The following is a 72,089-nucleotide window of genomic DNA, read 5'->3' on the forward strand; positions in this document are numbered from 1 at the left end:
GGATTATTCTGCCACCGAAATCTTGGCCTTGACCGGATTCTTCTGCGATTCAGTTATTAAGGAGTCGGTGGAAATTCCATGATTCTTTAATATCTTCGGAATGAAAACGTTTTGCGACTAATGACACGTCAAGCGGCAGTTAATTTCGTTAATTTGCTATCTGAATTTTACTCCATTGCCCAGCTTCCGAACAGAGAGTGCACATGCAGTACCACCATTACGCACGCACATGCATGCCACGGATGGAGCAATATTCGTAGAGGTAGCGAAAATCGACATAGGTAGCTCATGCAGGTGGTGACTTTGCGCGTGCGTCTCCGTGCCAGTTTTTGGTATAAAGTTAGAAATGCGAGCTAACAATCTCCTCTGCAACACACTCGCCTGAAGACGGCTGAACCGCTGTCAGCCGAAACATCGTGGCAAGAAGTCGACGCCGTCGGGCTGCAAATCCCAAACTTCATGAAATAAAATAGCTGATGTTTACAACGATTTATTTATTTCTGAAAGGGTCTTTTATGCGTTGAACACTGTCGGCAAGGCAGTGTTCTAGTGAGCCTCACCACGATGCTAAGTACTGATAATGTGAAGGGAACGTCTCGGCGTGCTATTAGGAGCGCAGTTTCGCCTCGGCCCCCGGGCGCTTGCCGCATAATGTCAGACATTAGACTGAAATTCGGCCGACGCGCCTCGTGTCCTGCCTTTGGAGCGGCGGCAGCTCCTTACACTGTCCGCGAGACTCGGCCCACGTCGTTATCTCCCTGCAGGGCGAAAGCCGACGCGACATCCGACAGCTCTGAGCAAGGGCGCAGCCGGGGCCTAACTCGGACGACCGCTAACCGCTGCCGACCAGAAGGGCGAAGGGCACGACAAAGGACTCCTAGCGGTAATTAACCTCCTCCTCTGGGGACACACAGTTTCTTGCGCCATCTCCAAAGGCTGCTGGGTTGAACTGAGGGGCCACGAAACATGCAGTTTATCCAGGACATATTAAACACTTAGTTTCATAAAATGCTTGTCTGCGTGGCCATCTTCCGCAGCAGACGTTAAAAATTGTTACTATAGGTTATTAAAAGGAATTAAACCAGACGCTCTTCTCTTTTCTTTATCAAGTATCTTCCATGGTTATTCTGTAAGCTGGATACATACGTTTGTACATTTTTGATTGTTTTAGGTTAAAAACAGCGTTTTTTTATAAAGTTGGTCTGCAAGTTACTTAAGATGTTTCTTTAAATATTCTGCCTTTTCCATACGTCGTAGCAGCGGTTGGTGTCGAAAGGCTTCATTTCACATTTGCACTTGGCAGTTTTTGGCATTCTGCAGTATTTCCTGCACTGCATTATTTACACTTCGTTTTCTTAAACTGTTTCTCATTCCGCACTGCAGTAGTATTTATATCTGTTCCTTTGTTTTCATTCACGTTGAGAGTGTTGCCAACCTGTGAAATCATTTGTGTGTAACGTCAGCACACAGATAGACGAAAAATATATAGAAAACCTCGTAGTTGAATCAGAAAGCATTCTCGCACAGGAAAACAGAAACGAAACAAGTGAGGTAGTCATTGGTCAGACGAGAGAGCTAGTCAGTAATGAAACCAGTTACGTAATAAGCGGAGCAAACCGAAAAAATACACATTCCATAACACTGACATACTTAGTAAAAAAACTACAGGAACTCAACACCATCTTCACAAGGGCAGATAAAGGAAGTACAGTGGTTCCCGTGGATGAAGAGCAATACATCAGGAAGACACAAGAGTTCATCGCAAAAAATAAACTAAAATCAGATCCAACTAATAGATTCCAAACGAAGTTGAGGAACCCTCGAAGGACATTGAAAATACGATAGAAAACAATGAAAAAGGAAAACTGCTACAAACAAGTCCTAGTGCATCTTCCCTCTGATACAAAAAAGAGGTCTCACCGTCATAGCAATTGTGAATAATAAAAACCCTCCCACTTACCCACTTGCAAGATAGATGCTGAAAATCTTATCAGAATACTACAAATTATAAGAGGACTGGACTATAAGAAACACCACACAGTTGGTTCAGTACATAAAAGACATATAAGCTCCAGACACAGCCACCCTCCTGTCGTTTGATGTAGAGAATGTGTATTCCAATATACCAACAACTGAAACAATAAACATTGTAGAACAAAATATTAAAACACACAGAACACTTCCACATGACTACATCAAAGAAACAGTCAGGCTTCTAGGGCTAATAAGAGAACAGAACTATTTCAGTTCAATAATGAATTCTATTTACAAAGTGAAGGACTACCAATGGCATGCCCAGAGTTTGGAACCATAGCAAACATATTTATGAACGATGTAGAACTGTTTATATGTAACAAAATAGTGCCAAATAGGTACAACATCCTATACTGGATTAGATATATGGATTACATATTGTGCCTGATAGATGAACCAATCCATGAAATTGATGAGTTACACACAGGCATAAGTTCTGTTCATGATAATATATATTTTACATTAGAGAAAGACGAAAATAGATAGTTAAATTTCTGGGACATCACCATAAAGATGCAAAATAACCAACACACATTCGGCATATACCGAAAACCAACGACAACAGACACAGTTATACATGAGACATCACAACACCCCAGATCTTAAAAGCAGGTAGCACTTAGATGCATGCTCCATAGACTAAACACAGTACCACTAGCTACAGACAGCTACAAAAAAGGAATGATTACCATAATAAAAGTAGTCACATGCAATGGATACAAAGAGAACTTAATAACAAAGCTGAAGAAGAAAATCAAGAAACCGAAAAGAACAAAGCATATCTGTCACCAACACAAAGACAAAATTACACACAAACAAATGCACAAAATACAAGAATGGAAACAACACAAAGTGTGAAAGAAACAGAAAATAATAGACGGAACACAATGACATACAGCCACGAATAAACACACAGGATATCAAATATTTTCAAAAAACAATGCATAAAAACAGCACACCCAACCAACAACTCAATTCAGAAACACTTCTCAAAAATAATAAGAAAAACTGATCTGTGTGAGAAATCAGGAATATACCAACTGAAATTCAATACGAGTGATGGAAAGTACGTAGATCAAACAAGGAGGGCATTTGACAGCAGATACAAAGAACATGTAAGAGCATGGACATATCATTCATATCGTATCATATCGTATCATATCATGGATAAATCATTCAACTTTTGCAGAACACTTACACCAACACCAACATAAAATTACAACCAGAGACACAGACATGGAAATCATATGGATAAACAACAACAAAAAACACCTCACCTTACAAGAAAGCTACCGCATCCAAAAATCCATAACAGAAAGGAAATAACTCATTAATGATCAGACCAACTTGGCAAAGCACACACTCTTTAAACTGATTGACCACTTCATATAACTTTAAATGTACACATAAAACCACAGGCTCCGTTTATCACCACCATCTCCTCCCAGATAGCCGGCCGGAGTAGCCGTGCGGTTCTAAGCGCTACAGTCTGGAGCCAAGAGACCGCTACGGTCGCAGGTTCGAATCCTGCCTCGGGCATGGCTGTGTGTGATGTCCTTAGGTTAGTTAGGTTTAATTAGTTCTATGTTATAGGTGTCTGATGACCTCAGAAGTTAAGTCGCGTAGTGCTCAGAGCCATTTGAACCAATTTTTGAATCCTCCCAGATTCTGTCCTATAATCACCGTCCAGGCCAATTCCGACGTTACACACCCCCCCCCCCCCCCCACCTTGCAAAAGAAACTGTCAACTGTCAATCCAATCCCACTCCTCTCACATCTCTACCTACATACAAGACAGTTTCACGAAGTGTCTGTCGCTCTCTCTCTCTCTCACACACACCACACACACACACACACACACACAAACACACACACCAATGGTTTCACAGGTTGACAACACTCTTAACGTGAACGAAAACAAACGAACAGGCATAAAAACTGCGGCAGTGCGGAATGAGAAACAGTTAAGAAAGTGAAGCGTAAAGAAAGCAGCGCAGGAAATACTGCAGCATGTCAAAAACAGCAGAATGCGTAAAGAAACACCATAAGTAACAAGCAGACCAACTTCATAAAGAAAACGCTGTTTTTAATCTAAAACAATAAAAAATGTACGAACGTATGTATTCAATTACAGAATAACCACGGAAGATACTTCATAAGTTAAATCGAAAAGCGACTGGTTTAAATCCTTTTAATTAGAATGCAGCCAGATGAAGACGGATAACCCATGGTAACAAACACAGTTTTCTTTTTTGAAGCTCTCTAGTTATGTCCGTATTGGTTTTGGAATAAAGATCTTTGGTTCACCACCCGTGAGAAAAAAAAAGAAAAACAAAACAAAGTTTTGCTTTCACTTTTACATGAACCTGTTTCGGTTACAATGCACCATCCGCATCTACATCTACACGTTAATCTATATCCGTTCTGAAGTAACTGCTCGAAGTGCTTCTGAGGTACGCTTGTACAGTTGTGAAATCCTCTTCCCGTTCAATTCACGTACAGAGCGCAGAAGGACTGATTACTTAAGTGTCTGCGTACAAGGTGAAACGACTCTAATTTCGTCCTAGCTGTCCCTACAGGAACTTTTCTTAGGGAATGTGGTTTATTCCTAGACTAGCTGAGAAACCTGGCGTTCTCAGGGTATTTACTTATTGCAGTCCGTTATTAGTCGGTCTCCTTCTTTTTGTCCATCTCATCCTCCTCCCCTCTACTTCCGCATCTCCTCCTCTTCCCTCTCTCTCTACGCATCACCTCCCCCCTTCATTCGTCCTTCTGCTCCTCCTCATCTCTCTTCCAATCTCCTCCTCCCCATCTCTCTGCCCACATTCTGCCTCTATTTGTCGGTCAGTCTGTCTCCTCATCCCCCCTTGCTCTCATTCCATTTCCTCATCCACTCTCTAACTCTCTTCCTAAGCCCGTTAGCACCTCCAACCACTACCCTAATGGGAATTTGGTGGTTTTTACCCCTACAGTGCATTTTTCCAGAGAATAAGTAGTATGTGCGCGAAGTTTGGTTGGAAACGATCCATGTGCTTGGGAGAAGATGTTGAAAACATGCGTATGTGACATATATTGAACACATTTATGGCTGATTCTCTGCTGTCTTAGACTATACGACTGCAGAGAGGACGTTAAATTTACCTTTGCTGTTGAGCTCCGTGGCTTGATTTTAGACCCGAAACACGGTGACAAAATTTTGGCTCGTTTCTGTGTTCATTCTCGACACACTGAACAGCATAAATAATAGGCAAATTAGACTTCATGTACTTAAAAGTATTACAAGTCAACTAAAGACAGGATATGAATATGAACAAGACGTCCTCGAACACTTTTACGTCACCCCTTCTCAACCACACCGGCATCCTGAGTGGTAATTGCGAATCTTACTCCACCAATATTCTGATACAAATGGTAAGACATGTAGCAACAGTTTTAGTTGAAATAGTTCCAGGAGTTCCCGAGCTATACCTCCATTTCCCACCTGTATGGGATATAAGTGGTTCTAGAAGCCATAGTGCCCCTTTCCTGACATGAAGCACCTAGTTAACACCAGAATTCTTCAATGAATCCAACTCCTCTATATAAAACAGCTTCAGATTTCTAATTTCACTACATAATAGTTAATGTGTTAAATACTTGATGTTAAGCATGGAAAGAATTAATAGTTTGCATAATGTATGAAATGAGATTTAAAGTTTGCTGGAAGTCACTAACTGCTCACGTTATGAAACACGTTATAACTGCAGTCTGGATAATTTGCGCTCCGTTTTAAGAAAACTTAATTTTTCTCAGATCTTAGTGATTATGATGTCATATCTCCTAAATTACGTCTTAAGATGATATAATCTTGCAGGTACAATTAGTGGTGTATGTGGATACTTCGTGGAAAACGTGATGCGAACAGAGTTAGTAGTAAGGAAGCAATAAATTAAAAAAAAGCCTGATGCTGCAGTCTTGTTGCGTGCACGGCGAAAATGTGGTAAGCGATTGGTTTCTTTCCTTCTATCATTTTTTTGTGGCGGGAGGCGTGTAAACGAGAAAAATTTTCGATAAGGTTTGAAATTATGAGTGAAATTTGTTGCAAGCCACTAAGAACTCTCATTCTTAAATACTATATGAATACGTTCAGGGTATTTGCGCGCTGTTATTTACACTTCAGTTCACTCCCAACCCTGCAGATCGTTCTTACCCCCATAGTATTTCATTTCCGAACAGCAAGTGACATGTGTACCAAGTTTAGCTGGAATCAGTCCAGTAGTTTTATGAAATGTGGAACACACATCCATTTCTTTTTTTATACGGGGCGATCAAAATGTTACCACTGTAAGGTAGCACTAACCTCTTGTCTACATGCCGGTGCTAATACCCGCATCGGTGTCGCGCTGTGTTGCATATACACTTCACTATCGTTCTCACGTGGAAGGTTTTTTATCACCCATTACAGAATGAAGCGCCAAAGAAACTATTATAGGCATGCACATTCAAATACGGAGATATGTAAACAGGCAAACATGGCGCTGCGGTCGACAACGCCTATAAAAGACAACAAGTGTCTGGCGCAGTTGTTATATCGGTTACTACTGTTACAACGGCAGGTTATCAAGATTTAAGTGAGTTTGAACGTGGTGTTATAGCCGGTGTACGAGCGAAGGACGCAGAATCTCCGAGGCAGATGAAGTGGGGATTTTCCCGTACGACCGTTTCACGAGTGTGCCGTGAGCATCAGGATTCCCATAAAACATCAAATCTCCTACATCGCTGACGCCGGAAAAAGATCCTGCAAGAACGGGACCAGCGACGATAACGTGATAGAATTGCAACCCCTCCGAAAAATGCTGCAGATTTCAATGCTGGCCCATCGACGAGTGTCAGAGTGCGAACCACTCAACGAAACATCATCGATATGGGCTTTCGGACTCGCAGGCCCACTCGTGTACTCTTGATGACTGCAAGACATAAAACATTACTCCTCGCGTGGGCCCGTCAACACCGACATTGCGCTATTGATCACTGGAAACGTGTTGGCTGGTCGGACGAGTCTCGTTTCAAACTGTATCGAGCATATGGACGTGTACAGGTATGGAGACACTTCATAGATCCATGGACCCTGCGTGTTAGGAGGAAACTGTTCAAACTGATGGAGGCTCTGTAATGTTGTGTCCAGATGGAGTGGTATGGAACCCATCATACTCTGACAGGAGACTCGTACGTAAGCATCCTGTCGGATCACAAGCCTCCATTCATGTCCATTGTGGATTCCTCCAGATTTGGGCAAATCCAGTGGGTCAAAGAAACATCCCACATGTCCAGAATTACTAGAGAGTTTAAACACTTCTGAGTTAAAACACTTCCGTTGGCCATCAGACTCCCCAGACATGAACATTGTTGAACATATCTTAACGTGCAGTTCAGAAGAGATCTCCACCCTCTCGTACTCTTACGGGTTTATGGACAGCCCTGCAGGATTCATGGTGTCAACGTCAAGCACTACTTCAGACATTAGTCGAGGCCATGCCACGTCGTGTTGCGTCACTTGTGAGTGCCCGTGGGGGCCCCACATGATATTAGGCAGGTGTACCAGTTTCTCCGGCTATTCAGTGTATAATATATTGCTTCGAAAAACTTCAATGTTGACTTAAAGGAAATTTAACATATTATCTACTAGATGAATTGAATGAATGTGCATGCTGGCAGAGCTCTCCCAGTTGCGCAAAAAATGATGGACGTCAAAAGGTGTCAGTTAGCGTGACTGTAGCGCCAAAATGGAGCTGGCCCCCAACACGAGACAGTTGGAGGAATGGGAAGAAACAGTGTACGGGAACCAGAGGGCAGTTACAATGCATTGTAGTTTTAGTCTTCATTACAGTATGGCCCAGAGACGATATCTCCAACTGGACGAAGAACGAACTATGACGATCGCAGCCCTTGTGCTTGGTATTGCTCTAAGCATTCTGTCACGTGTGTATGGAGCGTTCTGAACCACAGACCTGCTTACTGAAGGAGTGGAGGTGGTCGACGACGGTCAAGTACAGCAGCAAACGACTGCTACATTGCGCAAGTGGCAAACAGTAAGGTGCAATTGCAACCACATTTCACGGGCACGCAGTCTCACATCCCACAGTGCCACAGCGACTGCTTGGGGTGGTCTTTTTGCTGGACGACCAGTACATTGTGTTCCGTTAACAACAGCACGACATTTGCGATGGTGCCAAGAGGATAAGGACTGGACCATCGAAGAGTGCGGTCGCATGCTCGTTTCGGCTGAGAGCAGATTCAGTCAAAGTAGTGATTCTCGATGTATCCTCATATGGTGAGATGTGGTAACACGTAATGCACCCTGGCTCATGTCGAAGATGATTGTTTTGTTGGTACAGGTCTTATGGCGTGAGAAGACGTAATGCTGCACTCATATTGGCCTCCCAATCTTTGATCACTCAGCGATCAACGTTGCTGTGAAAATGTACACCTTGCCCACGTGCACCATTTCACGGTTGCATTCGGTTCTAAGTCCATTTTTTTGCTTCTGTACCTCAGTCGGTAAAACAGAACCCTTATAGGATCACTTCGGGTTCATCTGTGCCTCTGTCCGTCTGTTAAGAACACTTTTCCTCGGGAAGGTACGAAGTTGAAATTTATGTCCCATACTAAGATCTATGGTCCGGTGGCGATGTAAAAAATTTAAGCTTGAAGCAAGGGTTCACAGTAGAGTTAAAAAAAATCGAAAACTGTTAATATGTAATTACATTTCTTACCATTTGAAACTTGCTGGTTGACAGTTCTTGAACTATACAAAAAAAAAAAAAAAAATCGTAAATTAGTTACAAACTGCGGTGTGCATACACTTTATTCAGCATGTAAACGTCACTAAAGGTATTCGGATTTAGGTTACGACATTTTCGATATGCCTGCCATTATTGGCGATTATGTGGCGGAGACGAATACCGAAATTCTGCATGACCCACTGAAGTGTCGGAACATCGATGCCATCGAAGAAATCCTGAATGGCTTTTCTCAGCTCAGCAATGGTTTTGGGGTTATTGCTGTACACCTTGTCTTCAGTATAGCTCCAGAAAAAGGAGTCGCATGTGTTCCAGGGAATATGGTGGCCAGTCGAGGGTCATGCCAGTGGCCTCTGGGTACGCCACGGCCAGAATGCGGTCCCCAAAGTGCTCCTCCAGCACATCAGATACTTTTCTGCTTAGATGGGGGTGAGCTCCGTCTTGCATGAACCATATCTTGTCTAATTCAGGATCACTTTGGATAATGGGGATGAAATCATCTTCCAAAACGTTCATGTACCATTCGTTAGTCGCTGTGCCTTCAAGGAATATTGCACTGATTATTTCATGACTGGACAATGCACACCACAGTCACCCGCTGAGGATGAAGAGACTACTCGATCGCGAAATGCGGATTCTCAGTCCCCCAAATGCGCCAATTGTGGTTGCTGACGAATCCATCCAAATGATAGTGGGCTTCGTTGCATGAATGTACAAACTAATTCCCATCACACCCCACAGCCAACTGTTCACTTTCAACGTCCTAACGCAAACAGTTAAGAAGTTATAACTATTTGATTACATATAGTAATTGCCACCCTGTACATCGGTTTCGTAATCTGTTGAAAATCTCAGTAGAGATTTTGATTTGGTTTTGAGTAATAGCTAGAGGGATATATTAGGGAGGTTAGTGTTGTATATCTTACAAATGTTTCGTACTAACTGGCTGAGCTACAATGAAGGGAAGTTCCGTGCTGCTGTGAAAACTATGCCTTTGCACTCCAGCAGTCATAGGTATAAGGCTGCACGACTGCCGTGCCACAGTGGCGCCAGTGTCGTAGGTCCTTCCAGACCGCTCATTGTACAGCGAAACATTACAAATTGATCATTCTAGAAGGAAACAATACCTGACAGTCTATGCCTACGACATGTAAACCATCTGTAACGTTTCAAAGCAAAGTGATAGTGGTAATTGCTGCAGGATGCACTTCCTTTGTTTTGGATTAGGTTCCAATATCCCACAGAATATCACTTGAAGTATTTCACATAACAGTTCGATAATCACGTAATAACAATAGTCCCATTCTCGATATCCAGGATGGACGGGCTACCTACGTACATAATTAAGTTTGTATGGAACCCTCAAAGTGTGAGTCATCGAATTTGTCTGGTTTTTATGGGTGACAATGCGCGGACGCATTGAACAGAGTAGGTGGAAGAGCTCCTGGAACGAGAGAATATTCAGGAACTGACTCGCCTGCCCATTCCCTGGACTCAAATCCTGTCGAAGGCGCGTGGTATAGTGCGCCCAAAATGCAGTGCCCGCTAGATGCGCAGTCGCCTGGGGAAGAGTGGGGAGAGCGACAGTTGTGGGGGATCGCTCAGAGCGCTGGAGGGGAAACGCCTAGCGCTGGAGGGGAAGTACCGTCCTAAATTGAAGTCTACGCTCACATTTTTGTATACGTTAAGTGGAGCCCCTCCATGCCCACATTTGCATGGTGACCATTAGAAACGAGAAGGGCTGTTTATGGATGACGTGACCCACAAACCACTCTGAGGGATCTACGCCGAATCGCCGTTGAGGAGTGGGACAATCGGGACCAAGAGTGCCTTGATGAACATGTGGATAGTATGCCACGACGAATACAGGCATGCATCAATGCAAGAGGACGTGCTACTGGGTATTAGAGGTACCGGCTTGTACAGAAATCTGGACTACCACCTCTGAAGGCCTCACTGAATGGTGGTACAACATGCAATGTGAGATTCTCATGAGCAATAAAAAGGGCAAAAGTGATGTTATGTTGATCTCTGTTTCAATTTTCCGTACAGGTTCCGGAACTCTCGGAACCAAGGTGATGCAAAACTTCTTTTGATGTGTATAGTAGTGAGATGACTTGGACACTACAAAACAAGATACGCATTACCTCTATACGCTAAGGAAGTTGGTAACAGCCACCATCTACATCTACATCTACATGATTACTCTGCAATTCACAATCAAGTGCTTGGCAGAGGGTTCATCGAACCACAATCATACTATCTCCCTACCATTCCACTCCCGAACAGCGTGCGGGAAAAACGAACACCTAAACCTTTCTGTTCGAGCTCTGATTTCTCTTATTTTATTTTGATGATCATTCCTACCTATGTAGGTTGGGCTCAAAAAAATATTTTCGCATTCGGAAGAGAAAGTTGGTGACTGAAATTTCGTAAATAGATCTCGCCGCGACGAAAAACGTCTTTGCTTTAATGACTTCCATCCCAACTTCCGTATCATATCTGCCACACTCTCTTCCCTATTACGTGATAATACAAAACGAGCTGCCCTTTTTTTCACCCTTTCGATGTCCTCCGTCAATCCCCCCTGGTAAGGATCCCACACCACGCAGCAATATTCTAACAGAGGACGAACGAGTGTAGTGTAAGCTGTCTCTTTAGTGTCTCTAAGTGTCCTGCCAACGAAACGCAGCCTTTGGCTCGCCTTCCCCACAATATTATCAATGTGGTCTTTCCAGCTGAAGTTGCTCGTAATTTTTACACCCAGGTACTTAGTTGAATTGACAGTCTTGAGAATTGTACTATTTATCGAGTAACCGAATTCCAACGGATTTCTTTTGGAGCTCATGTGGATCACCTCACACTTTTCGTTATTGAGCGTCAACTGCCACCTGCCACACCATACAGCAATCTTTTCTAAATCACTTTGCAACTGATAATCGTCTTCGGATGACCTTACTAGACGGTAAATTACAGCATCATCTGCGAAAAACCTAAGAGAACTGCTCAGATTGTCACCCAGGTCATTTATATAGATCAGGAACAGCAGAGGTCGCAGGACGCTTCCCTGGGGAACACCTGATATCACTTCAGTTTTACTCGATGATTTGCCGTCTATTACTACGAACTGCGACCTTCCTGACAGGATATCACGAATCCAGTCGCACAACTGAAACTATACCCCATAGGCCCGCAGCTTGATTAGAAGTCGCTTGTGAGGAACGGTGTCAAAAGCTTTCTGGAAATCTAGAAATACGGAATCAACTGGAGATCCCCCGTCGATAGCGGCCATTACTTTGTGCGAATACAGAGCTAGCTGCGTTGCACAAGAACGATGTTTTCTGAATCCATGCTGATTACGTATCAATAGATCGTTCCCTTCGGGGTGATTCATAATGTTTGAATACAGTATATGCTCCAAAACCCTACTGCAAACCGACGTCAATGATATAGGTCTGTAGTTCGATGGATTACTCCTACTACCCTTCTTAAACACTTGTGCGACCTGCGCAATTTTCCAATCTGCAGGTTCAGATCTATCGGTGAGCGAGCGGTTGTATATGATTGCCAAGTAGGGAGCTATTCTATCAGCATCCTGAAGATGCAAATCAGTGTGAGGGGGCTTCGTATATATGGCATGTCTCAACGTACCGTAAACCTCTCTACACGTCATTGAAGGGGAAGCAGCCATTCTTTACCACCTCCATATGGAAGAGCGTGTTCTAAAAGCTGTTTAAATTCTTATTTTCATATGCAAAAATAACAGAAGTACCTTATGTATACCTAAAAAAAAGTACGCGTGTTTCAATGCCGCCGACTTCAGGACGCTTGCCTCGAATCTTTTCATAAAAAGATCGGAAACGACAGAGCACACTGGTTTCCCATGGCAACTCCAAGTACCTATTTATAAACTGGTCATTGAATAAAAAGAACGAAGAAGTTAACACTCGTCGAAATGGGTTAGTTAATTCAACATCAAACCTAACCTCAATTAACCATAATGAATACGACAAAAAACGCGATTGAAAAGAGAGACCGCATCAAAACTTATTAAAATATTAGGGTGATTGAAACGTTGTGCCTGTAACTGATGTAAAGCGTCCACCAAGTTTTTAATGTGCAGTAAACGCTGACCTACTAGCAAACCAGCAAGGTGTTTTTGGATATGCAATGTTGAAGCTAAGATGTTACTGTCAACAGGCCTAAAGGAAACTCTTCTTTGTGTATCTTTGGAAGATGGTTTATTTAGAGAGGACGGCACAATAAGAGTTAAGACTCTTGACAGTCTCTCATGACAAGGAATTTTTCTTCAGGAGGTTGCTAGCTTTCCTCTTAACCTTTTGTAAGAAAATGAAACGCCTACAGTCGTTCTTATGATCTTATTTATTGTGTAGCCACCACTTCCGGCGCTTCAGTGCGCCATCTTCAGGCCTTACCAACCATGCAACACAGATAAGATGAGAAACAGAATGAGAATCGAGAACATGACTCTACAAGTGAATTTACAGTAATCCTTTGTTAGAACGAACAGGTACATCTATTGTCATATACGTAAAGTATTCCATATGGAACATTAGTGGTACATCATTTATAATTGTTGGGTGTCTATTACAGTCTATCTTGTGCCTATGCTGTTACGATAACTTTCTTTTTTCTCCGCTCTTCACTCTTCCTTCCTCCCACTGCCTATTACAGGTCACGTTTCCGCCCTTTCATGACGGTTTTGGCACTGACTTGGTGCGCGACTCTTACCCACTCTCATTGGTAGTTGCTTGTTTCATGATACAGTTGTTACTGGGCTTAGTTTGAGTTTCCTGATCACGCTTTCATTCGTACGTGATAAATAGTTTTTAATGTACCTTAGAGAATTTTTCGGGTAATGATCTATGCTGACGTGTACGTTGGCCTCCAGTAAGATGCTTGGTGGTAGGAGCCCTAGAATTATAACTACATAACTTTAAATGTCTCCTTCTCTTTAACATGCCGTTATTGCAGTCATGTGTGACACATATAATGGTTATGCACCCATTTTGAGTTGACAGGTTTGTATTTACCCTCACTCAGGTTCTGCTGGACAGGACGTATGGCACTGCCAGTATTTTTGTTGTAATAGTGGATGTATTTCCAACTCGTGGATTGCTGTTACATGTTCATAGTCTTACATCAAACACAAGTATTGGATTTACTTACCATTTAAACATTGGCATGGGCCTAATCATTAGTAAATTTATAGTGTGGTTTGTCTGTTAGACGATGTGTTTGCCCAGTATGGTACTTTTGAAACTTGATTGCATGGATATAATGGTTTTTGGTTTTGATGTGACTGAAATACGAAGGTATGTCTGGTTACAGTACGTTTGCTCGTAAGTATATGCAATTTAAATTTCATTGTATTTTTTGTGTGTTCACTTCTATCAAATAGACGTAAGTACTTTTTCAGTGGTCTGCTAGTCAGGAAGCTAGCTGACGTGAACGTTGCGGTCATTGGCCTCTAGCTAGGTGCTTGGTGGTACAGCTGTGTATGTTAGCCCTAGAAATATAACTAGATATCTTTGAAAGTCTCCTTCTCTTTAACATGCAATTACTTTAATCGTATGTGACACGTTTAGTGGTTATATACCTGTCTTTAATTTTACATGGATTTACAATACCCTCACTTAATTTCCTGTACTTATGACTTGTGTCACTTCCAGCGTTCTTGTTTGCAATAGTGTATGCATTTCCAACTTACAGATTGATGTCACGCATTCATAGCATTATATTTAACAGACATATTAGATTTACTTACGATTTAATTACTGGCATGTTGTGTGGCCTACTCACTGGTCAATTAATAATGTGGTTTGTCTTATAGACGTTATGAACGGGTGGTATGTTCCTCTGAAATTTTAATCGCATGGATGTAATGGCTTTTGGTTTTAAGGTGTTGGAAATAACAACGTGTGTACTGGTTACAGTACGTTTATTCATAACTATACGTTATTTTAGATCTCCTTTTATTTCTTTGTGTTCACTTGTGTTTAGTACATATGAGTACTTTCTGAGTGGTTTTCTAGTCAGAAAGTTTTTCTGATATTTCGTTTATAAATATCGTTAAGTCACCCTTTATGGTACACTGCACCCTCGTGGACTACTTAGTAGCCGGCCGCTGTGGCCGAGCGGTTCTAGGCGTTTCAGTCCGGAACCGCGCTGCTGCTACGGTCGCAGATTCGAAACCTGCCTCGGGCATGGATGTGTGTGATGTCCTTAGGTTAGTTAGGTTTAAGTAGTTATAAGTCTAGGGGACTGATGACCTCAGATATTAAGTCCCATAGTGCTTAGAGCCATTTGAACCATTTTTACTGCTTAGCGTCCTTGTATGTAATTGTTACATGGCAGTACGTGATGGATGGATCCATCCGCACAGGAATGTTGTTCACCATTAAAAGTTTCTTGTGGGGGCTTTTTACATGTTCTACATATATACGGGATATAAATTTAACGTATGTTAACTTTTTCGCCTTTTCTAGCACTAGTATCTTATTCTTCAGTTCACGTACGTACGTCAACTGAAATGCGGAATTCAAATATTACAGGTGTTCCTTTTTTCGTCTCCGCTGCCACTAGTATTCTGTTTTTCAGCTGATACTAGTAACAGCGAATGCGAAAAGACTGACATACGAGGGCTGTTCAATAAAGAATGATCATAATTTTTTTATGTTCATAGTTTATCCCGCTAAAGTTTAATCTCATGATATTCTGTTAGCTTAATGTGCAACAAACACGCCATAGTAGTTTCATTGTTGGGATTCCTGGTCCCGCCTGTGAGAGGTAGGCAAGGTCAAGCATGTTCAGTATCGCCTACCGCTGCCATGGAGCTAACAAGCGAGGAACAATACGCTGCTTTGAAATTCTGCTTCAACAAATCTTCAGCTGAGGTCTACACAATGTTACAGGAGGCCTGTGGAGAGTCTGTTCTTCCGTACAGCACAGCTCCAAGGGGGTTTAAAACGTTTAAAGATGGGAGACAATCAGTTTCAAAGGAAGGTGAATCCGTTGCTCCAGTTACTGCTCTTAAGAAAGAAAAGCTGCTGTCATTCTCAGAGAGGATCGACAAATTATCTTAAGATCACTTTCTGAAATGCTGAACATTTCATTGGGCGCCACTAACGCGTTGGTGACAAAAATTTACACATGACACGTGTTTGTGCGAGATGTGTTCCAAGACTGTTGATTCCCGAACAAAGGGACATTCACGTGCAGGTCTGCATGCAGTTAAAGTTGATGTTAGAGGAAGATCCGGGGATTCTTTCAAATGTAATCACTGCTGATGAAATTGGCTACATCATTTTGATCCTGAGAGCAAACAGCAAAGCTCAGTGTGGAAATCTCCTTCATCACCAATCCCCAAAAAAGCAAAAGTGGTTGCTTCTGCTGGGAAAGTTATGCTCATTAATTCTTTTATATTCATGGAATGGTTTATCAGCATTTTGTACCTGCACACGCATCAGTAACTGGAAAATACTACAGGGATGTCCTGAAAACATCGCAAGTCTATATCAGACTCCTATTCTGTCCATTGGGACTGAGGTATAGTCGTTCAACTCCTCTTTGTGTTCGTGTTCTATAGTTTTGACTTGGGCATGTGAGACCCCAGTTGGTTTTTGCACCCTAAGGCAAAACAAAAATAAACAAACAAACATATCAGGCGCAAAAGACCACATTTCCGTTAATCAGGCTGGATGCTGCACCACGATAATGGGCGCCCGCATACTGCCAATGTTGTTGCTGAATATCTTGCAAAAATCAACGTGAAGTGCACCCCTCACTCTCCCTGTAGTCTGGATTTAGCCCCATGTGACTTTTTTCTATATCCTAACATGAAGAAACGCCTTCGTGGGAGGCATTATCAATTATCAGAAGCAGTGGTGAAGGCTGCGGAGGCGATTTTGAAGGACCTCTCAAAATATGGTTTGCAGCATGTATTTGAAGACTGGAACAAACGATGCGACAAGTGCATCGCATTCATGGGAGACTACCAATCAAAATTATGAGGATGAGTAAAGGTATGTTATAAAAAATAATCATTCTTTATTGAACATCTCTCGTACATAAAATTTGTATCTCATACTTCACTTTATCTATATAGGTCAACTGAAGAATGGGATGAATCTGATTTCGCCTTCGATACTAACAGTACTGACTGAAAATTATCGTAATATTACTAGCGACGGCGAAAAAACCTACATCAGTAAAATTTGTATGCCGTACTTCAGTTGATCTATGTAGGTCAACTCAAGATTAGGATGGTAGTGCTAGCGAAGGCAAAAACTAACGACGTACTTAAGATTAGTATCCCGCACTTCAGCTGACCTATATAGGTCCAATCAAGAACAAGACATTACCTTCGTAAATGAACTGAGGTACAGGATGCCAGTGTTACGTATGTCGCCTTTTTCGTCTTTGCTACCACTAGTATCCTATTCTTCGGTTGACCTACATCGGTCAACTAAAGTGCAGAATACGTAATTTTCGTATGTCCGTCTTTTCGCCTTCGATTTTATTATAGATGGAGTCACGAACGATGGCAGTTGAGTTTAGGATTGGTTCGTGCACGTACATCACGCGATCTCTGACAGTAGTGTTCCGAGTGCCCTGCTGTGAACGTTGTGTGCAGTACGAACATTAAACGTGATCGTAGCGAGTTATTTTGTGAATTTTTATTCCATTTGTTGTGAGTTGTCATGGCTGATGGCCGTGGTCAGCGACAAATTCTTCAGAAGCAAGCGAGAGATATTATTTGCAGGATACACGCTTTCATCAAGCGCAAAACACGCGTATGCGGTTACCGCAACTGTAGCTTGGAACCGGCCAGAATGAACTCCCTGTCCTTGTCTCGGCCTGCGTGAAACGCCGTCATTTGTGGAACGGACTTTGGTATCGACTAAGAAATATCGTAGTAATATTAGTGCTAGCGATGGTGGATAAAAGCGACAGTATTCATACGAATAGATAGATCTAAACCCACAAACAAAAATAAAAAAATAAAAGTTGTCCAGAATGAAAACAGTTCTTCCAAATATTTCAGACTCACTAAGAATGAGAGTAAGTACCGAATGAATTCGAACGAACAAATAATTTAAATTAATACAAGCGGTATAAATCGCACACAATGTCTAGCCAAAACACATTCGTTTATTTCAGTTTACAATGGTGACATCTCGTCACAGAAGATAACCGATTTATTATCTATGTTTCCAAAATGAAGACATTAATATCTATGTGTACGTCTTAATTTCACTGTGATTCTTCAATTTCTCCCTGCTTATTTCTTGCTCGAACAGTCCGCGGGTGTACTGCCGGTCCGTAGTGTCTAACGGGCACAATATTTAAGCGATCAGACATGTCGCCATCGTCAGGTGCGCTGACGAACTGAGCTCCAGAGGGCGGGCGGTCGTCTCAGTTCGTCAGCGCACCTGACGATGGCGACATGTCTGATCGCTTAAATATTGTGCCCGTTGGACACTATGGACGGGCAGTACATCCGTGGACTGTTCGAGCATATCGTCATTGGTCAAAGCCGACAGGTTGTATCCCATTCTTCAGTTGACCCAATAAATAAGATCATAAGGACGGCTGTAGGCGTTTTATTTTCTTACAATAGTGAACAGCTCTGGTCCGCAAGACCTCGGGACAAAAGAATGAACACACTAAAATCTTAACCTATCAGTCGAGCCACCTCTTGAGTCTACTAAGCGCTAGATCTGATGTTAGCCACTGCATCTCTTAAATATGATTCTTTTTCCAGAATGAGATTTTCAATCTGCAGCGGAGTGTGCGCTGATGTGAAACTTCCTGGCTGATTAAAACTGTGTGCCAAACCGAGACTCGAACTCGGGACCTTTGCCTTTCACGGGAAAGTGCTCTACCATCTGAGCTATTCAAGCACGGCTCATGCCATCTCCTCACAGCCCCAATTCTTCCAGCACCTCTTCTCCTACCTTCCAAATTCCACAGAAGCTCTTCTGCGTGAGCCGTGCTTGGGTAGCTCAGATGGTAGAGCACTTGCCCGCGAAAGGCAAAGGTCCCGAGTTCGAGTCTCGGTCCGGCACACAGTTTTAATATGCCAGGAAGTTTCACGATTCTGTTTGTTCAATACATTGCCCTTGTCCACGCGTAAAATGACAGTACCAGGATTCAGCTTGAGTGAACTCAAGGCAGCCCTCTCAGCTGCTGTGGTACTACACATTAATGGAGTTGTGAAAGGATGGTTTCACTCCCTTCCTAAGCGAGGAAGGTTCAGCATACGTTGGGACATGCCGTTTATAAGGAAACCACCTCGCACAGATTTTTATCACCAGGCTGATACTTGTCACTTTCAGACTCAGCGTGAAGCGGAACTTCGTAGCTTGGGTCATAAGGCCACGTCATCTGAGAATTTGAAAGTTTGTCAGCTGACCTAAAATTCTCATTTCACCAAAACGGATATAGCGAAAGACAAAGCAGACACACGTTTCGCTATCGACCAATGGTGAATTGGTAGAGTGATGAAAATTAAGAGCCGCCACCCAAACCTCATCTACATCTACATCTACGTGATTACTCTCCTATTCACAATTAAGTGTCTGGCAGAGCTTTCCTTCAAGCTGTCTCTCTACCGTTTCGCTCTCGAACGGCGCGCGGGAAAAACGAAGACGTAAATTTTTCTGTGTGAGCCTTGATTCCTCTCACTTTATCGTGATGATCATTTCTCCCTATGTAGGTGGGGTGGCGACAGAATGTTTTCGCAATCTGAGGAGAAAACTAGTGATTGAAATTTCATGAGAAGATCCCGTCGCATCGAAAAACGCCTCTGTTTTAATGATTGCCACTCCAATTCACGTATCATGTCTGCGGCACTATCTTACCTATTTCGCGATAATACAAAATGAGCCGCCCTTCTTTGAACTTTTTCAATCTCATCCGTAACCTATGGTCTTTATGCCATACGCAAGTAGCATTTCCAGTACGATTGGTCGTGTTCTGGGGGAAACATGATATTTAGTGTGTATTTCGACGATTATCTAAGATTAGGGTCCTTAGGATCTGTAAAGGATGGTTTTCATTTGGGTAAAGCGAATGTCTACCGTGTCCTTTGCAATTGTGGCATGTCATACACTCGTCAGTGCATTAGGACCGCTGTGTTGAGAATAAGCATTAACAAACGCTTTGCAACGGCAGAACAAAACTGCTATTGCAAAATATTGCATTAGCATCGACCATCTTATGGAGTATAACATAGAGAGTTTGGCGAGCATTTATAGGCATTGGGGTAGTGTTATTAGGGATAAGTTTGACATTAAAGTAGAAGTGACCATGTAAAGAGATGTGGACGTTTTTCTTTAAATTCAGCGTGGAATCCTCTCTCTCTCTCTCTCTCTCTCTCTCTCTCGCTCGCTCACTCTCTGTGAAACAACAGAGGAACGCAGTTACTGGTGCCCTCTCACTTGTTGGTAATTAACGTTTACAATGTACAGTTTCTGATCTTGGTCATCCGCACAAGCCGTATTATGGTTACTCGTCTAAGTAAACCGCCTACCGAGGGTTTACATTTCTTCACAGATCCCCCTCTTCGTTTGTGCCTTGAAAATAATACGGTATGAACCTTTCGAAATAGTAACTGTTGTTGAAAACGTCATCTGGATGCGTACCCGAAAGCTGTTTGAGCTTCATCGAGCTTCCGACACTACTCACTAGTTAAAACTGAATATTTGTAAGTGGAGGTTAACTAAAGGCAGACACAATTTTATTAAAAACGTACATTATTGTGCCCACGTGGTCAAAGACCATGAATCAGATCACAGGGAATTAGGGGAACCCTAACAGTTGAGGTAAGAGACACAGACTGGGACCTTCCAGAATCTTAACATTATAGCCTATTGTTTTCTTTTCCAAGAAACTGTCTTTCTGTCTTTTCTGGTCTGTAAACGATCATACCCGTTAGATTCGGTTGCTATGCTGGAGGGAATGTTTCAGGTCTGTTAAGCTTCTTTCTTCCACTCTGTGGAGCAGTGTCTCCTACAACCTGTTGTTGGCCGGCCGGAGTGGTCGAGCGGTTCTAGGCGTTACAGTCTGGAACCGCGCGACCGCTACGGTCGCAGGTTCGAATCCTGCCTCTGGCATGGATGTGTGTGATATCCTTCGATTAGTTAGGTTTAAGCAGTTCTAAGTTCTAGGGGACTGATGACCTCAGAACTTAAATCCCATAGTGCTCAGAGCCATTTGAACCATTTTGAACAACCTGTTGTTGTTGTGGTCTCCAGTCCAAAGGCTGATTTGATGCAGCTGACCATAATACAACCTTCAACCTACGCGAGGTGTATTCAGAAATTCCCTACTTAATTCTTGGAGCAATATAACATTAATTTTCATTTCATCCTTCACTTGGAATACTGGTGACTCGTTTATGGAAAGATTCTCGTAGGTCACTCAACTCATCGGGCTAACGGGGTTTCACGTGCCCTGAGGTGACAAAAATCACGGGATACATCTTAATATCGTGTCGGACCTCCTTTTGCAGGCTCAGAGCCGTAACTCGACGTGGCGTGGACTCGACAAGTTGTTAGAAGTCCTCTACAGATATACTGAGGCGTGCTGTCTCTACAGCCGTCCATAATTGCGAAAGTTTGGCGGTGCATGATTTTGTGCAGAAACTGTCATCTCGATTTTGTTCCATAAATGTTCTATGGGGTTCTTGACGGGCGCTCTAATATTCATCAGACCAATCTCCAGCAATTGTGGCACGGTGACATGGTGCATTTTCGTCTATAAATATTCCATGATTGTTTGGTAACATGAAATCTATGAATGGCTACAAATGCTCTCGAAGTAGCCAAACATAACAATTTCCAATTAATGTTCGGTTGAGTTCGACAAGAGGACGCAGTCGATTCCATGTAAACACAGCCCACACGATTATGGAGCGCCACAAGCTTGCACAGTGCGCTGTTCACAACTTGAGTCCATGCCTTCGTTGGGTCTTTGCTACACTGGAAGCCTACCATCAACTTTTAGCAACAGAATTCGGGACTCATTCGACAGGACACGGTTTTCCAGTCGTCTAGGGTCCAACCGATGGGGTCGCAAGCCCAGGAGGCACTCGCGTCGGCCGTCTGCTGCCACAGACCACTAACGCCAAATTTCACCGCACTGTCCTATCGGATACGTTCGTCGTGCGTCCAACATTGATTCCTGCACTTATTTCAGTGTTGCTTCTCTGTCAGCACTGACAACTCTACGCGAACGCCACTGCTCTCTGTCTTTAAGCGTAGGCCGTCGCCACTTCGTTATCCGTGGTGAGAGATAATGCTTGACATGTCGTATTCTCGGTACACTCTTGATACTGTGGATCCCGGAATTCTGAATTCTCTAACGATTTCCGAACTGGAATGTCCCAAGTGTCTAACTCCAGCTACCGCCCCAAGTTCAAAGTCTGTTAATTCGCTTCAGAGACCTTTTCCCCTGAGTGCATGTGACAGATCTACTAATGCATTGTCCTGTTATACGTTGTGTACGCTATACTACCGTCATCTGTACCTACGCGTATCGCTATCGCATGACTTCTCTCCTCAGTGTAGGACGCACGCGTTGTATCCGAATATGCCATAGATTTTGTCAGTTAACATATCTCACTCAGCCGAATTAGACTACTTAGGATCGCCTTTGGAATGAAGTCTGAGAAAAACGTCGTGTCATTTATCCGACCAGACTGCAGTGTAACTAGATAGTGCACACGCAAATGTGTACAAACTCAAACTGATATCTTAAAAAACGAACGATAGCCCTCTGACTGACCAATTCAGTTAGCTTTACTCCACGTCAGTACCGTAAACTTTTTCCTGCATTCTGTGCATGACGAAACCTTTGTTAGGTTAGCTACTATCGTCAAAAATAACGAAATAGTCTCGTGCACATTGACGGTGTGTGTTCTGTAATGTTCTGCACAAAATAACCATACGTCTATTTGTTACCAGTTAAGTACTTTCAAAAGGCCGATTCAGTACGTTTCGTTGCAGTAATTACAAGCTACAGTCACGTTTTCATATCGTGTATCGGCTCGTGTTATAACAGATGAGGATTTCAGAACTCGCGTGTCATTTGTTATTGCGAGTACGCTTGCTGTGACCTCCGCTTCCCTGTCCTCTCCCTTTCACTACCACCACCATTGTGTCGTAAACGCTGCAGCAACTGGTTCTGATTTTTGGAGCGGAAGTTTACAAGCTGAAGGATGTGTAATACAGATCTAACTCAGTCTCGATGTCAGAAGGCAATCAACATCGTTCCTGACTCGGGGGATCCCGATTCATTAAGAGATTGTGGAAAGCAAACAGGGAATATAACCCAGCAAAACATGCATTTGGCAGAAGGCATCCATAGACTGAAAGTACTGCAACATCAGTGCGAGGTCGTGGAGGGCTGCCCGCTTTGCTGTGCTGGTATGTTATTTCGAGTTGATTACATAAATCATAGTGTCAAAGAGAGGTGGCCAATTCGCGGGGGGTTCCACTCTTTGTGTGTTGTAGAAAGTCAATACAGTCCTTTAAATAATTCATGTGTGACCTCTCCAACTGGAAGCCATTAACGCCGGCCGAATTGATTTAGACTCGTTAATCTGACAACAGAGGGCTGAAATTGGCTCCCTTGCAGTGTTACGTGAAATTGTTCACGTACGCACTTTGTCCGTTGACGTAACGAAATTATTTCCTGACCGTAGTACTTCAGCTTGCATTACATACAATGGATTGGGACCAAACGCATCGAAAATTCGTTGAACACTTTCTTGCAAATTTTCTTTTCGCACAAACCGTCATTGCACGTTGTTAGTTGCTCTCATTTCTCCATTTTAGTATCTTGCGAAGCAGTCGCTAAAATTTAAAGGAAGACTATATTAGCAATTGAAATAGTAAAACACTCCAACAGCTACGATTTTTCACATGCATAGAAAGACACGTATCAGAAATTTATACCCATTATCTAGTGCAGCTATTTAAACTTGGGTTTTGTGAGATGCTAGCCTACACGATCTTCTGTCTCTAATGCCCTGCAGTCAACTTTCTGCCGTTTTACTACAATCGGAAAGTCGAAAATATTAATAAAATTAGACAATGGCAATTTTCACGTATTTACCTAATGGTGCTGTGTCTCCTTCAATGTGCAGAAATTCACAAACACGCAAACCATCAACAACACTAAAATAAATATGTGGTACAAGAATATCACGACGTTATTACTTCCCAAAGCGTATGAATACAGTGAGACGTGTTACTTTCTCGTGGATTACACTATTTACATGTAATTTTAACCAATAACGTCTGCAATTAACACCAATGAATACGTCCAGCAACAGCTATTTTGTTGGAAATACTAAGTTATGAAGGAATGAACATATTTCTGGAATTATTATTGTCTTTATATGCAAGAGATATATTTGTAGAAATCAGTCTATTCACTATCTAGCCTGTCATTGACAATTTTCTCACCTGGATTTTTGTGGCGTAGAAAGATTTACAGCTCCTACAGTAAACCCTTTGCAAACCGTCTCTGAAAATGATGGAGTATCTTAAGATCTTCTCCCACATTTGCGAATGACTGTCAAGTGTTGTTTATGCATGTTGCTTTTTCTGATTTTGTGAATTTGTCATTTGTGTAACAGTTACAGGATTTCTAAAAGCAGCGATTACGATGAATGAAATTGAGAATACATTGAGAAAATTCTGGTAACAGAAAAGTAAAGCTATCAAAACGCATATGCTGCATTTGAAGAGAATGACATATCTGCTGCTATAGAAGCAATGTCTTTCATCATTATAAAATTTCGCAGTAGTTATAACCGCTGAAGAAAATCACGTTTTCTCAATTTTTCGGCCAACCTGTTATGAAAGCAACCAAAAAAAAAAAAAAAAAAAAAGGAATTATCGTTGATGATGTCAGTTTCTTTAACTTCATAACTTCATAGTCATTACGACCTAGTGTTTTCCAGTATTCGTGTTCATGCATTACAGCGCTCCACTGGTTAAAGAGCTGTGCTTTATGGTTAGTTTATTAATTTGCTGTGAAAAAGCTGGTAATAGCGTGGTGCCTGTATCATCTGTAGTAGTGAGCTTATTGCGATAAATTCTCCTAAGTTCTGGACAACAGCTTAACACATGATAGCTTGAGTGATCTCCAGACTGCTCGACGAAAGTAAACAAGTCACATCTACATCTACATCTGCGTCCATACTCCGCAAGCCACCTGATGGTGTCTGGTGGAGAGTACCTTGAGTACCTCTATCAGTTCTCCCTTCTATTCCAGTTTCGTATTGTTCGTGGAAAGAAAGATTGTCGGTATGCCTCTGTGTGGGCTCTAATCTCTCTGATGTTATCCTCATAGTCTCTTCGCGAGATATACGTAGGAGGGAGCAATATACTGCTTGACCCCTCGGTGAAGGTATGTTCACAAAACTTCAACAAAAGCCCGTACCGAGCTACTGAGCGTCTCTCCTGCAGAGTCTTCCACTGGAGTTTATCTATCATCTCCGTAACGCTTTCGCGATTACTAAATGATCCTGTAACGAAGCGCGCTGCTCTCCGTTGGATCTTCTCCATTTCCTCTATCAACCCTATCTGGCACGGATCCCACACCGGTGAGCAGTATTCAAGCAGTGGGTGATCAAGTGTACTGTAACCTACTTCCTTTGTTTTCGGATTGCATTTCCTTAGGATTCTTCCAATGAATCTCAGTCTGGCATCTGCTTTACCGACGGTTAACTTTATATGGCCATTCCATTTTAAATCACTCCTAATGCGTACCCCCAGATAATTTATGGAATTAACTGCTTCCAGTTGCTGACCTGCTATATTGTAGCTAATTGATAAAGGATCTTTCTTTCTGTATACCTGCAGCATATTACACTTGTCTACATTGAGATTCAGTTGCCATTCCCTGCACCATGCGTCAATTCGGGTCAATTGCAAATCTACCTGCATTTCAGTACAATTTTTCATTGTTACAACTTCTCGATATACCACAGCATCATCCGCAAAAAGCCTCAGTGAAATTCCGATGTGATCCACCAGGTCATTTATATATATTGTGAATAGCAACGGGTCCGCAGCTCGTGGTCGCACGGTAGCGTTCTCGCTTCGCGCGCCCGGGTTCCCGGGTTCGATTCCCGGCGGGATCAGGGATTTTCTCTGCCTCGTGATGACTGCGTGTTGTGTGATGTCCTTAGGTTAGTTAGGTTTAAGTAGTTCTAAGTTCTAGGGGACTGATGACCATAGATGTTAAGTCCCATAGTGCTCAGAGCCATTTGAACCATTTTTGAATAGCAACGGTCCTACAATACTCCCCTGCGACACACATGAAATCACTCTTACTTCGGAAGACTTCTCTCCATTGAGAATGACATGCTGATTTCTGTTATCTAGGAACTCTTCAGTACAATCACACAGTTGGTCTCATAGTCCATATGCTCTTACTTTGTTCATCAAACGACTGTGGGGAACTGTATCAAACGCCTTGCGGAAGGCAAGAAACACGGCATGTACCTGGGAACACGTGACTATGGCCCTTTGAGTCTCGTGGACGAATAGCGCGAGCTGGGTCTCACATGATCGTCTTTTTCGTAACCCATGCTAATTCCTACAGAGTAGATTTCTAGTCTCCAGAAAAGTCATTACACTCGAACATAATACGTGTTCCTAAATACTACAACTGATCGACGTTAGAGATATAGGTCTATAGTTCTGCACACGTGTTCGACGTCCCTTCTTGAAAACGGGGATGACCTGCACCCTTTTTCAATCTTTTGTAACGCTACGCTCTTCTAGAGACCTACAGTACACCGCTGCAAGAAGGGGAGCAAGTTCCTTCGTGTACTCTGTGTAAAATGGAACTGGTATACCATCAGGTCCAGCAGCCTCTTTTGAGCGATTTTAATTGTTATTCTATCCATCTGTTATCTATTTCAATATCTACCATTTTGTCATCTGTGCGACAATCTAGAGAAGGAACCACAGTTCAATCTTCCTCTGTGAAACAGCTTTGGTAAAAGTCATTTAGTATTTCGGCCTTTAGTCTGTCATCCTCTGTTTCAGTACCATTTTGGTCACTCCCCTGAGGTACACCTGAAATCACTCTTACTTCGGAATACTTCTCTCCATTGAGAATGGCACGCTGCGTTCTGTTATCTAGGAACTCTTCAGTCCAATCTTACTTTGTTCATTAAACGACTGTGGGGGAACTGTATCAAACTGAGTGTGAAGACATTTTGTTTTGATCCACCTACCGCTTTTACATAATGTGGTGTAACAGACGACAAGTGGTCTGTTGCATGCGCCATCTATGGCCCCTGGCCTAGCACAAATTCTAATTAAATGATAAAATTGAGTTGCGGGTTAGGAATTGTTAGGTATGTGCATAAAGACTGCGGGAGTATTTGGTTTTTATATGTGCAGGTAATTCAAATACCGAGCCAGTAACTGGCGTGGACTTTCGTTGACGCGGCAAGTAGCGAGCCGCCATGGAGCAAACACAGTGAGGTTGATGACGTCACTCCATGGAGGTCGAGAGTCGCGGCGGCGGGATTCTCCGAGGCGGTTGTTGGACTTCGGAGGATAAAGAAAAAAACGAAGAATGTATATAGAGGAACTTGGTGTGTAACAGCGAAAGTAGGAAGAAGCAATGTAACGGCCGGTAACGCAGTAGGCGGTTCCTCAAGAGCCGACTGTACATGGGTATCAGAAATAAATTGCTGTAACTATTGTAAAAAAAGGAGTTCTGAATAAAAGCTATTACGAGAAGCAGTCAGACAGCGTCAGTTAGTAGTGAATGGTCGCCACAGGCGCCCCTCTTTCACTCGACGAATTTAGTCAACATTAAGACAGAGCCGAACTACGCAGATAGTAAAACTCTTCAGTGGGGCGGGGGCAGCGCAATAATACCAAAATTTCTTAGGATTTTCTGCCAAGTCAGTACATTGACCGATGGAGGCAGATAGTCAAATAGCCGGACTAAAACTCAAAATGGTAAATTGCCTGAGAAATATCAAAGAACCTATTTATATAATTATCACGTAATAATATGTCTGGGATGTTGTTTCTCAATAACTTTGGTTTACCGGGTGGTCATAGGTACACGTCTTCACTGATCATCGCGGGTCAGTTCTAATCAAGACTAATCAGTGGAGACAATTCAGCTCTATTCAATGAGATATCAGGCCGAAGACGAGCCTGCAGACGTCCCAGACAGTGGTGGGATTCCTACCTGACTACTGCCCGCCACACGGCGCAACAGCCAGGAGTAATGGACAGGGATGCCACTTCACTTCATAGCAGGACCCCTTTGGTTATCATCCACGGCACCCTTACCGCACACCAGTACGTCGACGACATTCTACGCCCCGTATTTTTCCCTTCGTGGAAAGCCATCCTGAGCTCATATTTCAGCAAGATTATGCCCGTCCACACATGGCGAGAATTTCTACTGTTTGTCTTCGTACTTGCCAAACTCTAACTTCGCCAGCAAGGTTGCCGAATTTCTCCGCAATTGAGAAATTTTGGAGCATTATGAGCAGGGCCCTCCAGTTAGCTTGGGATCTGGACGATCTAACGAAGCCAGTTGGATAGAATTTGGCACGACTTCCCTCAGGAGGACTTCTAACAACTCAGTCAGTCAAAGACAAGCTCAGAAATTGCTTTCGTAAAGACGAGAGGTGGACCATTACGTTAATGAATTGCTCAATCTGTGAAGCTCTTTCTCTTGAATAAATCATCCAATTCTTCTGAAACTTTAATCATTTGTTTTTCTGTACATGTACACCACATCTACTGATTTCCGTCCAATCCGGATAATGTCGTCACGGTGCTTTTTTTAACCTCCATATCGGATACGGTGCGCCGCTATAGGCAAGTTTTCGTATGAGCACAACGCACAGATCCATCCCTTTGCTCAGACAGATGCATACCAATACTCCAATGGAATACTGAGTCCCACGTGGAACACAACGAGAATTTAGGTCACTGTTTATCAAAGTGCTTCTTACCGACAGCATCACGTAGCTTACTCGTAGGACAGAGTGTAGAGGTGTTGGTAAGGTAACACTCTCCGCGAACAAAGTGCGAACACGCAGGTGGTCCCGCGGCATGGCGTGGCTTGTCGCACGGCTCCCGGGGGAAATTTGGCCCTCCTTGCGGAGGACGGACGCAGGCTGGGCTCGCCTCGTCTCGGCTCAGTCGTCATCCTCGTGCGACACCTGAGCTGCCGCGGCTGGCCTAAGACCGCGCCCGTCTTGTCATCGGAGTCCAAATGACTTTCCCATCGATCGCCGCGTCGCACGGACTGAGGCGAGGGAAGGTGTCGGAACTGCGTCTTGTCCTGCACTCCCACGAACCACTTTATCGTTTGTTTCTTCTTCTCAAATTTATTGTATCCCTACCTGATACATCATCCCCCTTAGTTTCCTTTTTCTTTTCGAGTCCCCTCACACACACACACACACACACACACACACACACACACACACGCGAGCGCCCGCGCGCGCGAGCGCGTGCGTGCGGGCTAGAAATAGGTTAGCTGAACTCTTACTTAACCGAGACAGCCAGAAACATTATAAACAATAGACTTAAATACACTAGAGTTCATAAAAGAGGTACACTACTGGCCATTAAAACTGCTACACTAAGAAGAAATGCTGATGATAAACGGATATTCATTGGACAAATATATTATACTAGAACTGACATGTGATTACATTTTCACGCAATTTTGGTGCTTAGAACCTGAGAAATCAGTACCCAAAACAACCACCTCTGGCCGTAATAACGGCCTTGATACGCCTGCGCATTGAGTCAAACAGAGCTTGGATGGCGTGTACAGGTACAACTGCCCATGCAGCTTCAACACCATACCACAGTTCATCAAGAGTAGTGACTGGCGTATTGTCACGAGCCAGTTGCTCGGCCACCATTGACCGGACGTTTCAATTGGTGAGAGATCTGGAGAATGTGCTGGCCAGGGCAGCAGTCGAACATTTTCTGTATCCAGAAAGGCCCGTACAGGAGCTTCAACATGCGGTCGTGCATTATCCTGCTGAAATATAGGGTCTCGCAGGGATCGAATGAAGGATAGAGCCACGAGTCGTAACACATCTGAAATATAACGTCCACTGTTCAAAGAGCCGTCAATGGGAACAAGAGGTGACCGAGACGTGTAGCCAATGGCACCCCATACCATCACGCCGGGTGATACGTCAGTAAGGCGATGACGAATACACGCTTCCAATGTGCATTCACCGCGATGTCGCCAAACACGCATGCGACCATCATGATGCTGTAAACAGAACCTGGGTTCATCCGAAAAAATGACGTTTCGCCATTGGTGCACCCAGGTTCGTCGTTGAGTACACCATCGCAGGCGCTCATGTCTGTGATGCAGCGTCAAGGGTAACCGCAGCCATGGTCTCCGAGCTGATGGTCCATGCTGCTGCAAACGTCGTCGAACTGTTCGTGCAGATGGTTGTTGTCTTGCAAACGTCCCCTCTGTTGACTCAGGGATCGAGACGTGGCTGCACGATCCGTTACAGCCATGGGCATAAGATGCCTGTCATCTCGACTGCTAGTGATACGAGGCCGTAAGGATCCAGCACGGCGTTCCGTATTACCCTCCTGAACCCACCGATTCCATATTTTGGTAACAGTCATTGGACCTTGACCAACGCGAGCAGCAATGTCGCGATACGATGAACCGCAATCGCGATAGGCTACAATCCGACATTTATCAAAGCCGGAAACGTGATGGTACTCATTTCTCTTCCTTACACGAGGCATCACAACAACGTTTCATCAGGCAACGCCGGTCAACTGCTGTTTGTGCATGAGAAATTGGTTGGAAACATTCCACATGTCAGGACGTTCTAGGTGTCGCAACCGGCCCCAACCTTGTGTGAATGCTCTGAAAAGCTAATCATTTGCATATCACAGCATCTTCTTCCTGTCGGTTAAATTTCTCGTCTATAACACATCATCATCGTGGTGTAGCAATTAAATGGTTCAAATGGCTCTGAGCACTATGGGACTTAACTTCAATGGTTATCAGTCGCCTAGAACTTAGAACGATTTAAACCCAACTAATCTAAGGACATCACACAACACCCAGTCTTCACGAGGCAGAGAAAATCCCTGACCCCGCCGGGAATCGAACCCGGGAACCCGGGCGCGGGAAGCGAGAACGCTACCGCACGACCACGAGCTGTAGCAATTCTAATGGCCAGTAGTGTAATATGAACAGAATTCTGCAGGAGTTTAAAATTATTCAGTACTTCTGAATTTTGTAATACCAAACAGTTTTCAAACAGCAGTTACCTCACACGATACATACATAAAATTCTTCATTTTCTTGGAATGTCATAGTAACTAAATAATATTTTAAGCGTACTTCAGACTCGTTTTATACACTGAGGTGACGGAAATGAAGGGATAGCCAAATGCATATCTACAGGTGGTGGAAGTATCATGTACACAATGTGTCAAAGGACAGTGTATTGTCGGAGCTGTCATTTATATTCAGACGATTCATTAAAAAGGTTTCCGACGTGATTATGCCTGCACGACGGGAATTAACAGACTTTGAACGCGAATGGCAGATTCAGCTAGCAGCAGGAGCACTCCGTCTTCAGGCCACAAGTGGCCCATCGGAACCATCCGACCGCCGTTCATTCTCAATAAGTATGTGCATAGGAGAGGAACGGAAGGTTCCAAATGATTGGAAAAGAGCACAGGTAGTCCCAGTCTTCAAGAAGGGTCGTCGAACAAATGCGCAAAACTATGGACCTATATCTCTGACGTCGATCCGTTGTAGAATTTTAGAACATGTTTTTTGCTCGCGTATCATGTCGTTTTTGGAAACCCAGAATCTACTATGTAGGAATCAACATGGATTCCGGAAACAGCGATCGTGTGAGACCCAACTCGCTTTATTTGTTCATGAGACCCAGAAAATATTAGATACAAGCTCCCAGGTAGATGCTATTTTTCTTGACTTCCGGAAGGCGTTCGATACAGTTCCGCACTGTCGCCTGATAAACAAAGTAAGAGCCTACGGAATATCAGACCAGCTGTGTGGCTGGATTGAAGAGTTTTTAGCAAGCAGAACACAGCATGTTGTTGTCAATGGAGAGACGTCTACAGACGTTAAAGTAACCGCTGGCGTGCCACAGGGGAGTGTTATGGGACCATTGCTTTTCACAATATATATAAATGACCTAGTAGATAGTGTCGGAAGTCCCATGCGGCTTTTCGCGGATGATGCTGTAGTATACAGAGAAGTTGCTGCATTAGAAAATTGTAGCGAAATGCTAGCACATCTGCAGCAGATAGGCACTTGGTGCAGGGAGTGGCAACTGACCCTTAACATAGACAAATGTAATGTATTGCGAATACATAGAAAGAAGTATCCTTTATTTATATGATAGCGGAACAAACACTGGTAGCAGTTACTTCTGTAAAATATGTGGGAGTATGCGTGCGGAACGATTTGAAGTGGAATGATCATATAAAATTAATTGTTGGTAAGGTGGGTACCAGGTTGGGATTCATTGGGAGAGTCCTTAGAAAATGTAGTCCATCAACAAAAGAGATGGCTTACAAAACACTCGTTCGACCTATACTTGAGTATTGCTCATCAGTGTGGGATCCGTACCAGATCGGGTTGACGGAGGGTTATTTGGTAACCGTGATAGCGATACGGAGATGTTTAACAAACTCAAGCGGCAGACTCTGCGAGAGAGGCGCTCTGCATAGCGGTGTAGCTTGCTCGCCAGATTTCGAGAGGGTGCGTTTCTGGATGAGGTATCGAATATATTGCTTCCCGCTACTTATACCTCCCGAGGAGATCACGAATGTAAAATTAGAGAGATTCGAGCGCGCACGGAGGCTTTCAGACGGTCGTTCTTTCCGCGAACCATACGCTACTGGAACAGGAATGGGAGATAATGACAGTGGCACGTAAAGTGCCCTCCGCCACACACCGTTGGGTGGCTTGCGGAGTATAAATGTAGATGTAGATGTAGGATCGTGTGCTCAGCACACCGCTCTCCCGGTCGTTACGATGGTTTTCTTTGACCGGAGCTGCTACTATTCGGTCGAGTAGCTCCTCAATTGGCATCAGGAGGCTGAGTGCACCCCGAAAAACGGCAACAGCGCATGGCGGCCTGGATGGCACCCATCCAAGTGCCGTCCACACCTGACAGCGCTCAACTTCGGTGATGTGACGGTAACCGGTGTATCCACTGCGGCAAGGCCGTTGCCCAGTTGCAGCTAGACGCATGGGATATTTCGTTTCGGAAATCAGTAGAGAATTCAAAATTCCGAGATCCACAGTATCGAGATTGTGCCGGCAATACCAAATTTCAAGGATTACCTCTCACCACGGACAACGCAGTGACCGACGGCTTTCACCTAACGACCAAGAGCAGCAGCGTTTACGTAGAATGGTCAAATGGCTCTGAGCACTGTGGGACTTAACATCTGAGGTCATTAGTCCCCTAGACTTGGAACTACTTCAACTTAACTAACCTAAGGACATCACACACATCCATGCCCGAGGCAGGATTCGAACCTGCAACCGTAGCAGCAGCGCGGTATTGGTATGAAGCGCCTAGAACGTATCGGGCACAGCGGCTGGCGTTTACGTTTCAATGGACACGCAATGCAGCTTGAAAAATCCGCAGGTATCAATATGGGACGTACGGCGAACTTATCCGTTAGGACAGTGCGGCGAAGTTTGTCGTTAATGACGTATGGCGAAAGACGACGGATGGGACTGCCTTTGCACAACATCGCCTGCAGCGCCTCTCCTGTTCTCGTGGCCGTAACGGTTGGACCCTAGACGACTGGAAAACCGTGTCCTGGACAGATGAGTCCCTATTTCAGTTGTCCGCGATTGGTTTGGAAAACATTCTGGACAAATCGAGAGGATCATTTGGCGATCCAAATCGCCCGACATGAATCCCAGTGAACAGTTATGGAACATAATCGAGGGGTCAGTTCGTGCACAAAATCCTGCACCGGCAACACTTTCGTAATTATGGACGGCTATAGAGTAGCGTGGTTTCTGCTGGGGCTTCCAAGCACTTGTTGAGAGCATGCTACGTCGAGTAGCTGCTCTACGCTGGGAAAAGTGAGGTCCAACACGATGATAGGAGGTATCCTTGACTTCTGCTACCTCAGCGTATATTACGTCTACAAAAAGGTGTGAAACTTCCTGGCAGATTAAAACTGTGTGCCGGACCGAGATCCGAACTCGGGAAATTTGCCTTTCGAGGGCAAGTGCTCTACCAACCGAGCTACCCAAACACGACTCACGCCCCATCTTCACAGATTCACTTCTGCCAGTACCTCGTCTCCTACCTTCCAAACTTTGTAGAAGCTCTACTGCAAACCTTGCAGAACTAGCACTCCACAAAGAAAGCACCATCGGAGCTACCCAAGCACGACACACGCAGAAGAGCTTCTGCAAAGTTTGGAAGGTAGGAGACGAGGTACTGGCAGATGTGAATCTGTGAGTACGGGGTGTGAGTCGTGCTTGGGTAGCTCGGTTAGTAGAGCACTTGCCCGCGAAAGGCATAGGTCCCGAGTTCGAGCCTCGGTCGGGCACATAGTTTTCATCTACCAGGAAGTTTCATATCAGCGCACACTCCGCTGCAGAGTGAAATCTCATTCTGAAAATATCCCCCAGGCTGTGGCTAAGGCATGTCTCCGCAATATGCTTTCTTTCAGGAGTGCTGTTCTGCAAGGTTTGCAGGAGAGCTTCTGCAAAGTTTGGAAGGTAGGAGACGAGGTACTGGCAGAGGTCCCGAGTTCGAGTCTCGGTCCGGCACACAGTTTTAATCTGCTAGGAAGTTTCATATCAGCGCACACTCCGCTGCAGAGTGAAAATCTCATTCTACAAAAAGATGTGGCGGAAACTGTAGGGATTTATTATTGACATCAAAACGCTGCAAAAAGTTACTACAAAATTTGTCCGAAAATTATTTTTCCGGGAGTTATGAAACGAATTATTATTACTCATGGCACAAAATACTGTTTACCAAAGACAATCACATGTACATAAACTTTCGAAGTGCCCCCCTCCTCCTTCCATGTACACCCTGAATCTGCGTTCCTTATTTTACCGTACGCCGTAGAAAACTCTTTGTTCCGTATTTGGTTGAATCCATGTTTGTTACGCTCCTTCAGAACATCAACACCGGGTACAGAAGTTGCTTACACCAAGAACTTTTAAAGTCCTCAAAGGAAGACGCCCACGGGTTCCAAATCTAGCGATGCAGGTGGCCATGCAGCGGATCACCCTCGACGAGTCCACCTGTTTGGAAACTGTTTCCCGAGACACAGACGGCCTATACGTGTAAAGACAGAGTACCATCCTGGAGAATCCTCATCCGTTGGATGACATCTTTCGTCGCAAATGATGAGAGTTTTCATACTGTTATGATAACTAAAGATCCCGTGACGTGAAAATATTGCTTCATCAGTGAATAAAAACTGCAGGAACTCAACACGCTGCCCCAACATGCATTGAGAGAAAGTTATTCTTGGCTGAAAGTCTGCCTCGTTTGAGGCATGAACTCGTTTACAGTGGTACGAGTACAAACGATTTTCATGCAGGATGTTCCAGATCATCATGTGATTACCGTCTCCCCTTTTCGCACTTCTCCTTGCACTAGTTGATGAAGTCTCATCCACAGTAAGAAGAACCTGTTCTTCAGTCTCAGGCGTTCGTACATCTGCGACAGTCTGCTTAAAATAACCTGCCTCTAGCAAGCGTTTTTGGAGTCATACAGCGCGGGATTAGCCGAGCGGTCTTGGGCGCTGCAGTCTTGGGCTGTGCGGCTGGTCCTGGCGGAGGTTCGAGTCCACCCTCGGGCATGGGAGTGGGTGTTAGTCGTTAGGATAATTTAGGTTAAGTAGTGTGCAAGCTTATGGACTGATGACCTTAGCAGTTTACTCCCATAAGATTTCACACACATTTGAACTTTTTTTTTTTTTTTTTTTTTTTTTTTTTTTTTTTTTTTTTTTTTTTTTTTTTTTTGGGAGTCATACAAACGTTCTTGCACACGATGGCTGACTCCACGGTTAGTGTTCAGTATAAAGCAGACGTACTGCGTGCGCTTTCCCATATACTGACATTATTCAGTCCATACATTGAACAGACTATGATGGAAACCAACGAGAAATTCGGAAACTAAACCAATGTTCAAGTAGGAGAAATAAAATCTTTAAAGTCTGTCAGTGACATTTTAATTCTCTCAGAGACGACAAAGAGCTCGGAAGAGCAGCTGAGCGAAATCAAAAGAGGTTAAAATGGACATTAGCAAAAGTAAAAAAAGGATAATGGAATGAACTGAAATCAAATCACAGAATGCTGATGCTCAAGGAATTATATGTTAATGAAGGGAACTGGTGAAGAAGGAAATAGTACATACAGACGAAAGTTTGAATACAGTAAGAAGGCTCAAATGGCTGTTGGTTGCAATAGCTGAGCAGAGATGAAGAGGTTTGCACAGGTTAGGCCAGCATCGAGAGGTCGGAGTGACGACCACAATAACACAACATAACGTAAGTATACAAATCTTCCATTGGTTATTGATGAAAACATTTCTAGTTCTAAAGACAGGAATTGATAGAAAATGTGCAGAATTTCCACTTTCGGCGTGTATGTACACTTACTACAATTGTAGTGCAATGGAGTGTCACAACTGAATTGTCTCAAACGGCTTTGCAGTTTTCCTCGATACCTGCTGTAAGAATAGCTACCAATTGTCTTAGGTGGTCCAACAGGTACTAATCCAAATGACTGAAGTGTCAGGAACGCGCAAGGCCACGGAATTGTTCTCCCCCTGCCTGTCCATATGTGTCCACAGATACCATCCAGTGTCCCTCCTACAATGAGCCACGTATACTGAGGCCCTAGCATGCATTTGCCGTATGTTTCTTTTTGATTTCAGAGTTCGTTCTGTAACAAATCTGGAAGAGTGCTTTAAATAAAGTTCTTGTAGACAGATCCTGTAAGACACTCCACTATATCATAGGGAGCTATTGGAAATTTGTCTACAATTCCCGTCGATGGATTAAATGTAAAATTCTAGTCTCTAGCTGTAACATGAGGATTTTCGTCCGCTCCATCTCTGTCAAACATTGCCTCGTGTGTAAATAGAATTAAAGATAGAAAAGAAAGGGTTAACAGTTTATGGTACAGACCACTGACGACAATTCTCTCGTTGTCAATTACTGTCACGCGAGTGACCCAGAACAAGACAGTAACAAAATTTACTAATACGTAATCTGCTGGTGGAATACACCACACGTGGAATTACGAGACGTACCACTTGAGGCGATGAGCCATGTGTGCGTACTCGAATTTTCCCCGCGACCCTTTGGAATTCATTCTTTGTGGACCAGCACGCAATGAACTGCCAGTGAATCCTGTTCCGCCATTTGACGTGTGACACATCCTGTCTCAGTAATGTGACGATTAGCAACAGGAGTGTCAGGATTACTGGGCTGTCTTTTGAGGAAAAAACTGTTTTGATAAAAAAAAAAAGGTTCAAGTGGCTCTGAGCACTATGGGACTTAACAGCTGTGGTCATCAGTCCCCTAGAACTTAGACCTACTTAAACCTAACTAACCTAAGGACGTCACACACATCCATGCCCGAGGCAGGATTCGAACCTGCGACCGTAGCAGTCGCGCGGCTCCGGACTGCGCGCCTAGAACCGCGAGACCACCGCGGCCGGCTGTTTTGATACATTCTCGTATCCATTAGTATTCTCAAAGCCTTACAAAACATTACCATTGTCCTCCTCACAAAATGAATATTCTGCAACGGTTAAACATTTGTCAACTGCTAAACTTCGTCCAAGCCAGGCCTATCTCAAATGTACACAAATGTCAAATTTGAAAATGTCACATTGCATCACATCTCCCACGAGGATGCTGTGAGTGAATCAGAAGATATCTTTGCTTCGCTATTATCTCAAAATAAATTTAAATTATTGGTCATGAACAGTTTAAATGCGTTCTTTAGCAAGCTGTAATGAAGAAAGAAGTTCAGCAATATTAGTTTTTGAATTGAACGGATTGATCATAAACATGCAATAAACCATAAAAAGGGAGCTGTTTGGACTTACGTTTTACTGACTTTCTTCTTGTTACCGTGTGATTTTGTAAAAGTATTTTCAAATCACTCTGTAGATAGCTTCAAAGTTTTTATGTTTACTTCCTGCGTCCTCACTTTTGAGGAGTCCTTTTTATGACCATCGTGATTCTTGCAGTTGCTATAATGCCTTAATTTGCTTAAAAAATGCTTTCATTTGTTTCACATTTTTAATTTTCAGTGTCAACCAGACATTAGTGGTATATAAACAAACATATTATTCGCGAGTATTTGATACCTGTAGTCCCTTAGATGTATGTCAATTTATTGGATACTTTCTATCTTCAATAATGTAGAAATTATAATGAAAGTATAATTTTAAATCATTAACATAAACAAGACGACATTAACAACAGTATCAATATCATAAAAATATATACTTATTGCAGAGTAATTATTCATATATCACTTTATATATCATAGTAACACAACTACAATAAATACTGAGTGGATTACGAATATAATAAATAATTTTTACATACTGTATAAAATAATCTTCAAGCCTGAAAAATCTTCCCTGATTCACAGTCCCATGCTTCACAAAGATTTTCTGTTAGAAAACCAGCCATCAGATCGAGAATTGCAAAACATAGGCATGTGGCGTGACAAAATCAACAAACTTTGGTAAATTACGAGGTACAATTCCATTTAGAGCATATACCTATAAATTATATATTATACGAACTGTAGAATGGGTAAGACCACCGCATCCCCGTCAAAATGCTGTCAGGTAATCATAGTTATAAATATGATTTTGAGGATTTTGACCATTCCATATCAATATACAGTATTGCAATTATTTACGTACTCCTCCTCAGCTTTTAGTAAGAGCTTTGCTCTTTGAAATGACAATCCCTTATATCGTACACCCTTGTAAGTGTCATGAAAGTTTTGTAAAAGAATTATGTATGAAGGTAAAGCCGGGTACTACCTGATTTCCAGTTTTCTCAAATACAAGGTTGCGAACCATGAATAAAATTCAGTAACACGATCTGACTGCAAAGTGTTTTTAGATCCTCGGTAAGGCACGAACACTTACTTTTCTTAGTGTGTATTGTGGTGTCGCCGCCAGACACCACACTTGCTAGGTGGTAGCCTTTAAATCGGCCGCGGTCCGTTAGTATACGTCGGAACCGCGTGTCGCCACTGTCAGTGATTGCAGACCGAGCGCCGCCACACGGCAGGTCTAGAGAGACTTACTAGCACTCGCCCCAGTTGTACAGCCGACTTAGCCAGAGATGGATCACTGACAACTACGCTCTCATTTGCCGAGACGATAGTTAGCATAGCCTTCAGCTACGTCATTTGCTACGACCTAGCAAGGCGCCATAGCATTTGATATTGAGATTATAACATGTACCGTCAAGAGCAATGTACACCAATTTTGTATTAAAGTTAAGTATCATATCAACTACGTACTTTATTTGCTACTATTAATTCCCTTAACTGTTCCAGACCTCACGCCAGTCAGCGTGAAATTAATCGCGTGCATTTCGGCCTCCTCTAGCACACAGTTTTGGCTGTTATGCCAACACTTCATGTATAACAAAAGAAAAATGTAAGTGAACATGATTAACTGTGTGAAATACCTTACCAACTATAAAAGTGTTTAAGCGACATGAGTTATATCCCCATGTGTTGCAGCATAACATGTGGGCCCAATCTATTGTAACCATGCACAAATAAACACAAAAAAGTCAAATAAACACACTTTCTGTAGACAAAAACCACTGTGTCTCTGACAACTCTTTAACCACCAAAACCTACCTATTTTTCCAGTAACATGGAAAGAAATGTGAAGTATGATATTCTTGGTTATTACAGCTATTCACCTAAATTGCAATAACAAGATTACAACGTTCTACTAGGTGAGGAGGCGGTGTTATGTTTCACATCATGTCATTGTATTCCAATTGCTGAGTTCAAAGAGGTAAGAAAAATTTAATTGAAAGAATATTTTAATGTTAATTCATTCAAATGACTTCAAGAAAATCAGTAAATCGCAGTGGCACGTGTATTACTAATGTCCAAAAAACATGTGAAACATAGAATTCCAAACGTAAGTGAACCAACGTATGAGTAGTACAATCCACACACTTCACTAAGTATTTACGAAGTTTCACTGATAGCGGGCGTGAGTAAGTTCACTGCACTGCCATTCGGATGAATTAACAGCAAACAGGTTCTGACCGAGCCTTGAAATAAACCCACTTCACGAAGACACCAAGACCCGATATCCACTTGTGAGACACTTGTCCAAAGCGCGAAAGTTACAGCAACTATGTGATGCGAATCACACACATAGTTCGGCATGAACCACACGCACGTTGGGAATGACTAAAGAAATCGTATTGCAAGTGCACACATGCTACATGCAGTAAACTGCGTCCCAACACCTCGCCGTCCAGAGAGCAGCAACTCGCGCAGTTCCACTGCAAACACGGCCTTCCTCCACTCGGTCGAACACGAAGAGTGCTTACTTAAGCTTAAGACCCAGGATCTACAGCGAAGCAGACTGTGATATGATTGGTTGGCTCACAGTGAGCGCAAAAAACAGTTCTGGGCTACCTCACAACTACCCCAAAGACAACTAAGTTGATCGTAATCGATATTAGGTATAGAACTGCACCTTAACAGTTCATCTGCGGTAACTAATAAGCGAAAATGATTTAGCTGTGAAAATATCACATTAAATATTGAAATTTTCAATATAACAGCCAAATTTCAACCTTCAATCGCGGATAGCGGTGCAGACTGGCAGTACTGACGCTTAGATATTTTGCATAAAATGCATTCATCAACACGCACGGGAACCCAAAATATACTGTTTATTTCTAAATCTGTCTGACAACTCAACCGTATGAAGTTTCCATATTTTTTTCGGATAATAAGACATATACGTGACGAATAAAACAAAGAAAAATTTCACTGTTGTAGGAAAACCAGATATTTTCAGCACGCTTTGCCTGTTACTAATAGAATAGTGTACAACCAATAGAACGACACGGAATGCTCATTTCCATATAAAGCATAATATTCTCAGGACTCAGTGTTCACAGACCAAAAGAACAAACCACTCACTATAACTTACCTCTCCGGTGGCTGTGTTCACAGTCCAAAAGAACCAACCACTTACTATCACTTACCCCTCCGGTGGAAAACCTCCAACGCCTCCGGCAGCCTCCTGACTATTCTCATTGGATGTGTGTGCGGATCTGTTACCGTTTCCCCGGAAACAGATCTCTTTCTTTAATACTGGCACTCATTGTTGGATGTGGCTGCACTGCAGTTCTGCAGATTGATACTTCTGTGGAAACACCATTTAACTTTTGTCGTATAAGATTAAAGCCTCGTAACGTTTACTTATAACGAAGGCTTCCTTACCTGAGGTGTCTTGAAAGGAAAAAATTATTTTCCCCTCATTCAAGTATGTCCTGCAACAGATGCTAAAAGTTTATTGAACCAAGGCGACAGATTCTGTTTTTTTTGCTGGTATTTGATACGTTGATGCTTCAGTTTTCTGTCGATCTATAGGGATTAAATTAACCAGAATGGCCTATGTGCTCTCCATCTCTTTAAAGCAGTTACTGTTCTCAAAGCAAATCACGTGTATCTTTGTCAGGCGCTGCAGTCGTGGACTGTGCGGCTGGTCCCGGCGGAGGTTCGAGTTCTCCCTCGGACATGAGTATGTGTGTTTGTCCTTAGGATAATTTAGGTTAAGTAGTGTGTAGGCTTAGGGACTGATGATCTTAGCAGTTAAGTTCCATAAGATTTCACACACATTTGAACAATCTTTGTCAGACGTAAAAAAATATCCCTTATATTTTCACATCAACTTCTGATTTTTCTACTTTTTACCATACTACTCACTACCAAACTCGAGTGCTGGAATTTCTACATCTACATCTACATGGTTATCTGCAATTAACACTTAAGTGCCTGGCACAGGGTTTATCAAACCATTTTCATGCTACTTCTCTACCATTCCACTTTCCAATGGCGCGTGGGAAAAAGGAACACCTAATGTCTTCCGTTCGAGCTCTGATTTCTCTTATTTTATTATGATGATCATTTCTCCTCACGTAGGTTGGTGTCAACAAAATATTTCCGCATTCGGAAGAGAAATTAGGTGATTGAAATTTCTTAAATAGATCTCGCCGCAAAGAAAACCGCATTTGTTTCAGTGACTGACACCTAGACCCCGCCTAACATATCTGTGACACCCTCACCCCTATTGCCCGATAACACGAAACGAGCTGCCCTTCTTTGCACTTTTTCGATGTCCTCCGTCAGTCGTACCTGGTAAGGATCCCACACCACGCAGCAATATTCCAGCAGAGGACGGACAAGTGTAATGTCGGTTGTCTCTTTAGTGGGTTTGTCGCATCTTCTAAGTGTTCTGCCAACATAGCGCAGTCTTTGTTTCACCTTCCCCACAATATTATCTGTGTCGTCTTTCCAATTCAAGTTCCTCGTAATTGTAATTCCTAGGTATTTAGTCGGATTGACTGCCCTTAGATTTGTGCGATTTATCGTATAATCAAAATTCATCGGATTTCTTTTAGTAGCCATATGGATGATCTCGCACTTTTCTTTGTTTAGTGCCAAGTGCCACTTTTCGCACCATACAGAAATTCTCTCTAGATCATTTTGTAATTGCAATTGATCGTCTGATGATTTTACTAGACGGTAAATTCTTTTAGTAGCCATATGGATGACCTCGCACTTTTCTGTGTTTAGTGCCAATTGCCACTTTTCGCACCATACAGAAATTCTCTCTAGATCATTTTGTAATTGCAATTGATCGTCTGATGATTTTACTAGACGGTAAATTACAGTCTAAGGGGGCTGCTCAGGTTATCGCATAGATCATTTACGTAAATCAGGAACAGCGGAGGACCTATGACACTACCTTGTTGAACGCCAGATATCACTTCTGTTCTACTAGATGATTTACCGTCTATCACTACGAACTGTGACCTCTCTCAGAGGAAATCAAAAATCCAGTCACACAACTCCATATGCACGCAATTTGATTAATAGTCGCTTGTGAGGAACGGTACCAAAAGCCTTCTGGAAATCTAGGTATATGGAATCGATCTGAGATCCCTTGTCGACAGCACTCATTACTTCAAGCGAATAAAGAGGTAGCTGCGTTGCACAAGACGGATATTTTCTGAGTCCGTGTTGTGTATCAATAAGTCGTTTTCCTCTAGGTGATTCACAATGTTCGAGTACAGTATATGCTCTGAAATCCTGTTGCAACTTGAGGTCAGTAATATGAGTCTGTAATTCAATGGGTTACTCCTATTTCCTTTCTTGAATATTGGTGTGACCAGTACTACTCTCCACTCGTTAGAAACAGACCTTTCGTCAAGTGAGCGGTTGTATATGATTGCTAAGAAAGGCGCTATTGTGTCTGGACACTCTGAAAGGAACCTGATTGGTATACCATCTGGACCGGAAGACTTGCCTTTCTTAAGTGATTTGAGTTGTTCGGCAACACCTAAGATGTCTACTTTTATGTCATTCATGCTAACAGCTGTTCTGGTTTCTAATTCTGGAATATTTACTTCGTCTTCTTTCGTGAAGGAATTACGGAAAATTGTATTTAGTAATTCCGCGTTAGTGGAACCATCATCGGTAACATTTCCATCGCTATCGCGCAGTGACGGTATTGACTGTGTACTTTACATACGGCCAGAATCTCTTTGGGTTTTCTAAGATATTCTGAGACAATGTTTCATTGTGGGAACTATTAAAAGCATCTCGCACTGACGTCATCACCAAATTTTGAGCTTCCGTGAAACTTAGCCAGTCTTGGGGATTTTGCGTTCTTCTGAATTTGGCATGCTTTTTTCGTTGCTTCTGCGACAGTGGTCTGACGTGTTTTGTGTACCATGGTGGATCAGTCCCTTCTGTTATCAACTTATGCGGTATGAATCTATCTATTGCTCTCGATACTGTAACTTTGAATTTGAGCCATATGTGGTCTACACTTACATAATTAGCTTGAAAGGAATGGAGACTCTCTCCTAGGAAGATATCAAGCGAATTTTTATCTGCTGTTTTAAATCGATATATTTTGCGTTTATTTTTAGTGGTTTTGGTTCATATGGTTTTGAGCCTCGCTACAATGACCTTGTGTTCACTAATCCCTGTATCCGTCATGACGCTCTCTATTAGATCGGTATTATTTGTGGCTAAGAGGTCAAATTTGTTTTCGCAACCATTTACAATTCGTGCAGGCTAATGAACTAATTGTTCACAGAGAAAGCATTTAGTACAATTTTGGAAGATGTTTTCTGTCTACCAACGGCTTTAAACTTGTATTTTCGCCAATAAATCGAGAGTAGATTGAAGTCTCCACCTATTGTAACTGTATGATGAGGTACTTATTTGTAATGAGATTCAAGTTTTCTTTGAACCGTTCAGCTATTATATCATCTGAGTCGGTGGAGTCGGTAGAAGGAGCCAATTATTATTTTGGCACGGCTGTTGAGTATAACCTGTACCGATAGTTATTCGCTGGAACTATCTATTTCAACTTCAGTACAAGATAAAGTACTACCAACAGACACAAACACACCACCACCTGCTTTATTTAATATTCCTTTCTGAACACGGTTTGCGCCTCTGTAATTATTCCGGTAAAATTTATCCCCGGCTATAGCCAGCTTTCTGTTCCTATAGTGGTTTCAGCTTCAGTGCTTTCTATCAGCTCTTGAAGCCCTGGTACTTTTCCAATACAGCTACGACAATTTACAACTACGATACCGACGGTTGCTTGGTCGATTCTTGTCGTTTCTTTGCCCTGTACCCTTTGAGACTGGAGCCCTTTTTGATCGATACCGAGACTGTCTAACCCAAAAAACCGCCCAGTCCACGCCACACAGCCCCTACTAGCCGTGTAGCCGCCTCCTGTATGTACTGGACACGTGACCCATTTAGCGGAACCCGAAACCCCACCACCCTATGGCGCAAGTCGAGGAATCTGCAGCCTACATGGTCGCAGAACCGTCTGAGCCTCTGATTCAGACCCTCCACTCGGCTCTGTACCAAAGGTCCACAATCGGCCCTGTCGACGATACTTCAGATGGTATTCTCTGCCTTCATCTCGCTAGCGAGACTGGCAGCCTTCACCAACTCAGATAGCCGCCGGAAACCAGAGAGAATCTCTTCCTATCCATAGCGACACACGTCGTTAGTACCAATGTGAGCCACCACCTGCAGTTGGCTGCACCCTGTACCCTTCATGACATCCAGAAGGACACTTTCCACATCTTGAATGACTCCCCCCGGTATGCACACGGTGTGCACATTGGCTTTCTTCCCGTCCTAAGCTGCCATATCCCTAAGAGGCTCCATCACCCGCCTAACATTGGAGCTCATAATGACAAGCAATCCCACCCTCTGCGCTTGTCCGGACCTCTCAAGAAGACCGTCCACTGCCGCAACAGGCGAGGCAGCTCTCGCGGGCTCAGAAGTACTTTCAGCTTAGGGCAGTACCTCAAACCTGTTACGGAGGAGTAAGGGAACAGCCTTGCGGCCAGCACCAACTTTCGCCTTCCGCCCAGAGATTCGCGACTCCGCCACGGTTCGCCAGTCACCGTCAGGCAAGTGTCGTCAGGTAGGGACGTCCGAACCCGAGGGCGCAGTGGCATCAGAGATCCCAGGCGATGCTACAGGTTCTAGAGGCGTCAAAGCACTCGCCTCGGGTGTCCCAATGTCACTGCGACCCAGGGCAACATCCTGGAGCCTGTCGACCATGGCCGACGCAGCTTCCAGCTGCTTACGGACAGTGGCCAATTCCCCCTGAATCTCTACACAACAGGTGCAGTCCCTATCCATCCCTAACATTTTTTTTTTTCCTTTTATCTCACAATCCGTTCAAAACAAACAGATGACTGACGACTACACAAATTTACACTATACGGGTACTAAAACGCGCTGCTCAAACTCTCAAATACTGTAATACGCCCGAAATTAGTGAATTAAACTATGCAAGTACCCAAAAATACGCAGAGAAATTAAGAATTAAAATATGAAACAAATAAGCGAGCTACGAATACGACTTGCTTCTGGCTGCTGCTTATCCAACGGCATAAAATGATCATAAAAAGAAATAAACATAACGAAAATTGCCTAACAGTTCACGATAAATGACATGGCCACAACCGTATTGTAAGTTTATTAGGAGTACTACTGTCGACTGTGCTATGGCAAGTCAACCGCACCCCTGACGCACCGTCGATTTTCTGGAACATTCGGAGCTCAGCGTACGCTTCCCTGCACGAGGTGCTGTCTTGCTATTTCGTTCACTAACGCTCAAGCGTTACCATTCGCCCTCCTTTGTGTTCGGTCAGAGAGTCATTGTTCAGACTTCGCGTGGAACATTCGGATGTAGTCTAGTTACACCAAAAATTACAATTCGCAGTTGTTGAGAAAAATATGATTTTTTAAGTTCTCCATGGAATTGTAAGGCAAAGTAAGCGATCAATCGGCTTATTCGCGGAGGGTCGGCCTAATTACACATAGAATAAGTGTCAAAAGCCAGTATCGTCATTATTAGCCGGTAGCAACCACTGGCTAACTATATTATTACTTTAACAATTTTTAAGGATTCGCCTAACTATTATAGTGTGAGAGTTTAATTTGGAAACCCTATGCAGCAAAGGCAAATTTCAGTGTGAAAGTCGATCCGTTAAGAGCATAGCTGGATCTAGCCATTGTTAGGGAGAATGGTACTTACCGATCTCAATAAACTAAAACGTAAAATTGTTATACACTCCTGGAAATTGAAATAAGAACACCGTGAATTCATTGTCCCAGGAAGGGGAAACTTTATTGACACATTCCTGTGGTCAGATACATCACATGATCACACTGACAGAACCACAGGCACATAGACACAGGCAACAGAGCATGCACAATGTCGGCACTAGTACAGTGTATATCCACCTTTCGCAGCAATGCAGGCTGCTATTCTCCCATGGAGACGATCGTAGAGATGCTGGATGTAGTCCTGTGGAACGGCTGGCCATGCCATTTCCACCTGGCGCCTCAGTTGGACGAGCGTTCGTGCTGGACGTGCAGACCGCGTGAGACGCCGCTTCATCCAGTCCCAAACATGCTCAATGGGGGACAGATCCGGAGATCTTGCTGGCCAGGGTAGTTGACTTACACCTTCTAGAGCACGTTGGGTGGCACAGGATACATGCGGACGTGCATTGTCCTGTTGGAACTGCAAGTTCCCTTGCCGGTCTAGAAATGGTAGAACGATGGGTTCGATGACGGTTTGGATGTACCGTGCACTATTCAGTGTCCCCTCGACGATCACCAGTGGTGTACGGCCAGTGTAGGAGATCGCTCCCCACACCATGATGCCGGGTGTTGGCCCTGTGTGCCTCGGTCGTATGCAGTCCTCATTGTGGCGCTCACCTGCACGGCGCCAAACACGCATACGACCATCATTGGCACCAAGGCAGAAGCGACTCTCATCGCTGAAGACGACACGTCTCCATTCGTCCCTCCATTCACGCCTGTCGCGACACCACTGGAGGCGGGCTGCACGATGTTGGGGCGGTAGCGGAAGACGGTCTAACGGTGTGCGGGACCGTAGCCCAGCTTCATGGAGACGGTTGCGAATGGTCCTCGCCGATACCCCAGGAGCAACAGTGTCCCTAATTTGCTGGGAAGTGGCGGTGCGGTCCCCTACGGCACTGCGTAGGATCCTACGGTCTTGGCGTGCATCCGTGCGTCGCTGCGGTCCGGTCCCAGGTCGACGGGCACGTGCACCTTCCGCCGACCACTGGCGACAACATCGATGTACTGTGGAGACCTCACGCCCCACGTGTTGAGCAATTCGGCGGTACGTCCACCCGGCCTCCCGCATGCCCACTATACGCCCTCGCTCAAAGTCCGTCAACTGCACATACGGTTCACGTCCACGCTGTCGCGGCATGCTACCAGTGTTAAAGACTGCGATGGAGCTCCGTATGCCACGGCAAACTGGCTGACACTGACGGCGGCGGTGCACAAATGCTGCGCAGCTAGCGCCATTCGACGGCCAACACCGCGGTTCCTGGTGTGTCCGCTGTGCTGTGCGTGTGATCATTGCTTGTACAGCCCTCTCGCAGTGTCCGGAGCAAGTATGGTGGGTCTGACACACCGGTGTCAATGTGTTCTTTTTTCCATTTCCAGGAGTGTACTTTCAGAGGAAGCTTTTGACCTAAATTGAAAAACTAATGCCTTTAACGTTGGACAGAAAATCCACATTTTATCGTTTTAGACAACACAGTCAGTTTTCATACGAAACATGTTATCCCTGTTAACTGTCCCTTGGGCACGTCCGATCGACGCCAGGAAAGTAGTTTCAGTTGAGAGTCGGGAAAACAAATTGGTGGGGGGAAGGGGGGAGGGGGACAGGATGAAGTTTACAGATTATTTGCATTGGAACGTGGGAGGTCCACGACGAACTGCTTTTACCTCTGACAAGGGTATCACCAGATTTTTTCCAGGAAGGCAAGGTGCATATATTGTCAGGTTTTATGTAACTGACTAGATGAGTTTGAAAAATATCGTGCCCCAAAAACTAAATTTGACAAGAAGTACACAAAAAGCATCCCATATTAAAATGGTGATACTTAATTTCTCAGAATTTTTAAAATGTATCACTTTAGTACCAAAAAGGTAAGATGAGCGAGGTACACCTTTTTTATGTTATTAAGGTGGATATAGATACCACCTGTTGGATTCAGCGATCTTTTTATGTTCAGAACACCTAACGAGATATGAAATAAAGCTAGAAAATAGTCAGAATAATAACTTTTTCAATCTCCATAATGTTAGGTCTAAACTAAATATTAAAAATCTGAAAAAGGAAAGACAGTGAAAATGAGTGAGAAAATTCTGCTGGACAGCAACAAAATTTTACGTCAATACTCCTCAAAGCGGATAAACAGACAACAGAGCCTTACAGGTGGCATGAGATTTGAACAAGCAGTTTTTAGTTTTCTTATAAAACTTTAGAACTGTTCATTTTTTTTTCAAGTTTTGTATATTTTTGGATTGAAAGTCATAACTGAAATTGGCCAAAATGTGCCGTGAAAGCTACATTTTTTTGTTGGTTAACTAAATTGAGGCCAGGTCCAGTATACGGATAGATGAATGAGGGAAACCGTAAAAGCATAATCGAACTGGCCGGCAGAGTCAGTCTCAGCAGCCCTTGGCTGCGCCGAAGTAATCCTCGTCTCTCCGGTTTGTCAAATTATTGAGCATCGCGACAACTGGAACGCAGAATTTATAGCTCTGGGGCATGTGGTGTTACGCTGCATTCACAGTGTGAGTCGACGCCCAACTCGCCGAAGTGGCGTCAAATCGAAAGACTTCCACCAGGCGAGAGGGCTACCCGACGGGAGGCCCTCGTCACACGACATTTCATTTCATTGCATTTTCACAGTTTGAGAATGTCCCAATCCTGTAGAGCACAATTTTTTCGAACAAGAAATTTCACACTGTTTTCCTTCTCTTCCGATGCAGAAATTGGTTTCTCTTTTTTAGTCTGTTTGGATCAAGAATAAATGTACACACCTACAATACAGCATGTTTATGATATTTCGAGTATAGTTTAATGGCTCTCTCGCGTAAAACTGAATGCTGAATTAGCAGTCCATTGTGGATTTTCTTGTCGCGCACGGAAATGGTAAACTAGTGTTGTCATTCCGTTGTGCGTCAAGGGGTAGATGGCGTTCATACGACACTTGCGGACGCATGGTATTGTCTTAGGTATCGGCGACAGAATCCGTGCTCCAGAGGTGTTAGATCGGCTCATTTCTGCGGTTCAGTAAGGGGTGAAAGAGGAAGCGACAGAAAATGATTGAAGACATTACTTCGATACCGTTATGTTGAGGATCGCATCAGCCTTGACTGCAGATCAGCACCGAAATCACACCCGCACTGAGGAATTGGCATAATTTCCTTGAACAGTGGGACAATTAAAATATCTCAGGATGTATAGTGATCGCTGAAGTTGCACTATTTCTCGTCAGGGTCGGCAAAAATCTGCAGTTTAGTGGAATCGCAGACAACGATAGCTGGAAATTCGAGAGAATTCTGTAGTAAATAAAAATATTCTAGGAGGGGGCAAGCACCCGCTCTTGTCCCCCTTTCGGACGTCTTTCCCTCCGGGAAAGCGGAAACAAATTAGGAATTATTTAAATTGTTCTCATACAGACAAACAGTCTCAAAATCAAATATACAATACATAGCGTTGCACCCAGCAAGCTTTTCGTTTTGGGTTAGCACAGTGGACTCACATTCGAGAGGATGAAGATTCAAATTCCCGTCCGTCCATCCGTAGTTTGGTTTTCCGTGTTTTCTCTAAATCGCTCCAGGCAAATGCCGGAATGCTTTCTTTCAAAGGGAACGGCCGATTTTCTTCCTCATCCTTGATCCATTCAGAGATTGTCCTCTGCCTCTATTGTCTTCGATGCCGACGGGACTCTACAACCAAATCTTCCTTCCTTGCTCTTATTTTCGTTTTGGTACATCAGCCGAAGAGCCATTGGATGATTTCGGATCTGCGATAGCTGCTCTTCAAATTGTACATGGATGAGGTAGATACTATTAAGCTGCCGAAGGCCCCTATGACTGAAGAGTTTCCTTGGGAGCGAGGGAAAGTTATAGGCCGTATGATCTGAAAAGTCACTTTGTTCAAAATCAATACATTCTAGACACAGGTCAAAATGTATTCATAATGGATCTAATCTGCTTGCCTCTTAAGCAATTATTCAAAATAACAGTCACATTCACATTATTTATTTTGCCGCCAACCTGTTTCAACCCGCGATGAGGTCATCTTCAGGGCAATTTACACCATTTGGCCGCTCGCTGGGGTCGTCACCCTGCCTGCACACAGTTGAAACCGGCTGGCGGCAAAATAAATAATGCGATTGTGACTGTCATTTTGAATAATTGATTATAAGTGAACTAATCACTGTTTATCTCCAGACAACTATGTTGTCTAAAAATTTATGCTTGCCGCTTGCGAAGACACTCAAGAGTAGCCTATCGGATGCGAAAAAAGTCCCTAGGTCTCAATGTTTGCATCGGTGCCAGCCACTGTGCTGACGTTTAGTTGGGCGTCGCGTAAGGTCACTATTAATTCTTATCCAAGATTGAAAGACGACAGTGGGCGTGCATAGTACGCATTGTGTTACAGAACTGTGGATACTGCGTCTTCGCACTTGTTAAAACCTGCATCAGAGTCGGGTATGTCTGGCGCTCGCTGTCTCACAATTGCCAGAGCAAAGCCACATAAAAGTCTGCTGCCCACGAATAGTTTCAGTTTCGCGGTTTTAGCTAGAAAAATAGAACAGTTCAGATTTTACTATCGTATTACTTATTGTGATGCGGGGAGAATCACTAGTCCAGCATCAGGTCGGCTGTATCATTTGATCGAATTAGAGATAGGTCCCAAATGTCTTTCTGTGTATTGCTCATTTCATTGAGCCTCGAATGTAAAGAACTGTTGCCTCATCATTTTTCTTCTTTGCACTACTGGGAGTCTTCACTAACTGATTCGACTGCCGGCTACCTGAAACGACTGAACTTTTCCGTGTTACAAACTGTTTTCATTTTCTTTCCCTTGGTAGTCATTTTGACGGCGAAGAGTTTACCTGGTTCTGCTAGTTGCTGCGGCATTTATTTTTTCTGCAGGTGAATTCGATGTCGGTTTGTCTACAGGTTGGAAAAACTCTTCGTGCACACGATAAGTTATGTAATTCGCAGAGCTTTCCGCATTCTCCACGATGTCGCGCACGTGAGCTAGTGTGCAGCTCCTAAAAACGCCCAACGAGGAACCCTACGTTCTTGCGTGCTGCACGTTACTGAGAACGTTCGAGGTCACTTCAGCAAAGCTAAGGGAGGCGTGGTCGGTCGCTTAGATATATAGCGTAGGCTGCCTTGGAACTTTTACTGTCAGTGGGGGATTTTAGTAAGTTTTTGATGCCGTAGCGAACTTGTTACTCTGGAACGGTAGTTGTTACCCTAATGGCGCACGTGTCCACGGAATGTAGTTCTGTTACCTGCAGGTCAAGTTCCATTTGTAAGTCCAGTCAGAGCCTACTGCCCCCGCAAGTAACGCATCCTGTGTCATGGACTCTTAACAGTTCTCAATACACTATTCGTTTATTGAACTGACAAGGAACCCCTTGAGTGCGAAGTTGCAATTGGCTAATGATGTTTAAGGCATTCGACACTCCACATATTGTCTACCACGTAACCACAATATTGGCTGCTAATGGCAAGAGGTGGCGGGAATGAAGGTATCCAATGGTTAGCACAGTATGAGGCTAAGCAGCGGAGTTTATTTGCTTAGTCTAAGAGTAATTCACAGGAGCATTATAGTGCTATAGTGTTGACACAAAGAAGAGCAAAGTCCGCAGCTCATGGTCGTGCGGTAGCGTTCTCGCTTCCGACGCCCGGGTTCCCGGGTTCGATTCCCGGGGGGGTCAGGGATTTTCTCTGCCTCGTGATGACCGGGTGTTGTGTGATGTCCTTAGGTTAGTTAGGTTAAAGTAGTTCTAAGTTCTAGGGGACTGATGACCATAGATGTTAAGTCCCATAGTGCTCAGAGTCATTTGAACCATTTGAAGAAGAGCAATGGCAGTGATAAATAAAGCCAACATTGAATTATATCCAACAGCAGATGCAAAAGTTAGAAAAGAAGAGAGAAAAGAAGTGGCAGATGAAGTATTAGTGTTTCTGCAAGACGAGTCAGTGCAATGTGTGGCGTCGTATACGTTCATCTGTGCGGACAATATACATGAGCACTACAGTGATGACGATGCGTGCTTAAAAAGTGAAAATTATACTGGAATAGGTGTTGAGCCATCTCGTTCGTCATTTTGTCGGACAGGGAGCCATAAATCTGTCCCGGTGAAACGTAATATAAGACAATCGTTATCCAAGGAGCGGGAACTAGACATAATTATGTACTTTATATGATCCGCAGCACAGTAAAAGAAAAGAACAGATTTCGTAAAAGACTGCAGTAATACAATCGTGTAGTGCATAAGCAAAATTACAGATATTCAAGGGAGCACAAGGCGCACTTGTTAAAAAATGCTGGCGTTCGCAGGTTTCAGGAATAGTCGATAGGTATTTGCAGCATATGCATGATAGTGACCTACCGCGTTATGCACATAAAATTGCGCGCGACGTAGATTTCAATGATTTCAATGGAAACGGTGACCTGTTTCACATCCTCAAACAGTACTGCAAAGTTGGGCGACGTAAATTAACGAAATATCAAAGGGTCAACTCGATGATGCACAGCAAACTGTGGAATCGGCCCGAAAAAGTATAGATAAACAAACTTATCAAATCTTTCAGTAGGGATTTTTTTTCATCTTCGACCAGTCAGAATCTGAAGAGAAAATGCATATAAAAGGAACCCTGCGGATGACAGGTACCAAGGGAGTTGTAACAAGATCAGCTCAAATCAGCGCCTGAGCGCATCGTATACAATTATGGCGACTGCTAATCTAGAACGTAAATCGGCTAGAAAGTTATTTAGTGTTCTGCGAGAAGTTGGAGCTGCTCTGAGCCCTACGATCCTTTCTCACGTGCATAATCTTGCAAGAGCAAGCAAGAGTGAGAAATCCGGGGTAAGAGAACGACGACTAAGATACGAGCACTGCTTTTCGCAAATAGCTGAGTCCTTTAGAGCTGTCGAAATGTGTGTGGCATTGCAGCTTATATCGCCTGGAACTGCTGGACAAATTCGGCCTCTGAATGTTTTTTTCGTGCCAATAAAACATATTATCATACTATCTGCCGCTACGCCTCAAAGGGCAGTTTCACCATAATCTCCAGACAGACAGACAGACTGTTCGGTTGCATGATATCGCGTTCCAACAGTTCTCCTCACCCCGTTACGCTAATACAATTCCATATGCGTTGTTTCAGAGCGGATATCTAGCTGAAAGTCCAGCACGATTTTTAACTCCTAAGCAGTTCCCCTTCGATCTTGATGGCGCGGACTCTTTTTCTATCATTATGTGACGCCATTTTTTAATCGGTGTTGATGGTGCAAGTTAATAGTTTGCCCTATGTCGAAGATCTACACTATGTGATCAAAAGTATGCAGACACCCCCAAAACATACGTTTTTCGTATTTGCTTTGTGCTTCACCTACTGCCAGGTACTCCATATCAGCGACCTCAGTAGTCATTAGACATCGTGGGAGAGCAGAATGGGGGTCTGCGGAACTCACGGACTTCGAACGTGGTCAGATGATTGGGTGTCACTTGTGTCATACGTCTGTACGCGAGATATCCACACTCCTAAACATCCCTAGGTCCACCGTTTCCGATGTGATAATGAAGTGAAAACGTGAAGGGACACGTACAGCTCAAAAACGTACGATCCGACCTCGTCTGTTGACTGATAGAGACCGCCGACAGTTGAAGAGGGTCTAATGTGTAATAGGCAGACATCTATCCAGACCATCACACAGGAATTCCAAACTGCATCAGGATCCACTTCCACTGCTGCAACAGTTACACAGGAGGTGAGAAAACTTGGATTTCATGGTCGAGTCGCTGCTAATAACCCACACATCACGCCGGTAAATGCCAAATGACGCCTCTCTTGGTGTAAGAAGCGTAAACATTGGACTATATAATTGTGGAAAAACGTTGTTTGGCGATCCAATGGCAGGGTGTGAGTATGGCGAATGCCCGGTGAACGTCATCTGCCAGCGTGTGTAGTGCCAACTGTAAAATTGGGAGGAGATGGTGTTATGGTGTGGTCGTGTTTCTCATGGAGGGGCTTGCACCCGTTGTTGTTTGGCGTAGCACTATCACAGCACAGTTCTACATTGATTTTTTAAGCACCTTCTTGCTTCCCACTGTTGAAGAGCAGTTCGGTGATGGCGACTGCATCTTTCAACACGATCGAGCACCTGTTCATAATGCACGGCCTGTGGTGGGGTGGTTACACGACAATAACATCCCCGTTATGGGCTGGTCTGCACAGAGTCCTGACCTGAATTCTATAGAATGCCGTTGGGATGTTTTGGAACGCCGACTTCGTGCCAGACCTCACCGACGGGCATCGTAACCTGTCCTCAGTGCAGCACTCCGTGAAGAATGGGCTGCCATTCCACAAGAAAGCTTCCAGCACCTGTTAGAACGTATGCCTGTGAGAGTGGAAGCTGCCGTCAAGGCTAAGGGTGGGCCAACACCATATTAAATTCCAGCATTACCGATGGAGGGTGTCACGAACTTGTCTTTTCCAGCCAGGTGTCCGGATACTTTTGATCACATAGTGTACATTTTGTGAAATGTAATACAGACATCCCATGGAAGGCTGATCTGTGCACCTCCAGGACATAAATTTTCCGTCGTCCTCCTGATACACATAGTGAGTTATTACCAGCTAATATTTTTCCTGTAATAATTATAGATACAAAACTCTGAAATGTGTGTTACTGAAGACTGCACTTGCTACCTCGCACACCAGGGGTTCCTTGTAATACTTTGTGCGTCATGCCATTCGATGATGTAAATTCTACACTATGAGACATTCTTAGTATTGCGTTGATCCACATTTCGAACGCATTGCAGCAGTGATTTTGTGTGGCGTAGATTCGATAAGCCCATTGTAGTATTTTGGAAGTATGTTTCATCAAATGTCTTTTGAACAGATATAATTGTAGTAAATTACGGGCTGGAATCTGGAATCTTATGGTTGGCTGGATGATTTGGGGGTAGGGATCAAACAACGAGGTCCTAAGTTCCATGGATGAGGGAAAGATGGGTAGGAAGTCGGCCGTGCCCTTTCAAAGGAACCATCCCATTGCCTGAAGCGATTTAGGGAAGTCACGGAAAAACTAAAATAGGATGACCGGACGCGAGTTTGAAGCGTCGTCCTCCGGAATGCGAGTCCACCTCACTCGTTAATTTGCGGGCGACTTGTTTGTGCATGCGGAGGTGGTACCCGATATGGTCTCATCCGTGTTCCAGCCTTTCCTGCTCATGCGAGTGTGTGGCCAAGGCTTCAGAGTAAGTACAGCATCGTCCTTCTAAAACCTGTGTATCACGATTGTGACTTTGTGACACGGAGAGTTATCCTGTTGGAAAATGCCATCGTATTCGGGGAAGATATAAGGCATACAGGGATGCAGGCGTCTGCAATAATGTTCTTGCAATTCACAGTTTATATCTTGGCTTGGGTAACTACCAGAGGACCCATGGAAGCACAGTTGAATGACCACCGCAGCGTAATACTGGCACGGTACCTTGCATCCGTGTTGCGGTGCATTTTACGAGCAAGTTAGCGGGTCATGATTCTGGGCCCTCGAACATCTGTAACAAATAGACAATAATATGAGGTGGGAAACTCGCATACGGAGGAAAGGTCAGCCAACTATCGGCAACTAACATGAAATCCTCTTCTCAGGATTTTAGGCAATAGATCATGCATGTAGCCTAATTTGGCACCGATACCAGTTTCGCTGAGGAAACATTGTACACTATGGTTCTCCTCTTGACAGACGCTACGCTATAGAATGAGAATCGTTTGCAACGTCATGTCTCTTTTTCTTCTGCAGGTGGGATGACCATCTGTTCGATCTTGGGTTAAGAAAGACCACACAAGGGCAAAGTGAAATACCTGCACCTTCCACTTAAACTCGCACTCGCTGCACAACAATGCACAGTGTTAACTAATCTGGCCAACAATATATAGTGTCACCAATCGGCCAAGTACTTTTGTTTGTATGACTTTTTAAAGTAATCTTGTTTGGTGTACTTCATTCAACGAATAAACTGGTAAGATGTGCCACCATCAAGACAGAAGGATTAATAGCAACGATAAGTAAATGGTACACGAGATTCATTAACAAAAACTGTTTTGAATCCGTATATGGGAATGTATACTATATTTGTAGAATCACCACTGAAGATGTTTTGTAAGTAAAGTCGAAATGCGTCTGATCTAAAACGCTGTCAAACCGTAATAGCGCTTAAAACGGAAGACAGCAAGTACTAATCGGTGTGTAACAGCTAGTGCTCAAAATGGACATCGAAACAAACTCCTTACTTTTCTCTTTGATTTATTGACCGCATGGCTGTTAAATAAAACATGTCTGTTTCTTGAGAATTATTACAAGATCAGAAGGTCGTTGAAACATAACTTGCTTCACAGTCCTGGCATGGACAATCTCTGTAGTAGGCGTATCAAGTGCAATGTTTTCTGAGTGAAATGACCACATCCGATGGCAGAAATCCACATTTTTTTTCAAGACTTGTCTGCACAGCTTATAATGAAGACAACAGCAAACCCACTTGAAAGCTCTTCACCAGAATTGTTAACGCGTCGCTTGAGGGAAGTAGCTTACAGAATGTTGTTACAACTTATTTCAAGTTGAGACGAGGCTATTGTCCTTCATATCAGCGTTCCGGCCTCTTAAATTCTATGGCAGTTCCTGCTCCTCCTCCCCTCCCCCAGGACAGAATAACAGGTAACTACGGAAGAAATTTTAGGAAGGGTTGTTTTGACTCATTATTAAAGCGACGGAAGCAGGAAGAATTTGTTAAAGCAGTTCTGATCTGGTGTATATGAAGTGTGAAAAAGTGACGTAAACTTTCAGACAGCACTGAAAAGGATGAAACTCCAAGATATTTAAGGAACAATGAAGAACTCTCCCTTCATTTTAATTAACTGTGATTTATCTTGGCACTTTTATGTTTTGCCGAGAAAGGAGGTTGCGAATTTACATAATCAAATTGTTTCCCCGTGTCAGATTCAACCGCGGAATAAAAATGGTCGAATTCTGATGGCCCGCAAAACCTAACTTATGAACATACCAAATAAAACTTTGCCATTTTCTGTCAAAGTATTTCACATATACGCAACGTTTTTGACGAACAAACAAATATTCCATGTTATAAGAACTGCCTGTCGTACATAGTGCATACTGCTATACTTGTCGTTCAAGAGAAAGTGTAACTGTAAATTACTACTGTAATTGTTTCTTGTCCTTATCAGTGCCCTTAAAGATGCTACATGACATCAGTTATGGTTACAAACTAAAAAAAAAAAAAAACAGACATATCAACATCTAGGTAAGTATTAGTGACTCTCTCACTCTGTCTCACATTAGCGCACACAAACACCCGGAAACTGCTAACACAATGTAGGACTTTAACAGCACTATTTAAATGTGAAAAGAGACAAGAACGTTCGCGGAACGGCGAGTCTGGAAATGGTGGCCGGATGATTACTAACGTAATAACAGGATCAGCCTACCACCTGCTTTACAAATTAAAATCTCCTTCATTGGTAGAAGGTCAAGCACGTCACGAAATCTCAAAACGCCTAATGTAGTCATCTCACAGTCATTTAAAACTGAGGAGAGATTTACTAACAAACCAGGTTCTTCCCTCTTGTTATGAAATAAAATTTGCTCAGTTAAAATGTGGTGATGTGCAACCAGTACTGCACAGGTATACGAAACTGGCGCGTCCATACGTCTTGTGTCATGGGGATGTGACCTGTTCGGAGAATACATCGCATCAAATTGGCCGAAAGGAGGTGCTCCAGTGCAGTACACTGAGGTAACTAGATACGCACATATGCATATGGCGACAGTAACACCTACACAAGTCATAAAAGGACAGTGCATTGACGAATGGTCCCGGCAGAGGTTCGAGTCCTCCCTCAGGCATGGGTGTGTGTGTGTTTGTCCTTAGGATAATTTAGGTTAAGTAGTGTGTAAGCTTAGGGTCTGCTGACCTTAGCAATTAAGTCCCATAATATTTCACACAGATTTGATTTAATTTTGATTTTTCATTGACGAAGCTGTTACTTGTTCCCCGGTGATTCGTGTGAAAAGGTTTCCGACGTGATTATGGCAGCAACAGGGGAATTAACAGACTCTGAACGTGGAATGATATTTGTAGCTAGATGCGTGGGACTTTCCATTTCGGAAATCTTTATTTACTTCCACAGTGTGAAGAGCATGCCGAGAAAACCAAATTTCATTACCTGTCACCGAGAGCCGTGCAGTGTCCGACGGCCTTCATTTTACGACCGGGAGCAGTAGCGTTCGCGTAGTTGTCAGTGCTGGTAGACAAGCATCACTGTTTAAAACAACCTCAGAAATCAATGTGGGACGTACGACGAGCGTACCCGTTAGGACTGCGCTGCGAATTTTGCCTTAATGACTTATTGCAGCAGACGGCCGATGCGAATGCCTTTGCGAACACAACGACATTGCCTGCAGCGCCTCCGTCAGAAGAGTCCTGAATTAAACAGAGAATTGTCACTACTGAAATGACGACACACAGCTTTCTCATGGAAGAAATTAAACCTGACGATAGCAGACGATTCTCCCAGTCCCATAAGTGTCATTTGTAATTCACGAGAGGAAGTTGTGAGACTAGACGTTGATGAGTAAATGGAAACGTTTTCCACAAGTAAGGAGCAGTTCAAAAGACTCATCACTGCGGACGATATGTTATTGATCGCAATTGCAAGATAAGATGACATTTGAAACAATCCCGGCCGGCCGGTGTGGCCGAGCGGTTCTAGGCGCTTCAGTCTGGAACCGCGCAGGTTCGAATCCTGCCACGGGCATGGATGTGTGTGATGTCCTTAGGGTAGTTAGGTTTAAGTAGTAGTCTGATGACCTCAGATGTTAAGTCCCATAGTGCTCAGAGCCATTTGAACCATTTGGAACAATCCCCTGAGGGGTAATGTTAACTTGAGGAACCATAGCAAAAAGCACTTCCGACTCTGTACCGAAAATGACGTTCTGTATGGACGGACCGCAGAGAAATGGGGTTTCGACCAAGAAATCCTTATTCGTGCAACTGACGAATGATACTGAACTCCAAGCAGTATCTTGGGCCATTTAAATATCTAAGAAGATTGATATTCATTGATGTTTATATCAGGAATGTCTCTACGATGGCCACCTCCAATGGGGTTACGTTATTAAGAGTGAGAGGATATCTTCTGAACCCACGCTGGTAGCAGGGTATGAGGCTTGTAGATTCTAGGGGGGGGGGGGGGGGGGAATTAGTTATCCATTCTACCGCGTTTCCCACGCCACTGGTAAGAGCGACACTAGAATATCTGCTAGAATGTGCTGAGCTCAACCTTGGTTTACAAAGCGGAATCATTACGGATTCCATCAAAGGATCGGTATATTGACCACCAGTCCATATTTTATGAAGAAAATCAGGGAGGATTTCCTGTCCGCAGCTCGTGGTCGTGCGGTAGCGTTCTCGCTTCCCGCGCCCGGATTCCCGGGTTCGGTTCCCGACGGGGTCAGGGATTTTATCTGCCTCATGAACATTGGGCGTTGTGTGATGTCCTTAGGTTGGTTAGGTTTAAGTAGTTCTAAGTTCTAGGGGACTGATGACCATAGATGTTAAGTCCCATAGTGCTCAGAGCCATTTGGACCATTTTTTTTGAGGATTTCCTTAGATTCAGTGTTAAGTTTCCACAGTATGCCATAATGCATTAAGTCCGCCACAGAGCTTCGTATAGCTCTATGTCCATCCCCACGTTGAGAATAGTGTGTTGTCCTATTCCTTGTTGCAGTTCACATTAATTGGTCCCGTCTCCCTAGCTTCTTGACAGGTCTGTAAGACTGAAACTATATTCAGGGACGATATTATGCAGTAAAAGTAACGTGCCATGGCCCGCGCTGTCTCCACAGGAGTGACTTTCAGGACTCTCTAGCCCCTTATGACAGTTGATGGATATAACATCCGTTTCCCAAAGATCTTTCTCGGATATCCACAATGGTGGATTTCGACCGGTTAATGGTCGTGCAAAACTCACGCCACGATAGCGTCTTGCTCTCATTAACTGCCTGTCGTGCTTTTGCTCTCGTTGGCCAACAGTCTTCCAGATTCATGCGGACTGTACTGGAATCTTTGCGCTATGCACCTTCTCCTTAACCCTTTTCCTAGATTACACAGCTTGTGACCGAATTTTCCTGCTGTGCTTCATTTATATATTTTTCTTTCTTTTCTTTTAATGAATGTGACCTATGTTTAATTTGTTTCTATTATGTGCTATACAAGCATATTTTTTGTTGAAAGAGTGCTATGCCCAGAGGGATTAATATCTGTTTAAAATCAGAGGAATGGGAAGCAGAACGAAGGTGGAACGAGGGAAAATAAAGGAAGGTTGACGTGCAAGTTTCTGGACATCAAATGTATGAAAATGAGCATTCGGGCGGCTCAAAAAGAAATGGCTCTGAGCACTATGGGACTCAGCTGCTGTGGTCATAAGTCTCCTAGAACTTAGAACTACTTAAACCTAACTAACCTAAGGACATCACACACATCCATGCCCGAGGCAGGATTCGAACCTGCGACCGTAGCGGTCGTGTGGTTCCAGACTGTAGCGCCTTTAACCGTTCGGCCACTTCGGCCGGCTGGACGGCTCAAAAACTAACAGTTAGTGAAAGAAGTGGAGCAAAGAAACTGTGATTCCAAGTCATTAGAACTGCTGAGATTCTCCAATCGCTTTATGATCACAGAGCTATAAATGACCGATGAATCTAGCTTTTTAATGAATCACGGTGTGCAATGATTGATTACTATCTCAGTTTTTGTTGGAGGCATAGCGCTTCTAATTGCTCTACGTGTGTTTTCTGTTTAACAAAAGATCATGTCCCTATAATTATATATCAGCCATTAAAGATAGCGATGCAGTGACTACGAATAAACTGAAAATATTTGTCCCAACCGCATATTCTTCCTACACTGGAATTAACTATACAGTTGATTTATTTCGTTGTACTGGAGCACAGGCACTAAAAAACTATCACAACTCAGAAACTACACAATACCCTGTAGACAGCGGTTCGCAAAACGATACAGTTTTTGATATCAGTTATAAACTAGTAAACGGCAGGCAATACCACAATTTTAATTAACAGAAACTATCATAGTCTGTTAATTATATAGGTGTCGATATTATGAGTTTGAAAGTTTATGAATTTTTTTTTTGCCACTGAAGTACAGTTAAACAGGGGGAAGTAAGGAAGTAAAAGAATAGCTACTAAACCGTTAGTGTTTCACTTGTTCTATTACTTCGTTGTTCCCAGTTGTTGTATTGACCAATTCGCCTCCTCATGTCTGTTACTTTTCATTGTCTTCATCTTTGCTGTGTTATCCTTAGTCACATTCCGCAATAAGAATGACTTTCATTTCTTTCAACAGGTATCTGTGTGCCTTACGTCCTAGATGATGAACAGTGTCGTATGCGATCTTTAACGTAGGTCTCTGCTACACTTCGCATTTTAGTGCTATTTCGAAATTTTATTTCACCGCCTTCATTTGATTTTTCGAAGCGCAAATTGAACAATATCAATGATAAGCTGCAGGTTCGTCTTGCACCATTCTTAATACTAAATCGTCTCTTTTTGACGTCCTATTCAGTCGCGTCAATTGGGTCGTCCAGACGTTTTCCATTATTCGTCTGTCCAGTGCCAAAATGATGTCTCAGGTCTTAGAAATTTTTTCTTCTCTTTTTCTATATACTATTCTGATCAGCGATCTGCAAGAACGACTTTTCCCACTAATATCCTGACAGTTTTTACATGAATCGGTACGACGTGCCATTTTCTAGAATGCGAGTGTAATACTTTTCGTGGGAACGTCAAGCGTTTCATTGGTTCTTCTGCAAACGAGTAATCACTCAATAATGGATACCGCCACATACTTATCCGCAACATGTTGCACTTTGTTTACGCCGACAACTAATCCCTGCACCGAGAATCGATCCTCAGCAGCTTATCTGGCGTTTAGGAACAACTTTCCCGTCTTGTAACTTATTTATATACATCATCATCTTCGAACAGCCTCATGTTGTTGCCGACTTTATCCATTACGTTATTTATGCTCTATGTTCAAATGAAAAGTGTCACATATTCCTACAAGAGATGCTGTTCGTCGGAACTAGACTAAATGTTCCTATAACGATATGTGCGGGAGCAATACCTGTTGAAATATCGGCCATGGTGTCCTGTCGTTCCTATCTGTCTGTCACTTAGAAGTGAACACTAATGGCAGTGCTGCATGGGATTTGGTTCCCAAGCATCCAGACACATCCTTCAGCGAATCTTCGCAAAGCATCCTGCACTGATTCAAATACAGGTGACTTGAGTCGGACTGCTTCACATACATTAATCACACGCTGTTGTAACGTGGGTTCAAGGTGGATTGCGCATACGCCAATGCCTTTAGATGCCCCATAGCCAAAAATCCGACAGATTCGCGTCCACTGATCGAGGAGACCATGCTATCGTACCTCCTGGACCGATCTATCGGCCATTAAACGTTAAAGTTAGGCACTGTTTCACAACCCATAGAAAATGGGATGGTGCATCGTTGTGCATAAAGCATAGACGTTCTGTTTGTACACAGGCGATATTCTACAATGGCCCTAGTAATCCGTGCTCAGGTATCAATGATGCACAGCACCTGTCAATCTATTTATTAAAGTGTATTGCCCTATGAATATCACAAAAGATTACGTGCGCTTGTGTTGATACTGAAGGTGTGCGCGTGTCTTACCTTGGTGACTACTCGAGAATTTACATCTGTGCACAGGTGGGTATTTACTGTGTCATCTCTTGCGAACGCTTCCTGATTTTTAAATGGAAATTACCCATCACAATTAAATCGGCCCATACCTCAACAGGTATTGCTTTCTGGACATATACTGGTAGGAGCTTTTCTTCTTCATTATGTTCTTTGGACAGTTGTCGGAGAACACGCACTTGGGTGTCGTGAGTGGCGCCATATTTTTGGGCAGACCTCTGTAGTGTGTGTGTGTGTGTGTGTGTGTGTGTATGTGTGAGCCCCCGCCGTAGCGCCGGAGGCTGCTGCGGCCGCCGCTAAAACATGCGCATACTTTATGCGCCAGTTACGGCGGCGAAACTTTGCTTTCAGTAATGGAAATTGCTTAGGTAAGCGCCGCCGAGAGCTGGTAGAGCTGGTGCCCCCCCCCCCCCCCCCCCCACCCAACAGGAGCGCCAGCACAGTGGCCCTATATTAAAATTTTGTGCGCCGGACCGCGCGGCTGCGAGCGCAGGGCCACTTTTTAACAGGGGCCGTCTGGCTGGTGTTTCCGCGAACCGCACCGCTTGTCTGTGCCAATTCTGCGAGTGGCCTGCGGAAACACGCTCGGTAGGCAGACTTCGAGATACGGAGTTGTTTCTTGAGGACGCGTCCACAGTTTTTATTGAGGAAACTGAAAATACCAGGGGAAGAGAGAAACACTGACATGGACTTTTTCTTTCTATTACTTTTCTTCGGGCAAATCCCTCCTGAGTTACAGGTATATGGAAAGTGAGTCTGTTACTGTTCCTACTATTCTGGAATACTGCTCTGTGGTGTGGGATCCGCATCAGGTGGGACTGACGCATGACATGGAAAAAGTACAAAGAAGGGCAGCTCGTTTTGTATTATCGCGAAATAGGGGAGATAGTGTCACAGACATGATACGTGAATTGGAGTGGCAATCATTAAAACAAAGGCGTTGTTGCGACTGGATCTTCTCACGAAATTTCAATCACCAGTTTTCTCCTCCGATTGCGAAAACATTCTGTTAGCACCCACCTACATAGAGAGAAATGATCATTACGATAAAATAAGACAAATTAGGGCTCGCACGGAAAAAAATTAAGTGCTCGTTTTTCCCGCGTACCGTTCGACAGTGAAACGGTAGAGAGACAGCATGAATGTGGTTCATTGAACCCTCTGCCAGGCACTTTATTGTGAATAGGAGAGTAATCACGTAGATGATGTAGATGTACTAACTGTGGCAATCCGCCCTGATCTACGCACTTCCTTCCGTCGTCTTCATTTTTTCTCACGTATACTAAGTGAGGATAAATTTCGGTAGGAGCAGTCATCTTGTAGATAACATGGGGTCTTCTAAATACAGTAAATGAAAGGAAATCGTGTTAGTAAATACTCACTATACATTTATTATTCTGGTAAAGTAGGTGATACATTCGCACCGCACGATTGCAGCGAAATCGAAAATTATATGAGGACTGGAATTGTTGAATGTGCTGTGTGTCAAAATCGAAATTTTATCAGGGAGGAAAAAAAAGCACATCTTTGTGAGAAATGAATATTCATGTGTAGTTAAACACATTTATTATACTGCTAATGCAGTTTATACATTAGGACCACATGACTGCAACAAAATCGAAAGATATATGAAGACTGGAATTGCTGAAGTGACTAAGTACTAAAAGCGAAATTTTCGATGAAGAAAAGAAAAGGCTCGTCTTTGTTTCAAATGAATATTTATTTCCAATTAAACACAAACTAACTCTCTACACGATTACAAAAATTTTGGGAAAGATTTTTCTATTTATGTTCTAAGGTAAAAAAGAGTAATGTGGCTGTTTCAACAGAAAGGTCTAAGCTAATAGATCTAAGTGCCACAAAACAGCACTAACTTTATTGATCTAACAACTATTACAAAATTTCCTTTTTCCTTTCATCGATGTAATCAGTAATCGTGGGCAGATCTTTTTCCTCGTTGTGTGGCAAAGGAACCATAGCTGGAAGTTTTTCCTATTCTACAGCTGCAATGTCTGTCATTGTCTTGCCTTTTTTCAGTGCATGAAAATTGTCCAAAACAATTGCAGGACACAATACCACGCTGTTGTTCGCTGATTTTGATCAAAGAAAATTGAGTGGTTTTACGTTTTTTATCTTTGCACTCAATAGCCAACGATCATACGTTTTCAACACGTGGAAAGGGTTTGAAGGTCTAGTTCTCTTGATCACATTTCTGAGATCTTCCATTACTTGCATTTTGGCTGTCTTGTAGCGTTTCTCTACAGGAGAGCAACTGACACGCCGTACAATAAGATTGGTATTTCTGTTTGGAAGAAAACCGGAGATTAGAGCCTGCAAAATACAAGAGTCACGCTGTGCCATGGTTACTATCTGTCATGTGAATCTTAAAGTTCCCGCAAGACAGTTGACAAATAATACATGTTAGTATGCATAAATTTAGGCAAAGCTGGGTCGATAACAACAGTACAATGTTGCCTGCAAGGTAATGTGCTGGATATTGTGTCATTTTTAAATGCAGAAAAGCTACTCACAGCTTTTCTGTAGTATAACTCGAGCGCCTTTTTAGCTTTGGCTGATTGCATCGGGTCATTAGATTCTGTTTGTATGTTTAACCACTCAGACCTTTTACAGTTGTCACTCCTTGGGCTTCTAAACAATAGCTCAGAGAAGTCGTTTCGCAATACTTTGCGGTTGAACTTGTATGATTCACAGCTATCAGGATACTTTTCCTTAAAGGCAATAGACACGCGACTTGAAGTTTGTCACCAACAAGGTAATCTTTTTTAGATTTTAAAACGACTATAATAAGGAACATTTCTGGATAATATGTTAATGTGATTATTTACTTGCTTTCTGCACTGCTCAGTTAGTTTGAATTTCTTAGATCCCCACGGTTGTCTCTGAAAATTACACGATCTCAGATGGCTCTGAGCACTATGGGACTTAACATCTGAGGTCATCAGTCCCCTAGAACTTAGAACTACTTAAACTTAAGTAACCTAAGGACATCACACACATCCAGGCCCGAGGCAGGATTCGAACCTGCGACCCTAGCAGTCGCGCGGTTCCGGACTGAAGCGCCTAGAACCGCTTGGCCACTGGAGCCGGCTACACAATCTCTTTTTGTCTTTTTTTTTCTTGGTAACACTTATTTGAGTTTTTTTAGAAATAACTCCAAAGGCATTGAAAAATGTAACTTTTCATTGTCTTCTATGGTCTCCCTTCCCATCTGGAAGTGTGTAGCTGAGGCTTGACTTTCTTCTACTCTCTGTGTCTTCAGTATAGATTCCATGGAGTCATCTTTGATTATGAAGGACCTCTATAATCCTCATTAGGTAATTGCCTTGTTATTAAAATTATAAATAATGTAGCAACCAGCCGCGGAAACGCAATTTATCTTGTTCCAAATAGATTTCGACTGATATCAGTCATCATCGGTGCTAAAACAAATAAAAGAGACAGGGCATAAACAACTGCTTTAACAAACTAAAAAACTTGACAATGAAACATAGTTACATCAATTATAACATATATAGATGTCTGAAATTCAAATTCAAAGTCGTAACATACAATTTTTCTAACCGATACATGTCATAAGTAGAAGTAATGTCCTTCGCAAATTTCTGTCATAAAGTGACACATCATAGGTCAGCACTACAAGGCAACATGAGGTGGCGCCACGTTGCAATAAGCGCCCTCTATGTAAAATACAAAAGTAATGTAAAATACAAACAATAACGAATATATCACATTACAAAAAATATACAGTGAAGGTAACTGATGATACCAATTTAAATAATAACAATAAGTGAAAATGTCTGAACATTGTTTGTCAGATGATTATAATAAACTAAATACAAACAACGATCGTCAAAATTGTAAGAAGGGATAAACTCACTAAAAATATGATTTCACCCACACAAATTTACGAAATGAAACTTATTTGTCATAATGATGAAACCGAATAGTGGTGTCAATGGCCATCTGCCGTTCTAAATACGAACTACAAGTGCATCAAAAGGCACATTTATGTTACTTCCAATAGATGACGCTATGTTACTGAAGGCACAAATCCAAAGTTGACAGAGTTCAGGTAAAAGTTACAGTACGAGATAAACAACTGTATTACTTAAATAATGCGAGTAACAAAGTGTTGCGCATAGAAAGAACCATACATATGGATAACGACTCTAGATCTACTATGTGAAGTATAGTCTCATGAACAAATGTACCATGCGCCCTTATATTACTCATGCTCAGTTTAGGTGCGAAAATTGGTAATTGCATCAGATTTCACAAAATACATATTTTCTTTAAAAGTTATTACATATAAGGAGATACAAAACCACTTATAAAACCAAAAGTTAAAATTGTACAACGGAGCCCAACATTCAAAAATTGCCTTGTTGGTTCTGGCCAAGTTGTGGTATTCTCCAAAGAGCTGCGTTTTCATATCAACAATCTCTCTGCAACTGTACTTAAAATTACAGAATACCTTAGCACAAAACAAAAACAAATTATATGCATAAACCTCCTAGAATTAATGCGGGAGTACTGTCAGTATTATAAGAGTAATTCGACTGTAAGAAAGCAACAGAACTAACCTGCAAAGGTGGCCGTTGTTTTGCAGAAATTTCCTCCTGTTCTGCGTCTTCAGTGTGACGTTCCACTTTCCACTTAAACTTGCATTTGCTGTTTTCTTCTGAAAGCAACTTTCTCCACTTTTCCATTACTATCAAAAACACTGGCATTCAAACTAATATTCACATCGGCCTCGTACATCATTTTAAATCACAAGCAACGGCTTCAGTAAGCAAAACAAATGCACGAGATGATCGTTAACGCTTACCCTTGACTACTGACTAGAGCTCGGCTAGTGGCAGACGGCTGTGACACAGACCCATCAGCAGAGCAGGTTTGTCTGAACATAAAGCTAGCGCTTTGTTTTGGGAACTGTAGGAACTATAAGGAACAATTGCAGAACATAAGTCCCTTAGCAAAGCACAGGAGCGAAGACGTAGATTGGTTAGCAGAGAAAAAACCCGAAAGTTAAAAAGTGGGCACATAGATCCTTTTGTATTTCTACTGTTCATATAAGTGGGAAGGCTACCATGGGTTGTCAGTTTCAATAAAATCCTTTCGGGCATTAAGGGCTGCAGACATCTGCAAACTCCGATGTGTTTACGGTGGCGTGTATGTTGGCGGAACCGGGAAACCCATTACCTCTCGCCTGTCGGAGCGTAAACATTACGCATGACTGGGGCAACAAATCACGTCAGTAACAGTTCAACACCAACTGTGCTGTGGCCGACCTATCTGTTTCCAGGGAGCCTGCGTGTTTGCCCCAACAGCATAAATGGGGAGGATACTTACGACTTATCCGACTAAGAGGTTACCAGGAATCTCCGACCCGCGTGCTAGCAGCAGCTAGCCAATACTCAGATAACCAAGGGGCCGTGAGATATCATCTTCTTGCTGATGCCCCTAGGTACAAGCTGCAGATTCCTATTACCTACAAATCACAGAGCAGCACAGGCAAATGCCTTCCACATAGCCAGCTCTCCACGGGATTCCTCACTTTAGACCAGTCAGTTACATTCAGGAAAGAGACTGTGCTTGTAGCAGCTACACCAAGATGGTTCAGATAGCTCTAAGCACTATGGGACTTAACATGTGAGGTCATCAGTCCCTGAGACTTAGAACTACTTAAACCTAACTAACCTGAGGATATCACACACATCCATGCCCGAGGTAGGATTCGAACCTGCGACCGTAGCAGGAGCGCGGTTCCGGACTGAAGTGCCTAGAACCGCTCGGCCACAGGGGCCGCCGCCACACCAAGAAACCAACCTCTTGTCGCACTGAAGAGATCTACCGCGAACGCTGTCCGCTTTCGAAATGTCGATTTTAGCAGTGATCGTAATTAGAAAATTACGCCCTCTCTCCTCTCCTGACGTCAACTACAGGCTACCTGGGACGCGTTAATTAATAGCTAAGTACATTTATTTCTCGTGTAGCTACTGTTCTGACTGTGTGTCGCCGCACCGCAGGTGCAAATAGTGGTATGACTAGGATTCGAACGAACCCGTAATAAACTTCATAAAGGTTAAAGAATCTTTTATATAAATGCAACTCTCTAATAGCAGGTACTTTTCTCTAACAAGGCGTAGTTGCATGGATAATTTCGACATATAATGCTCAGTTACGTTCGCGGAAAGCGTTTGCGAAATTGTGAAACAAACGAAGATTCCATACATCGATGTTTCAACAACACCATAATCTTTGATGTCAATGTTCTCTTTCATGCAGAGAAAAGTTCGAGGTCATCCACATGGGTACTAAAAGAAATGTGATAAATTTTGGGTATACGATAAATCGCAAAAATCTAAGGACAGTCAATTTGACTAAATACCTAGGAATTACAATTACGAGGAACTTAAATTGGAAAGACCACATACATAATATTGTGCGGAAGGCGAAACAAAGACTGGACTTTGTTGGCAGAACACTTAGAAGATGCCACAAACCCACTAAAGAGACAACCGACATTACACTTGTCCGTCCTCTGCTGGAATACTGCTGCGCGGTGGAGAATCCTCACCATGCACGATTGACGGAGGACATCGAAAAAGTGCAAGGAATGGCAGCTCGTTTCGTGTTATCGCGCAGTAGGGGTGAGACTGTCACTGATATGATACCCGAGTTGGGGTGTCAGTCACTGAAACAAAGGCGGTCCTCTTTGCGGCGAGATCTATTTACGAAACTTCAGTCACTAACTTTCTCTTGCGAATGAGAAAATATTTTGTTAACATCCACCTACATAGAGAGAAATGATCATCATAATAAAATAAGAGACATCAGAGCTCGAACGAAAAGATTTAGGTGTTCCTTTTTCCCACGCGCCATTCGAGAGTGGAATGGTAGGGAAGTAGTATGAAAATGGTTCAAAATCAAATGGCTCTAAGCAGTATGGGACTTAACATCTGGGGTCATCAGTCCCGTAAGACTTAGAACTACGTAAACCTAACCAACCTAAGTACATCACACACACCCTGTAATGCTATTGTAAATATAATACTGCCATTAATCTGTATATTTTAAAATTTCTTTTGTGCCGTAATAATTTTGAAAAATAAGCAAATACTTTAACGAGAGTAGGTTTTTGTTAAGTGTAGTTCACCTGTTTAAAATAACCTCATTGACGTAGGCAGAATAAATATCATAAAACATATATTGTAAATAATTATGTAATATCAAGTACAACTGTAATTAATTATGTCAATTTTGTATGTATATGCTGTCATGCAATTGTAGATGGTTCATAGTTAGGGTTTTTGTAAGCAGAAGTATAAACTGAAAAGGTGTATGTAGTACGGAACTCCGTTCTGTGGTGGAATGGAAGAGGTGGTGGGACGCGCGAGTAAGAATTGGCGCACAAGTAGCTCAGTCAGTCGGTAGCTGCCCTGCAAGTGGTGAACACGCATTACGTTGGTCAAGCACTACAGGCCCCGAATTTACCTGTAAGACTGGGTTTTGGCCTCGGTCGTGTTCTACATGATTGGCGCAGTACGGCAATAAGTCAATGGCTCAGAAATTTGTAATTTTATCGTCGCCACCAAGAGGGAAACAGAGCTATGCACATCAAGAGCCGTACCTGCGCAATGTTACTACGTAGCGCCACCTCACGCCACCTTCGACATCAGTAACAGACAAAGTACATTATTTAGAAGTGTACGACAGTATGAACCATCCATCTTCAATCAGTGGAATATATGTTAAATGTACCTTTGTGTTTAACCGTAATTTTCCTATTTCATTTACCTCAGTAGGGTCCTTACCTAAACGAATTTATTCCGATTATCCTGATGTTTATTGAAGCTTCAATAGTAGTAATTTACTGGCAATAGTACTGTTTTGGTAATCAATTCTGAAAATCACTTTGCGTGACCATGGGGATAAGTTTGCAATAGCATTTCTGAAAGTAAAGTAACATAATGGTTTAACTGCAACAATCTTAATAGTAATTGTTCGTGTTGCTTCTCCATGTGAAAGACAGCCAGACACGTAAAAGTTAACAAATAACAGCCCTAAAGGAATGAAATTTAGTCGTGTTAAATAATAGTTTTGGTCATATGAATGATAGCTATAGGTTTAATATTTTTTTGTATCCTTGTTGAAACATATGTGTGTCTTCTTTAAATAATTACTGAAGTATAGTGATAAATTCCATAAGTAACAGAAAGAGGGATTAATAGTACTTGCTGCCAAGTGACCGTAGTAAATGGAAATTAAGTGGTTGAGTTAAAAATTACGTAGTAAGAGAAAGCCCGATTTGGGCTGGAGGCCGCTTTATTAAGCGAAACAGTTTATTGTTATAACAGGCTTTGTCTGATAAAAGGTTTCCAAAAGTAATTATTCGCACTGCTTTTCC

The sequence above is a fragment of the Schistocerca americana genome, chromosome 4, assembly GCF_021461395.2.
Source record: "Schistocerca americana isolate TAMUIC-IGC-003095 chromosome 4, iqSchAmer2.1, whole genome shotgun sequence".
Taxonomy (NCBI): Eukaryota; Metazoa; Arthropoda; class Insecta; order Orthoptera; family Acrididae; genus Schistocerca; species Schistocerca americana.